Source organism: Octopus sinensis, unplaced genomic scaffold, assembly GCF_006345805.1.
Source record: "Octopus sinensis unplaced genomic scaffold, ASM634580v1 Contig15018_ERROPOS429916, whole genome shotgun sequence".
Lineage (NCBI taxonomy): Eukaryota > Metazoa > Mollusca > Cephalopoda > Octopoda > Octopodidae > Octopus > Octopus sinensis.
Window position 1 is genome coordinate 67,090 of NW_021833473.1, and position 72,089 is coordinate 139,178.

The 72,089-nt window shown below is 36.7% G+C and overlaps 1 protein-coding gene and 1 long non-coding RNA gene across 2 annotated transcripts; one reads left to right on the forward strand and one right to left on the reverse strand.

The window, feature by feature from the left end:
* Positions 1-1,830: 1,830 nt before the first annotated feature.
* Positions 1,831-9,815, forward strand: LOC118761551. Its single transcript, XR_004997465.1, has 3 exons — positions 1,831-1,843; positions 3,315-3,317; positions 9,684-9,815. It is a non-coding gene; the product is annotated as an uncharacterized LOC118761551 (long non-coding RNA).
* On the reverse strand, positions 7,940-36,236 carry LOC115230234 (T-complex protein 1 subunit eta). Its single transcript, XM_029800449.2, has 12 exons — positions 36,081-36,236; positions 32,524-32,677; positions 28,874-28,980; positions 28,005-28,130; positions 26,680-26,732; positions 23,735-23,906; positions 22,569-22,733; positions 20,910-21,043; positions 19,533-19,685; positions 11,892-12,043; positions 10,437-10,625; positions 7,940-8,760 (listed from the first exon to the last, which is right to left on the reverse strand). Exons 1-12 carry the CDS (start codon positions 36,081-36,083, stop codon positions 8,549-8,551), a joined length of 1,620 nt encoding a protein of 539 aa, XP_029656309.1. The 5' UTR covers positions 36,084-36,236; the 3' UTR covers positions 7,940-8,548.
* Positions 36,237-72,089: the final 35,853 nt, after the last annotated feature.

The following is a 72,089-nucleotide window of genomic DNA, read 5'->3' on the forward strand; positions in this document are numbered from 1 at the left end:
TAGGAAGTGGCGCAATAATGGGAAAGTATCTTTTGTAGAGGTTCTTACAATTCCTTTTCAGGATATTTTTTCACATGACACCCTGATCACACTTGCGACCCTACGATCTGTCTGCACGCGGCAGTGTTCAATCATGTGGACAACATCATTGACAAGCTGGGCTAAGCTAGGCTGGCAGGGAGCCGACGTCATTCTACGTAAGCAATGAGTGGATTGCCGGCGGACAATGTGGAGGAAACCTAATCGCGTGGAGTCAAGGTTTAATTGGTAAGAAGGCGATGTCCAGCAACCTAGGCGGCGAGCTGGCAGAAACGTTAGCACGCCGGGCGAAATGCGCAGCCGTATTTCGTCCGCCGCTACGTTCTGAGTTCAAATTCCGCCGAGGTCGACTTTGCCTTTCATCCTTTCGGGGTCGATAAATTAAGTCCCAGTTACGCACTGGGGTCGATGTAATCGACTTAATCCGTTTGTCTGTCCTCTCTGTGTTTAGCCCCTTGTGGGTAGTAAAGAAATAGGTATTTCGTCTGCAGTTACGTTCTGAGTTCAAATTCCGCCGAGGTCGACTTTGCCTTTCATCCTTTCAGGGTTGATAAATTAACTACCAGTTACGCACTGGGGTCGATGTAATCGACTTAATTCGTCTGTCTGTCCTTGTTTGTCCCCTGTGTTTAGCCCCTTGTGGGTAGTAAAGAAATAGGTATTCGTCTGCAGTTACGTTCTGAGTTCAAATTCCGCCGAGGTCGACTTTGCCTTTCATCCTTTCAGGGTTGATAAATTAACTACCAGTTACGCACTGGGGTCGATGTAATCGACTTAATTCGTCTGTCTGTCCTTGTTTGTCCCCTGTGTTTAGCCCCTTGTGGGTAGTAAAGAAATAGGTATTTCGTCTGCCGTCACGTTCTGAGTTCAAATTCCGCCGAGGTCGACTTTGCCTTTCACCCTTTAGGAGTCGATAAATTAAATACCAGTTACGCACTGGGGTCGATGAAATCAACTTAATCCATTTGTTTGTCCCCTTGTGGGTTATAAAGAAACAGATATCTAGCCACGTTGCTGTTGAACTTGTATTGTCAGAGCACGGCGAGACACTTAGATCATTATGATCACGCCATTGCATCCTTAGTATACTTTCAGCAATCTCAGTCTAGAAAGTCATAGAGAAGAGCCTGGTCGTGTGGTGCTGGCCTCCCACACGATAACGTCAGTCCAGCGCGAGTGTGAACTTTTACTTTTCGGAAGTACAGACAGACAGCGGGCCTTTCGTTGCGACGTCTGGAAATATCACGATCGTCTGCGACAACGAAATGCCATCACAGATGTTGTTCCCCGCTTGTTGGGGCGGACGGAATGTGTAGTGTAAGCGGACGGAGACAGTTGCATTTTTCCGGTCGCCTGCGTGGCTGCATCCTCCATTACCGATGCACTTTCAGAAGTGCTACTGGTATTTACGAGATGGAGTCTTCGAAAACAAGAACAAGCAAAACTAGTATTTAATTCAAATAATTTCCACATCTTAAGATTGTACGAAATAAAATATGGCTGTCATTGTTGTTATTAGCCACAGACGTACTCCTTAAATTTCAATAGAATTGTAAGTTTCTTTGATACAATTATTATATAAATGTAAAAACACATATCAACATTGGAGAAAAATATTTCTTCGTCATAATCTTTGTCGATCTGTTATGCTTGAAAACTCATTAGGTAAATTCTAGTTAGTTATTTCTTGTCAAAAATAGCTGACTCTTTTCATTATACGTGAGAGCGGCTTTTACTAACGTCTGTTCGGTTGATGTTTCAAGTGGAGATACGGGTGATCGGAGAAAATCTCGAAAGGGTAAATGTCTATAATAAGAAAACTCGGATCTTTTCCTTTTGAACGGCAGTCTTCAACACAATTTCTAGTTAACTAAAGACTTTTAAACTTCGTATACTGGTAGAATGTGTTTATAAAACATCATTTTTTCTTGGCTTTATTGAGAAAATTCTATATGTTGTAATATATTTCGACTTTAATTTGGAGTATTTAACACCGCTAGAAAAAAATCCCATTTTCCGTAGCGGTGTCGTATGAAATTGTCACCCATAATAATAACCCCAGTATCGATCTATTGCATTTCAATCTATTTTAGGGTTAGGTTTAGAATTATGGTTAGGGGTGGGGGAAGGGTATCTTTTTTTCTTCGCAAATGTAAATAAACCCGATCTGTTTCTTAAACGAGGGACATATCTATACAGCACGGAATGTTTTCACCCCAAATGGAGGTCAGCGATTGGTTAAAATTGCCGAAATATGTTACAACATATAGAATTTATTCAATAAAGCCAAGAAAAAATGATGTTTTATAAACACATTCTACCAGTATACTAAGTTTAAAAGTCTTTAGTTAACTAGAAATTGTGTTGAAAACTGCCGTTCAAAAGGAAAAGATCCGAAAATTCATATGTTGGATTAATTACCATTTGATTACAGTTTTAAGCGTGAATATTTTGAATGCTCTTTAATGGTTCTCTTAAAAACGATTCTGCATTTGTTATACAGATAACATGCGAAAAATATTAATAAAAACAAAGGAAAGAACTTCCTCTCCAAGTTTACTGAAAATTTTGTTCTTCCAAATACGTTCTTAGAGCTTCAGCTGATCTTTTACAAAATTAATGAAAAAAATTGCAGAATGGTAGGCTTCTTCTAAAAACTACTTGCCGAAACCTAAACTACCCATCCCACCCCGAAAAAAAAATCTATACATATTTTGCATTCTGTGTATCATACTTAAAGCACATACATCGTCGAAAGCCTGATAAAATACCGCATTTGTCTCAAGAAAGCATCTCTTATAATGTTAAAAATCCTCTGAAGTAATGGTAAGAAACTCTCAAGAGAGCTGTACAGCAACAGTTCTGCAGAGAAGAAACCCCCACACAGGTAAGAGTTTCGGCCCTTAACTTCTTAGCTTCTAAAGGGACCGGGCTTCACCCAGATCATGCTTCTTAGGTGCAGTTCGGCTGATAGTTTTCAGCAACTTGGATATCGGAGATTGAAGCCGCTTGGAAATCCCATCACGATGTAACTCCCCTTCTTTGATTTAACTTTCAATTTATGATGGCACTCCGTCGGTTACGACGACGAGTGTTCCAGTTGATTCGATCAACGGAACAGCCTGCTCGTGAAATTAACGTGCAAATGGCTGAGCACTCCACAGACACGTGTACCCTTAGCATAGTTCCCTGGGGAGATTCAGTGTGACACAGAATGTGACAAGGCTGGCCCTTTGAAATACAGGTACAACAGAAACAGGAAGAAAGAGTGAGAGAAAGTTGCGGTGAAAGAGTACAGCAAGATTCACCACCACCCCCTGCCGGAGCCTCGTGGAACTTTAGGCGTTTTCGCTCAATAAACATTCACAATGCCCGGTCTGGGAATCAAAACCACGATCCTAAGACCGCGAGTCCCCTGCCCTTACCACTGGGCCATTGCGCCTCTACACTTTCATTTCATACTGAAAGAAGAAATAACATTCGTTGTCATAGTAGCGTTGAACTATATTAATAGCAGACGAAAATCATCCAGAAATACCTACAACGTTGCTGGATGATCTCCTGCATTGCAGATATACTTCTAACTTGATTTTTAAACATTATACGTCTAGGAGAGGATGCTGAAAAGTTCCTGGCTTTGGGTAAAAGAAAATACTGGAAAATCAGTTAATTATTATTTCATTCAACAAATTCAAAACGTAGAAATGGAACAGCGACTGCTGATCTCGTTATTCTAAACAGAAAGCCTGAACGCAGAATTGCCATTAGAACAGCAGAAATAAGGCGGCGAGCTGGCAGAAACGTTAGCACACCGGGCGAAATGCGTAGCCGTATTTCGTCTGCCGTTACGTTCCGAGTTCAAATTCCGCCGAGGTCGACCTAGCCTTTCGTCCTTTCGAGGTTGATAAATTAAGTACCAGTCACGCACTGGGGTCGATATAATCGACTTAATCCGTTTGTCCTCTTGTTTAGCCCCTTGTAGGTATTTCGTCTGCCGTTACGTTCCGAGTTTAAAATTCCGCCGAGGTCGACTTTGCCTTTCATCCTTTCGGGGTCGATTAAATAAGTACCAGTCACGCACTGGGGTTTCATATAATCGACTTAATCCGTTTGTCTGTCCTCTCTGTGTTTAGCCCCTTGTGGGTAGTAAAGAAATAGGTATTTCGTTTGCCGTTACGTTCCGAGTTCAAATCCCGCCGAGGTCGACTTTGCCTTTCATCCTTTCGGGGTCGATAAATTAAGTACCAGTTACGCACTGGGGTCGATGTAATCGACTGTCCCCCACCCCCAAAATTTCGGGCCATGTGCCTAGAGTAGAAAAAAAAGAATACTGGGTAAATTACCCTTTGCAAAGCGGAAAAATTTATCAAGAAACAGACGCTTATGAAAAAAAAAATAATGTTTCTTTATATTTATACTTGTAGTTGTCCTATTGGTTACTTAGCGTCTAAAATTGACAAATGAATTTGTCAGCAGGCAGTTTTTGCTAAATGGTAAAGCCCTCCACCGGAGTCATGAGGGATGTGGGTTCGAATCCCACGGCTATTTGTTGACAATTTTTTCTGCTTTGTAAGGGCAATTTTCACAGTATTTTTGCTGTTCTGATGGCAATTCTGCGTTCGAAACAAAAGAAAAGAAAATGGTGCAGGAATAAGTCCTGGGATCGATTTGCTCGACTAAAGGTGGTGCTCCAGCATGTCCGCAGTCAAATGACTGAAACAAGTAAGAGAGAGAGAGAGAGAGAGAGAGTGGCTGTGTGGTAAGATTGCTTACCAACCACATAGTTTCGGGTTCAGTCCCACTGCGTGGCACCTTGAGCAAGTGTCTTCTACTATAGCCTCGGGCCGACCAAAGCCTTGTAAGTGAATTTGGTAGACGGAAACTGAAAGAAGCCCGTCGTATACATGTATATATATATATATATATATATATATATATATATGTGTGTGTGTGTAAATTACATATTACTTTGACAGATAAATTCCTCTATTTACATAATATCGAGGTCTCTTTCTTTCTTTTGTTATCTTACCATTTTTATCAATAATATATATATATATATGAATGTATTTGTGTATCTGAGTTTCTCCCCACTATTATCGCTTGACAACCGATGTTGGTGTGTTAACGTCCCCCGTAACTTAGTGGTTCGGCAAAAAAAAATCGATAGAATAAGTAGACTTAACAAAGAGTAAGTCTTGGGGTCGATATGTTCCACTAAAGGCAGTGCTCCGGCATGGCCGCAGTCAAATGTCTAAAACAAGTAGAGGAATAGAGGAATACACGTAGAAAGCCTAAAAAATTTGATGGATGCTGTTAAGTCGATATCATCAACTCCAGAACTTGAACCATTATTTTATTTTATTGACCTCGGCAGAATAAAAGGCAACTTTGACCTAGGGATGATTTGAACTTAAAACTCAAGAACCGAAAGGATGTTATAAATGTCACTTACAGGTGTTAAAGAGATATTATTTCGCATTTCTGAAATGCTAGATACAAAGTTATATGGGAGTTGTTCCCCTTGAACGAAAATATAGCGTCTTCATCCTTTTATTTATATTTTATAGTTAAAGAAGGAATGAAATGGTTTTCTTTTTTTACAAAATATTGAGATTCGTTTATCATATTTCTGTCTCACACACAACGAATATTACAAACCACCCAGAGAGGGTTAGAATCTCTATACGGTCACTTAACTGGCTGTGCATATAATCATTTTATTCAACACATTCCCTTCTCAGATTCATACACTTGTTGCAGCGGTCGTTCAGCTTGTTCTAAGCTCAGTTAAAGAACTCAGAAGGTTGGGTCTCAAACCAGGCCTTTCGCGACACCCTTAAAGCCAGGAACTTTTCAGTACCCCTCGTATACGAGATGCGTTCTTGAGACAAATACTCTGTAAATTTATGTTTGTTTTTGTGTGTTCCTTCGCAAGCCATGTCTGGCTCATAGGACCGGTTCCTCGATTTTTTTGGCGTATAGGTCCCCCATCTGGACAGGACGCCGGTCTGTCGCAGATGAGCTGCTAGATGCAGGAGGAAAGAGTGAGAGTAAGTTGTGGCGAAAGAGTCAGCAGAAGTTCGCCATTACCTTCTACCGGAGCCGTGTGGAGCTTAGGTGTTTCGCTCATAAACACAAACATCACCCGGTCTGTGATTCGAACGCGCGATCCCTCGACCGCTGCTCTAACCACTAGGCCATGTAAATTTATATACGGGTTTCAAATTTTGACACAAGGTCAGCTATTTCGGGGAGCGGGTAAGTGGATGACATCCACCCCAGTTGACCTCGGGGTAATTTGAACTCAAAACATTAGGATGGACGAAAAGCTGTTAGGCAATTTGCAGCTCTCTGCCTTGTGAATATCTATATAAATCGGTTTCAAAATTTGGCACGAGACCAGCAATTTGGAGGTAAGAGGTAAGCTGATGACATCGACCCCAGCCCTCAACTGGTACTTATTTTATCGACCCCGAAAGGGAGGAAATGCAAAGTCAACTTCAGCGGAATTTGAACTCAGAACGTATATACGGGCGAAATACCTATTTCTTTACTACCCACAAGGGGCTAAACACAGAGGACAAAAAAACGGATTAAGTCGATTATATCGACCCCATCCGAAAGGATGAAAGGCAAAGTCGACCTCGGCGGAATTTGAACTCAGAACGTAGCGTCAGACGAAATACCGCTAAGCATTTTGCCCGGTGTGCTAACGATTCTGCCATCTCGCTACCTTACGTATATCCTTATATTACCATTTAGAAAAATAGAAAAGAGATACATTGTTCAACGCAATACTTCCTGGTATACAAAAAAAAAAAAAAAGGTGGCATGTTCAGGCACAAGTGTAGCTAGTGTATGCCACCGGACCCCACAAATAACACATTGCCTACAACACACCCAAAAGTGCTGTCCAGGGCGGACCGCTCCCTCCGCCCACACCACAGCTACGCTAATTTGTTCATGGCTGGAACACATTTTATCACGTGTGATCGATCGGCATTTACCTGACGCTAACACAAGAATATTAATATAAGCAAGATCTACAAGCTGTCATTGTGTTGTTTTCACCTAATTAAAGGTAAGAAGCATTTTGGTGTCCACCACAGGAAACAGTTTATCTTTCATTTGTTTCAGTCATCGGAATGCGGCCATGCTGGGGCACCGCATTCAAGAAATTTTAGTCGCATGAATCGATCCCAGCAGTTTTTGATTTTCAAAGCCTGGTTCTTCTTTTATCGGGCTTTTTTTTTTTTACTGAACTGTTAAGTTATTGGGATGTAAACACATCAACACCGTATCTGTGTGTGTGTGTGTTTCGTCCCTCTACCCACCATTTGGTAACCGGTGTTGGTTCGTTTACACCCACGTAACTTAGCGGTTTCGCCAAAGATCGATAGAATAAGTACCAGTCTTTTAAAACAAAAATATATAAGTGCTGAGGTTTATTTGTTCGACTAAACTCTTCAGAACAGTGCTCCAGCACGGACGCACGCCTGAAACAAGTAAAAGATAAAAGATGGATGGTGTCTGAGTAATATTCCACGCTGGTTACTTCTATGGGAAAGTTAAGAGGTTCGTTTTGCTTCACAATCCTGGTTGTGGGTTTTGATTCCACTACGAAGCACTTTAAGCTGCACCAAAAAAATTAAATGCACAAGTCAAAGAAAAATTTATATTTATAGAGGAAAGACCATTGGGGGCTACAAGCAGCCCTGGGAACTGTGGCTGAGAACGGTTGCTGTAATATGTCATTTCTCTGAGTTAATGGTTTAACATTTTAGAATGAAAAAAAACCCACTAACATCTGTCCTAAAATAAAAATTCAATTCAAAATACTGGTAAAAATAACTGAATCTAAATACGAAGACTATAAAGTGAAAACAAGAGTCAAAAATAAGAAAAGTTATCGACAGAACTTTATTTTAAACATATTTATCCATATTCTTCAGTTGGTATAAGCATTGTCAAAGAATTGCAAAGAAAGCAATGAGTAAGGTAGCACAAGGAAAGATCTCTCAGTAGATTGAAGAGGGAGAACAATAACATGATGAAGCAAAAGTTATATCTTAATTATCAATGGGCTAATTAGAAATAAATTACATAAATAGGAAACTGATGACCTTCAATATGAGAATGCTCATTGCAGTAACAGAACCGTACAAGTTTAGGTATGCAATCAAAAAAGACTTACCTTAAAAGATATGATAAAAGATTACTAGTAGTAGGTATAAACCTAAATGTACATATAGATTTATAATTTTAATAAACTGTAAATGCAGACTGTGGCTAACTGAGAGGCATATATTGACTTATGTGTTCAGTTCATTTAAGTTATTACATATTGGTTTTGAACAAGGCTACAGAGCACAAGATATGAAAGGAGACAGCCAACTCTTTAGCGAAAGTTGACCTCAGTAATAATGTTCAATGTGAAAACCAGTGGGAAGTGTGTTACAAATGGCAAACTATCTGGTGATATATTAAGGAGATGTTATATATGTTATTATGCTGGTCGTCCTCTTCCTCTGCCTCCACTAGCATCAGGTGCTTCGGATTTGGGATTTTTGATAGTTTCATCAACAGACAACAGTAGACAAGTTGCTTCTACAGCTGATAGAAGAGCGTTACATTTGACAACAGCAGGTTCCCAAATACATGCTTCAAAGTTATCTGTAATATCTTCATTCATCACATCGACTCCGTACCACATACCACCTACAAAATCAAAAGGAACAATTTCAATAAAGTTCTAATTTAATTTATAAGTAAGTCCTATAAAGCTTAACAAAGCACGTAAAATTTGATTTACAGTAAATTTAATCCCCAAAGGATTCAATATAGATTTTTAATTATTTTTATGCTCCCCATTTCAGATCATTCTAATTTATTATTTTCTAAGTCTCCATATAATAAAGAAAAACTCATTACTTCACCAGTATCATCATCATTTAACATCCATTTTCTATGCTGGTATCGGCTGGATGGTTTGACAGAAGCTGGTATGGCCAGGAACCACACCAAGCTCAAATGTCTCTTTCGGCACATTTTTTACAGCTGGATGCCCTTCCTAACACTCACCACTTTACAGGGTGGTTTTACATGGCACCATAACCATTCCAGATGAAATCTTGAGGTCAAAGGAGATGTCCAATTATTCTGGATGGGTTATCTATGTATAATGATAAGCACAAAGCTTCTCATGGAGTGTCTTCTTTTCTTTTAGTCTACGCCACATCACTTATGAACATCAACCCCAACTCAAGAGCAAATTTCCCTGCAGGCTGCATGAGATGACATTGAGCATACCAACTCTGAGATAGTCCCTCATAAGACATACGTCATGTGGGCCTGAACATCAGACTTGAATGTATCCACAAGGTTACATAAAAAAATGTGCAGTGACAGGTTAATCTGACAAAAACAGTGGCCAGCAAATTTTAACCATCTTTGATTGATTGTCTGTCTGATGGGCAGTAAAGATCCATATAGTGACTTAATTGATGTATGGTCATCATAAGAAATATTAAAGGACTTGTACAAAAGTTGAGTGTATATGCTGTCTGACGTACAACTGCAAATGCTCCACATCTCCTCACAAACCAGGAGTTGGCTGTCATTGAAGTTGATCTCTCAATAAGCTGTTTGAAGATAAAGACCATCATCATTGGTGAAAATGCTGGTGAGTGTGTGGTCATACACTTACATTAGGGCACATCAATTCAGATGCTTAATTTCTGGTACCTGGGCTCTTGTATTCATTCTACCAGTACAATCAGCAGTCAACAAGATTTGGAAAATTTGGAAAGGACCACAACTGTAAAGTGACCAAAAACTAAGCCCATTTCATGCTACAGTAGAATCTGTTCTGCTCTACAGCTCTGAATACTTGTCTCTTATGGTGACTCTATAGTGATTATCCATGAAGTATAATTTACAGTTAAATCTAAATGCAGAAGATGACTAAAAACTGCACCTATCTGAACTGGTGTCTATTCCCAATATTTAAATAAAACTGAATCTCGATATAAAAGTGTTCCGAAGAAAAATATGAGATGTTAATTCATGATCCCCGAGCAGAACATCTAATATCTTAGCAACCAATCTATCCATTTGTGTGTGCATAATACACACACACAATGCAAAATGGAATTTTAAATAATCCAGAAAGGAGCAGATAAATTCACTATTATTTTACAAAATCTTGGGAAGAAAAAAAGAAAAAAAGAGAGAGTACAGAAAAACCTTAATCTTCATATTGAAATTGTAAAGAAACAGTCTACTCAATTTTAAATCCCTTTCATATGAAAAATTTAAGTTTAAAATACACTACACAGAAGGATTTATAGAGTATATGTACTATTTCAGAAAGTTTATTTTATCTTTTTACTTACCTTGAGCATGTTTTTGTCTTAGTTTATTCAAGATGTTGGTAGAATCAAATCCAGCATTATCACTTAATTGACGTGGAATTATTTCTAATGCTTTTGCTATGGCACCAATTAGTAACTGGTCTTTCCCGGCAATTGTTCGAGAATATTCTCTCAAGTAACGACTCAATTCTATTTCTATAGCACCACCGCCTAAAATAAAATATCACACAACATTAAGATTCAACCGTACTTACAATTTCATTTAAATCTTTTTTAATATGATTCTTTTAATTTTTTTTTTACTTTCTTAAAAACGATGACTATGATATATCTTTGACAACTAAAATGTCACAACATCAGAACAAGATTGGCAAACAGCCAATCATGAAAGACCTTGTCATTGTAACCTTCCTCAAGAAAACCCATTTATATATTCACTTGCCATAGAAATTCAATATATGGAACAACTAAGATAATTTTTTTTTTTAATATTTAGCTCTAATAGCTAATTAAAAATCACCCTAGCCCACACACCTCTTGAAAACGATGGTTTATTACTTATGGCCAACCTCATCTAAAAGACAAATTTGAAGGCTTTGTTACAAGATATTGAAAATACTGGGAAAAAATACAAGAAAGAAATGAAGTGATCAATGCCAGGCCATAAAAGGGTTTTCAGAAACCACACAAAATTTCAGACACAACTGGCACAGTACAAGACTATGCAAGAGAAAGAAAGCCAACCAAGGTCGCTTAAAACAGGGCAAGCAACATGTGTAAGTTACTAATTATAGCACTTGCCAGATAAATGTGTGTGAGTATATATATATAAAAAAAAAAAAGTGCCCCAGCATGGCCACAGCTTGTGAGCTGAAACTAGATTAAAAAAAAAAAAAGCGTGTTTGCATGTGGAGGCACATGGCCTAGTGGTTAGAGCAGCAGACTACGGTTGAGGGATCGCCAGTTCAAATCTCAAATCAGGCGATGTGTGGGTGTTTATGAGTGAAATACCCAAGCCCCACGTGGCTCCAGCAGAAGGTAATGGCGAACTTCTGTAAATATGACAGGTTCAACAACTCAGTCTGCTTGGTCTAAAGGGGTGGTTTCCAACCAGGGTGCACATGACCCTTGGCAAGTCCATACAAGATTTTGTCGTTAAAATCTATGTGCAATCTTTTTTTATATAATTTCCAATAATATTTCAATTATTGAAATATAATATATATTTTTTCTTAAAACATCGAATGGTTGCGATCAAGGGGAGATAAATCGAGTTAAGAAACTAGTTGCAAATAATTAGTGATGGACGATATGTAATAGCTGCTGTTTTGTTATTTACAGTGAAATTCTGCAAATACTAATAAAAAACAAAATACAAGTAAAATGTTTCATATTATCAAGTTTACTTTGACAACAGAAGACCTTGCTTAAGACACTATTATAATAAGAACAAAATGAAATCTGAAAGTATCTCACCAGCGACAACAGCATCATTTTTCAAAGCCCTTCGCACAATCATAATGGCATCATGGAGAGATCTTTCGGTCTCTTCAATAAATTGTTCGGCACCACCTCTCAGAATCATTGTGCAGGTTTTCGCTTGGGGACATCCAGTGAAAATGTTATACCTAACATCAAGTACAGCAATAAGAAAACATTAGTATCACTAACCTTAATAGTCAATTCTCAAAATTATCAGTGTGACCACTTCACTGAGGATACAACCTGCTTTTGAACTAACAAAATTTATTACTAAACAGAGTCATCATCATCATCCTCATCGTCGTTTAACGTCCATTCTCCATGCTAGCATGGGTTGGACGGTTCGACCGGGGATCTGGGAAGCCAGAAGGCTGCACCAGGCTCCAGTCTAATCTGGCAATGTTTCTACAGCTGGATGCCCTTCCTAACACCAACCACTCCGTGAGTGTAGTGGGTGCTTTTTACGTGCCACCTGCACTGGTGCCAGGCGAGGCTGGCATCGGCCACGGTCGGATTGGTGCATTTTACGTGCCACCTGCACGGAACCCAGTTGAGAAGAAAAGTGAGAAATTTACATTTATTTTACTTTAATATTTTAAGTCTTGCAATGCAGTAATATATCTGGATATATTGTGAAGTAAATAACACAATAAAAAGACCATTTTTTATTAACTTTCATTGCGAATGAAAGCTGTAGTTTATATGTTCTTTATGTTGTAGCATAGTATACACGTAATTACAAGTCGAAAGAATCAACCAACAAACAGTATGTTGTCAAAGAATCGATATATTGAGATATGTTGGTTTCAAAGACTAAGTTCTACCAGATGGATTTGACAGAACAACTCTCATGAAACCAAAATAGTATCAAAATAAAACCAGAACAGTTCGACTTGTTGATACAACAGTTTTAGTATTCCACAAATGTAACACTGTATGACAATAGCAGACATCCAGTTGACTTGTATGTGGTATTTCAGAAAAATGAGTTTTGGAAATTGTCAGTCATAAACCAATTCTGATGTCTAACATATTTGAGATAATAGTGGAGCTAACAACGACAATTCATGTACCAGTATTACTATATTATTATGAGATTCAATGTATTCAAAAATCTTTAGTGAAACCCAGTATTTTGTGATTCATGGACTGTAAAAGAAAGCTGGTAATCAAGGTGTATGTTTGATAAGCTGCAACTAAACGAGAATGATTAGAGCAAAGCATTCAGATGAAAACCATGCCAAATCAGACTGGAGTCTGAGGTAGCCTTCCCCTGTGCCAGCCCAGTCAATCCGTTCAAATGGACATTAAATGATGACGATGATGATGATAAGAATTATACCAATACAGTGGGGTAAGAATATTAATAGAATGTTATGTAGGTTTCATTTATCAAGTTCTACCATATTATGTTTGATAGAACAGCTCTCGTGTAACCAGATTAGTTTTAATATTCCACAAACGCAATACTGTATGACAATATTAGGCATCCAGTTGTCTTAAACTGTGGTACACTTTATATATGAAAAATAAATCATGTTATTAATGAACATTGTTAGTCATAATGATGTATATACAAAATTATTAGTTAGTAACACTGTGTTAAGGTACAAGGTTTATTAAATACAGTTAGATAAGACTTTAATTAGCTCAAAGCATTCAATCAACATTTTCAAAAACAAATTTGGTAATTATGAATAAATAATTCTAAAGCCTGAGAAAGGAAACACCATCCATAGTGTTACATGTAATACAGAACAAGATAATATTTAATAAATTAACCTATTTCATATCAATTAATACAAAGGCTACTAAAAATTATGTTTTGGCTTAACATTTTAGCATTCAACCTGGCCATATCCAGCCCAAATATTCCACCTGTTTTGTGTTCAAATCAGCCAGAACTGGCCTCTCATACCTATCCTACTATGTCATTCTAAAAATAAACAATGTGAATAAGCATTACACTTGATAGAGTAATGTGAATGCTAAAGGTTTAAGGAAGATATTGACTAAATCCCTAAAAATTCTTTACTGATTCTCAAATTAACTGGAACAGATGTATTTTAATAGAAGTAATTTTATCACCCTGCATTGTTTAATAATTAGACTATTTAATAAAGTAGATAAGTCAATGCACACAGGGCACTAAGTTTTCTGATGATAAGGTATCACCCATAAATTCAGATTCCTAATAAGATCTAAGCACAAAATACCAACTCAGTCATAAAGAATCAGATAAATTTATTAGTTTTATGAACGAATCAAAAAATTCTACAAATGTAGAGGAGTAAACCGTAGCACAGAGACAATGTTGGTTTCAAAGACTAAGTTCTACCAGATGAATTTGACAGAACAACTCTCATGAAACCAAAATAGCATCAAAGTAAAACAAGAACAGTTCAACTTGTTGATACAATAGTTTTAGTATCCCACAAATGTAACACTGTATGACAATAGCAGACATCCAGTTGACTTGTATGTGGTATTTCAGATAAATAAGCCCTTTGGAAATTGTCAGTAATATCCAGCCGTAGAAACACTGCCAGATCAGACTGGGAAATTGTCAGTAATATCCAGCTGTAGAAACACTGCCAGATCAGACTGGGCCTGATGCAGCCTTCTGGCTTCACAGACCCCAGTTGAACTGTCCAACCCATGCTAGCATGGAAAGCGGACGCTAAATGATGATGAAACCAATTCTGATGTCTAATACATTTGAGATAATAGTGACGCTAACAACGACAATTCATGTATCAGTATTACTATATTACTTATGAAATTCAATGTATTCAAAAATCTTTAGTGAAACCCAGTATTTTGTGATTCATGGACTGTAAAAGAAAACTGGTAATCAAGGTGTATGTTTGATAAACTGCAACTAAACGAGAATGATTAGATCAAAGCATTCAGGTTTTAAAAAAATAAAAACAGACAATCAACTTAATATGCAATGAATTAGAAAGGTTAAAATAATTGACCACAATATCATCATCATAATCATTTTAAAAACACAAGATATAAATTAGTGAGGTGAACAGGAAATGAAATATTAGATACAGCAAATATATTCATCCCATCACACACACATTCAGCTGCCTTACAAGATCAAAGCAATGAAGCACCAATTCGTGCTGGTGGCATGTAAATGCACCCATTACACTCTTGGAGTAGTTGGCATTAGGAAGGGCATCCAACCGCAGAAAACCATGCCAAATCAGACTGGAGTCTGAGGTAGCCTTCCCCTGTGCCAGCCCAGTCAATCTGTTCAAACGGACATATGATGATGATGATAAGAATTATACCAATACAGAGGGGTAAGAATATTAATAGAATGTTATGTAGGTTTCATTTATCAAGTTCTACCATATTATGTTTGATAGAACAACTCTCGTGTAACCAGATTAGTTTTAATATTCCACAAACGCAATACTGTATGACAATATTAGGCATCCAGTTGTCTTAAACTGTGGTACACTTTATATATAAAAAACAAATCATGTTATTAATGAACATTGTTAGTCATAATGATGTATATACAAAATTATTAGTTAATCAATAACACTGTGTTAAAGGTACAAGGTTTATTAAATACAGTTAGATAAGACTTTAATTAGCTCAAAGCATTCATTCAACATTTTCAAAAACAAATTTGATAATTATGAATAAATAATTCTAAAGCCTGAGAAAGGAAACCCCACCCAGTGTTACATTTAATACGGAACAAGATATTATTTAATAAATTCATATCAATTAATACAAAGTCTACTAAAAATTATATTTTGTGTAAAAATTTTTGGCTTAACATTTTAGCATTCAACCTGGCCGTATCCAGCCCAAATATTCCACCTGTTTTACGTTCAAATCAGCCAGATCTGGACTCTCCTACCTATCCTACTATGTCATTCTAAAATAAACAATCACATCATTGAAATATTGAATACATAAGTAATTTAAACCAATGTGAATAAGCATTACATTTGACAGAGTAATGTGGATGCTAAAGGCTCAAGGAAGATATCAACTAAATCCCTAAAAATTCTTTACTGATTCTCAAATTAACTGGAACAGATGTATTTTAATAGAAGTATGAGAAATGAAAGGTAACAATGACCTTTTGATATAATTTTATCACCCAGCATTGTTTAATAATTAGACTATTTAATAAAGTAGATAAGTGAATGCACACGGGGCACTAAGTTTTCTGATGGTAAGGTATTACCCATAAATTCAGATTCCTTGTAAGATCTAAGCACAAAATACCAACTCAGTCATAAAGAATCAGATAAATATTTTTATTAGTTTTATGGACGAATCTAAAAATTCTACAAATGTAGAGGAGTAAACCTTAGCACAGAGACAATGTTGGTTTCAAAGACTAAGTTCTACCAGATGAATTTGACAGAACAACTCTCATGAAACCAAAATAGCATCAAAGTAAAACAAGAACAGTTCGACTTGTTGATACAATAGTTTTAGTATCCCACAAATGTAACACTGTATGACAATAGCAGACATCCAGTTGACTTGTATGTGGTATTTCAGATAAATAAGCCCTTTGGAAATTGTCAGTCATAAACCAATTCTGATGACTAATATATTTGAGATAATAGTGACGCTAACAACGACTAGTGAAACCAAGTATTTTGTGATTCATGGACTGTAAAAGAAAACTGGTAATCAAGGTGTATGTTTGATAAGCTACAAGTAAACGAGACAGACAATCAACTTAATATGTAATGAATTAGAAAGGTTAAAATAATTGACCACAATATCATCATCATAATCATTTTAAAAACACAAGATATAAATTAGTGAGGTGAACAGGAAATGAAATATTAGATACAGCAAATATATTCATCCCATCACACACACATTCAGCTGCCTTACAAGATCAAAGCAATGAAGCACCAATTCGTGCTGGTGGCATGTAAATGCACCCATTACACTCTTTGAGTAGTTGGCATTAGGAAGGGCATCCAACCGCAGAAAACCATGCCAAATCAGACTGGAGTCTGAGGTAGCCTTCCTGTGTGCCAGCCCAGTCAATCTGTTCAAACAGACATTAAATGATGACGATGATGATGATAAGAATTATACCAATACAGTGGGGTAAGAATATTAATAGAATGTTATGTAGGTTTCATTTATCAAGTTCTACCATATTATGTTTGATAGAACAACTCTCGTGTAACCAGATTAGTTTTAATATTCCACAAACGCAATACTGTATGACAATATTAGGCATCCAGTTGTCTTAAACTGTGGTACACTGTATATATAAAAAACAAATCATGTTATTAATGAACATTGTTAATCATAATGATGTATATACAAAATTATTAGTTAATCAATAACACTGTGTTAAAGGTACTAGGTTTATTAAATACAGTTAGAAGATAAGACTTTAATTAGCTCAAAGCATTCATTCAATATTTTCAAAAACAAATAATTCTAAAGACTAAGAAAGGAAACACCACCCATAGTGTTACATTTAATACTGAACAAGATATTATTTAATAAATTCATATCAATTAATACAAAGTCTACTAAAAATTATATTTTGTGTAAAAATTTTTGGCTTAACATTTTAGCATTCAACCTGGCCATATCCAGCCCAAATATTCCACCTGTTTTATGTTCAAATCAGCCAGAACTGGCCTCTCATACCTATCCTACTATGTCATTCTAAAAATAAACAATGTAAATAAGCATTACATTTGACAGAGTAATGTGGATGCTAAAGGCTTAAGGAAGATATTGACTAAATCCCTAAAAATTCTTTACTGATTTTCAAATTAACCGGAACAGATGTATTTTAATAGAAGTAGGAGAAACGAAAGGTAAAAATGACCTTTTGATATAATTTTATCACCCAGCACTAAGTTTTCTGATGATAAGGTATCACCCATAAATTCAGATTCCTTGTAAGATCTAAGCACAAAATACCAACTCAGTCATAAAGAATCAGATAAATATTTTTATTAGTTTTATGGACAAATCAAAAATTTCTACAAATGTAGAGGAGTAACGCTTAGCACAGAGACAATGTTGGTTTCAAAGACTAAGTTCTACCAAATAAATTTGACGGAACAACTCTCATGAAACCAAAATAGCATCAAAGTAAAACAAGAACAGTTCAACTTGTTGATACAACAGTTTTAGTATTCCACAAATGTAACACTGTATGACAATAGCAGACATCCAGTTGACTTGTATGTGGTATTCCAGATAAATAAGCCTTTTGGAAATGATATCGAACCAAGTAAGAGACATTACCAACAATTCAGTTACTAGTACTATAATAGAGCTTACTAAACAACACTGCAATCAAAACAAATTACAGTTGAACAACAATATTTCAAGTACTTTTAAAGTAAAATCACCAGGAAACACTTTCATGCAATATCTAATAACCAGTAATAGAATATGAAGAATGTCGAAAACTTTGCTGAGTGTATATATTATATATTTGATTATTGTGATGCAGATGATTTATTTACTCAAAACATCTGTTCAATATAACCTTTATCCATTTGTAAACATTAGATAAGCTTCAGATTAGTAATAACTATGAATATGAATGATTATCATACGCAGCAAAATGTAAAGATTTTCAGAGGATTAAAAAGAAAGAATAATAATAATAATAATAATAAAAGGGATGGTCTGTCATTCATATGACTCAAAAAATCATCTATTTTCACTTCAAGTATATCATATACTAGCACTATGACCTGGCGTTGCCGGGTCATAGTGCTAGTGCATGCATATACAGCCGCGTGCGTGTGCACATACACGCAAGTACTGTCCAAATCTCCGACCAATCACATACAGCTAGCTGGCATTCAATTGGCGTATCAAGTTTCGGGCATTTTGATTGGGTTTTGGATAGAAAATTCACAAAAAAGTCACTTCTATTGATTTCTTAATGGCTTTGCGGGGTGACTGGGGAAATGTAAAGATGTGCACGACCACCCTTGGACGGTTTTGAACGACTGTAGAAAGTACGAGCCCTCTAACTGAAAAATTGTGGATTTGTATAAAGGGCACACATGCAGACATCTTGCCGTTTATATATATAGAGATCATATAATAATGGAGTCTATTCGCTATGTAAAATGTAAATAGAAAGAAAACGAAGACAAATCGGTTGAATAGAACTATATTTAAGGAGCCATCTAATAAACAAAACTATGGTTTTCGAGTTGGTTTATGTATTCAAACAACCATAACAAAAATTGCGAAATTTATGCAAGAACTTTTGGCTAAGTTGTGACTGAAACATCAGCTTAATAAACAAGCTTTATGAAATCAGTCTAAATTCACAAGTATTTTGGAATTTAAATTAAAACGCAGAAGGGTGAGATAAATTAGAAACATAATAGTAAACGGGTTAATTCATATCGGACTCAACCAATCAAGTTTATAGATTTCCAATGCCAAGCATATTTTTTTTGTGGGAGGTGTTGTGTCTTCAGGTAAAGATGTTTAAGATAGTTTTATTGTTAACAAACCCATTTGGTAGCAATATTAAAGGAAAAGAAAACATATTCCTGTTATATACATAAACACAAGAATTTCTTTAGAGGATAGAGTTAAGGCTGCATAAAACACAATAAGTTAATCAGTTACCTGTCGCCTCCAATTTGCTGTTCTTCAAAATGTTCACATTTTCCAAGATTTTTCTCAGTCATCTTTTGAACTGATGTTAAGATGGCACCACCACAAGCTTTCATGGTTCGATGAAGATCATCATCAACTACACGGCCAGCACAAAACATGTCTCTAAAAAATAAAAGTCGTATTGTCAGACGACAGAAAGAGGAAATACTTCCATATTAAATCGACTCAACGCTGGGCTATGTATTCCTTTCACTACTGTCACAACCTTTAAAACTACACACACACACACCAACAACAATTTCTCCACTAAACTGTATTATATAAACTCCCACCACTAATGGTTCCGCAATTCATTATCTTTCACTCCAATCAAAGGTTTACGACTACACTAAATACTTTGTCTTAATTACTTTCTCTCAAGCTGTATACATCATCATCATCATCATTTAACGTCCGCTTTCCATGCTAGCATGGGTTGGACGATTTTGACTGAGGGCTGGCGAACCAGATGGCTGCACCAGGCTCCAATCTTGATTTGGCAGAGTTTCTACAGCTGGATGCCCTTCCTAACATCAACCACTCGTGGAGTGTAGTGGGTGCTTTTTACGTGCCATCTTATATATTAAACCTTCACACATTATATTTTATAGCAGAGAAGAATGATTATAGTCTTACAAGTTTGATTATTTGTTCAACCAATGAAGTAGTGTTTAGCTGAAAATAACCACTCAATAATTGGTACGCACATATTAAATCAAAGGCATCATATATTTGGAAGTGTCATAAGCAAAACAGATGAGTTTAGGAAATAATTCTTCACAACCAAAGAATTAGCAAACTGTTATAAAATCCTATACATACAAACACACACACACTAACTCCCTCATAATATGAACACAGTATCACATCAATCCATCAGCATTTAAACCAGCCATATGCTGCCCAAATACTCTAGCCTTTCCTACTTTACAATGCCATTTTAAAAACAATCGTATGGCGACCTGCTGTGCTTGAGGAGACCTATCGAGTCAAGTACATCAACATCAAAAAAGTCAAATGGAAATTGTAGTTGTGATACCTGTGCCGGTGGCACATAAAAAGCACCTACTACACCCACGGAGTGGTTGGCATTAGGAAGGGCATCCAGCTGTAGAAACTCTGCCAGATCAGACTGGAGCCTGGTGCAGCCTCCTGGCTCCCCAGACCCCAGTTGAACCATCCAACCCATGCTAACATGGAAAACGAACGTTAAACGACAATGATGATGTATCAAAGTCTTGCTGCTATGGGATAATGCACAATTCATTCAAAACTACCTGAGTAAATAAACATTACATTTGACCTGAATGATAAAGGGTTAATGTTTGTGTTTATAGAAAGACATACCTATCAGCAAAATACTGTGTTGCTACATCTCCAATTGGTAATTTAGACAAAACTACATTGGCCCCACTTTTATGGATAGCTTCCAATTTATCGTAGAGAATAGACCATTCTGCATCCACAATAGACTGATATTCCTGTAAGGGGAAAAAATTTTAAAATTCAATATTACATATCAAATTGATTTTAAATATTAACAGATTGTAATAAATGGTAAGTCTGGAATTAATTTAAAATAACAAGTGTATGTTTCTTAATTACTTATTTACATATTTTTATGCTTCATCTGTTGTAGATGAATTATTTTTAGTTTACAACTACTAATCAATCAGAATTATATATTTTTTCCTCAAAGACAATGAAAAGTAAAAGAAAAATATGTGTAAGATCAAGATTGAAGCCTGGTGCAGCCATCTGGTTTGCCAGCCCTCAGTCAAAATCGTCCAACCCATGCTAGCATGGAAAGCGGACGTTAAACAACAATGATGATGCATGCACACACAAAAACAGTTCTGTTAGATGGCTTAGCTGAAGATATGCCTGCGTCAGTTGTTGACTGCCATGACACTGCATCCTTTAAGGCCCTCATGCTTTCTGAAATCCGTCGAAACTACACCTGATTATATATGCACTTTAGATGAGTTGTAGTGCACCTGAGCACTGTACACAATGTTTATTATTATTATTATTATATTGCTATGTCCTGTAACATTGAAAAGTTCTATATCACGGATAAATCTGCAGGTCTCTAAATCCTGAACTATAATTCAAATAGTGCTGTTTGGGAATAAAAACCTGAAACTAAACGTTCTTTTGTATGATTAAGTTTAACTCCATTTTAGGAAAAACATTCTGTTTGTACCATGTGTGTATATTTTTTTGCCTTTTATCAAGAAAATTTCTCCAAATCTTTTTTCTTCTTTTGACTTTCAAGCACAACATCAGTTAATGCTGCAAGTGGTAAGTTAAAACTCACTGATACAATCTGTTAATGATTTAATTCGGAAACAATGCCCAAATATCAATATCTGGTGACCGTGTGTGAAAACACAGGTCGTCAAATCTTCACAACGAACACCAACAATCACTGTATCAGCAAATTTCATTCAAATTCACACAACAATTATATTTTCATAAGACACCCGTGCCGGTGACAGCACCGCCTGACTGGCATCCGCGTTGGTGACCCGTAAAAGCACCAACCAATTGTGGCTGTTTGCCAGCCTGTTCTGGCACATAAAAAACACCCACTACACTCTCGGAGTGGTTGGCGTTAGGAAGGGCATCCACCTGTAGAAACACTGCCAAATCAGACTAGAGCCTGGTGCAACCTCCATGGCTTCCCAGACCCCTGTCGAACTGTCCAACCCATGCTAGCATGGATAACGGACGTTAAATGATGATGATGAGCTTGATACTGGACTGTCTGCATTTCTTTTGAATGTCTCGTTTCTAACAGGACAGTCATTTACATTGAGAAAGCATCTGAGAACATCATGACTACTAAACACATCTCGTATAGTCATGGAATTTATAATATAAGACTACCAGGTCATTGGTTAAAAGTAAACTTCACAGAATACAAAACAAAAAATACCAAAATTCAACGCAAAATCACAGCTAGAGCTGTGTGATAAGATTAACAATAAAATTAATAATTACCTCTACATTATCAACTCTCACTTCAGCATTTTCTTTTTCAGCTTTCAATTCAAGTTCTACATTTAATAAAGCAAGCTTTGGACTTTCATAACTCTTCCGCTGCATCTCAAATCCAGCATAACTGAAGGTTTTTTTAAATGCTACTCCAGCAAACAATTTAGAGTCCTACAAATAAAAAAAAACAAAAAAAAACATAATTTACAATATCTTCAAAAACTATGTACAAATACAGGTTGTCTTGTAATTAAATTTTTCACTTAAGCAGATTTATGTCAGCTGAGATGGATTAGCTAATTAAATACTGGCACGTAAAAGCACCCACTACACTCTCGGAGTGGTTGGCGTTAGGAAGGGCATCCAGCTGTAGAAACTGCCAGATCAAGATTGAAGCCTGGTGCAGCCATCAGTCATACGTCCAACCCATCCTAGCATGGAAAGCGGACGTTAAACGATGATGATGATGATAAAAAGACTTTCCTAGTAGGTTTTTGTTCAGGAAAACAGAAGTCACCCATCATAATTTCAATAAACCTTATCCTACAATTAATTTCTCAGTTTTTCAAATAAATCAGAAAGTGTTCTTGTACCATTAGACAGACAACATCTAGAATACTGCACCATTCTAATAATGAGCTTATTTAGTAAATTTGAAATTAAGCTTATTGAAAAGGTGATGGTAAATAGCAATATTTTAACCCTTTTGTTACTGTATTTATTTTGAGATGCTCTGTGTTTCTTTCAATTACTTTCAATATAACAAAGAATTTAGTAAAATAACTTAAGTTATTATTCAGCTAGTGTTAGGAACATAAATTGTGACTGAGGTTTGGTGGAAGATTTTAATTCAAAACTTATGAAAATAAGACATTTGAACTCAGAGCCAGAGCCGGTTTTGGTCGGGTTGGTAACGAGAGGGTTAACCTCTTAACATTAGAGAACAAGAGAAAGGGTTCAATTAGAAATTGAAACCCTGGCATAGATTTTAATTTGCCAAGAATGTAAGGGCATCAAGAGACCAATCAATAATTGAAATTAGGCTTTACTGATTGATAACATACTGGCATACGATAATAGCATCTTAAAGGTTAAGTGTAAATGTTTATTTAACAAAGGAACAAATAGATCAAATTTCCAACGTAGCCGAATTACAAAAGATGAATATTTACCTCAAGTGCACCTCCAGGCACTTTCTTCTTGCCAATCATATTTAAAGGTAGTAATTCATCAAGCAACATAACAGCATCGACAACCATCTTAGCAAAGAATTCCTTCTGGTGAGCAACAAGTTTGGAACTAAGAGAAGTGGCAGCACATTTTTCCAGTAAATTGCGTAATTCCCTAGGCAAAAATATATATAAATAGATGAAGCATCAAGCAAGAAATAGTCATTCATTACTTTGTGAAACAAAGTGTATACAAGTGTAAGTTCCAATAATGAGTCCTATACTACTCTGACCAATTGTATAATTTCACTTGCATTTTATCAACAGTGCAAAAGTGAGCAGCTGGATTTAGGAGGCAATGGAAGAGTCCTGAAGATGACCCAAGGTCTTGACATCCTGCAACTGCCAGCACTGAAGAAAACATTGATCATGTTCACTACATGGAGACGGAAGAAAGGCAATTGACTTTAAATCAAAAATCCAGTGCTATTAGTTTATCTTTTGAAGAGAGCTGATAATATTCTGCTTGGTGGGTGCTACACCTGACATCTGATCAAAAGTGCACCAGGCTGACCAGAGCAAATATTCTGCTTGGTGGGTGCTACACCTGACATCTGATCAAAAGTGCACCAGGCTGACTAGAGCAAATATTCTGCTCGGTGGGTGCTACACCTGACATTTGATCTAAAGTGCACCAGGCTGACCAGAGCAAATATTCTGCTTGGTGGGTGCTATACCTGACATCTGATCTAAAGTGCACCAGGCTGACCAGAGCAAATATTCTTCTTGGTGGGTGCTACACCTGACATCTGATCAAAAGTGCACCAGGCTGACCAGAGCAAATATTCTGCTTGGTGGGTGCTACACCTGACATCTGATCAAAAGTGCACCAGGCTGACCAGAGCAAATATTCTGCTTGGTGGGTGCTACACCTGACATCTGATCAAAAGTGCACCAGGCTGACCAGAGCAAATATTCTGCTCGGTGGGTGCTACACCTGACATCTGATCTAAAGTGCACCAGGCTGACCAGAGCAAATATTCTGCTTGATGGGTGCTACACCTGACATCTGATCAAAAGTGCACCAGGCTGACCAGAGCAAATATTCTGCTTGGTGGGTGCTACACCTGACATCTGATCTAAAGTGCACCGGGCTGACCAGAGCAAATATTCTGCTCGGTGGGTGCTACACCTGACATCTGATCTAAAGTGCACCAGGCTGACCAGAGCAAATATTCTGCTTGGTGGGTGCTACACCTGACATCTGATCAAAAGTGCACCAGGCTGACCAGAGCAAATATTCTGTTTGGTGGGTGCTACACCTGACATCTGATCAAAAGTGCACCAGGTTGACCACAGCAAATATTCTGTTTGGTGGGTGCTACACCTGACATCTGATCAAAAGTGCACCAGGCTGACCACAGCACAGGAAAACCTGACATTGTCTATGGCACATCCAGTTGGCTTCTTTGAAAGTTTCCTAGGTCAGGATGAGTGTTAGGTTCATCACTTTGAGCCAGGGACAAAGATACATTCCATCCAGTGGAAACACCTCTCCTCACTTGCTCCAAATAAGGTCATGCTTGTTTCATCAGCAGGGAAGGTGATGGCCTGTTCCTTGGGATACAAAAGGCATTGTGTTTATTGATGTCTTCAAAAGAGTCATACATCAAAGGAAAGTACGATGCCAACATGTTGAGGCAGTTAAGAAAGGCTATCAAGACCAAAAAAAAACCAAACAAATGGGATTTTGTTTCATCAGGACAATGTTCCAGCACAAAAAAAACCTTGCTTTCAAGGGCTGGTGTGCATGACTGTGACTTTGAACCAGTAGATCCCTGCCCCAGCTATTCTCTTGATTTGACTCCTTCTGATTATCATGTACCCCAGCATGAAAAAAACACTTGGCTGGGAACTAATATCGCAGATGATGTCATATCTGCTGTTGTTGGCCCTTTATTTTTGACTAACAGGATGAAAGCTTCTTCACCAATGTGATCCAAGCACTGCAACACCAATGGAAAAATAGTTCTTGTAAGTAGGAACTATTTTGAAAAATAAAAAAAACCTCATCTGGTCACATTCCATAAGAATATTTTGAACAGCCTATGAACTTTTCGGCTGACCGTCATTTAAAGGTCAAGTGACACATCACAAATTTTGGGCTGTAATTGAGTAAAAATGTACATCCAATGAATTATAACAAATACATCAAGCTCAAAACCCCATTAACACTACATATTTCAACTCTCATTTTTTTACAATGACAAAATCTCTTTATATATATATATAAATGTTATAAGAAAATGGAGATAAGGAAGTTAACAATTATTTATGATTAACAAATTCTTACAGCCGTTTCAATTAATACTCAATAATTTAATTACAAATTTGTACATTCATTTTGCATTTATGTGACATAAGCGTAGTTTCATCAGAGGGGAAAAAAATGCAAATTTGATGTACAAATCTGTAATTAGATTATTAAGTATTAGTTGAAATGGCTGTAAGAGGTGATGACCAATTTGTTAATAAATAATTATTAACTTCCTTATCTCCATTTTCTTTTCTTCTTTTAACTGGATATAAACTATATGCTTAATATATACCTATTGTTTTAAGGGTATTTCATTCCCCAACAATACTAGGTATTGAACCAGTATTTCTTTGGATGTAACCACCCTTTCATGTGGTTAACATAACCTCTAATTAAATTTATATATATATATATATAAGTATGTGAATGAATTATCCTAGTATTGATAATTCGGTTAATCGATACCTGGGTAGCAAATTCACGTCAGAAGACACGGTTGAAGCTACATGTTCTTGTGTGGTAATTTATTTATATATATATATATATATTAAAATATGTATCAATAACAAACACTAACAAATTCAAAAAAATTTTATGAAAAAAATGTAGGCATATTACAATTGAAACTTACTTTTGGTCATCTTTCTTTACTTTCACTGCAATCTCTTTACATTTAGCAACAGCCTAAAATAAAAAGTTAATGAAAGTTATTTTAATATTCTCAAACAATACTATATTTATGAGTATTTAAATCATGTTTTTAAGCACCAAATTAATTCTATTTGCCCTCTCTTAGCTGCTCAATGACCAAGTATTTATACAATTTTTATAAGGTAAAGTGTGTCTTGTTCTGTGTATATGTTGCCCCCAACAGAAATGAAAAAAGAAGAAAAAAAAAAAAAAGTTGCAGAATGTCATCTGCAGTTGCCAGTAAATGTCCATAATATGGTGTAGATTAGTTAATCTGGAACAGGGACTCCCAAAGTGTTCTGCAAAACCCCAGGGATCCCTGAAAGTTATCAAGGGTTCCATGCCTTTTACTTTTAGGCTTACCCAAGTCATACAGTGGTGTTTGCTGTTGCTCGCCGATACAGCTGCCTGTGAAACACGTTTGTCACCATGTAAAAAGACGAATATATGACGCATGTGTTTATTGTATTTGGAGGTGAGGAAAATATAACGGTTGTATGGGAACCACTGACCTAGCAATTGATTGAATGTTTTCAGGTTTACCTAAGTCATGCCTTTGTATGAATTCAGACAGTGGTGTTTGTCAATAGTGCCGTCAGTGGAACACGTTTCTCACTAAGTATGATGCATGTTTATTGTGTTTGAAGATGTATATGCATGCTTGCAGCATATCCTGTGCATTCATTTTAGTAATGGTGATGTAGCATTCATCAACGGATGTGTAGTGCTTGCTATTAAATGGTGCTTTACTATCAGCACCAAGCATTCCACCTAAAGAGCAGACTACAGTAAGGTAGCCACACAATTTTGTAACTGTTATTTCTACATACAGGATAATACACTACCTTGACCCACAAATGTTATACTAGGGTCGGCTTTTATATGGGACCAATGGAAAATTCCCAATTTTTTGTCCAAAAATAGTGGTGGTGGGTGACTTTTACAAGATCAACTATTACTAGAGTATATATGGTAATTGCAAAGGAAACTTTAATGGCATGCAATCATGCCATATCTAAGTCCATTATTTATTATCAGTTTCAGTAAATTTCTTTCATATATTGGATCAATTTTCTGCAGTTTTAGAGAGAAACTACATATAAAATACCATAAACTGTCTCATGTAAAAGTAACACCCCCACCCAACTATTTTAGGCGTTTACCAAAATTAAATCAGCCTAGTTTAAAACTTTTAATTCTTTTCAAATGATAAACAAAACCTATCTAAGTGCAAGCCAAGTAAGATTATGGAAGAACTATACTCACCATATTAGCAGCTTTCTTAAAAGCGCCAATGATTATACGTGGATGAACTCCGTCTTCAATGAATGGTTTTGCTTGTTTAAGGAATTCTGCAGTCAAAAGAACAACACTGGTAGTGCCATCACCAACCTGAAGATAAAAAGATAATTACCATGATTAATTCAAATAAGGGCTAACTAACTAATGCTAAAAAGAAGTATCTTTGCTTAACGTCTTCTGTTTTTTTCAGCAAAAGCACATCTAACTATATTATTGTTATTAGCAGATTGGCCCCCGTGCCATGGCACGTAAAAGGGTACCATTCAAGCGTGATTGTAACCAACGCCGCCCGACAGGCCCTCGTGCCAGTGGCACGTAAAAAGCACCCACTACACTCTCGAAGTGGTTGGCTTTAGGAAGGGCATCCAGCTGTAGAAACTCTGCCAGATCAAGATTGGAGCCTGGTGCAGCCATCTGGTTTGCCAGCCCTCAGTCAAAATCGTCCAACTCATGCTAGCATGGAAAGCGGACATTAAACAATGATGGTGATGATAAATATCACAAGGTTTCGTTTATCACTTTAATTAAAATTTTAAAAAAAAATTCCGTTTAATTAAAAGTTTAAAGCACAAAAGATAATATCACCATTTTAAAATCTTGTATATTTAATATTTATATAAGACAAAGTTGAAATACAGTAATATGTAATAGAGTTAAATCATGATCTAGTTTCACTGAGGTGCTACACAATTAACTTTCAGCAATTTATTTTATTAGAGTTTAAAATTCATGGATTTGATATTTAAGTATATAAAGGAACAGACAGTGAGAAACGGTAACTACACATGAAGAAACTAAGCTAAAAATTTAATTAAAATATATACTGAACAAACCTCTGCATCTTGAGATTTAGCAATATCAACCAACATTTTAGCAGCAGGGTGGACAATGTCCAATAACTTTACAATAGTAGCACCGTCATTAGATATTGTGGCTTTTCCTAAAAATAAAATCAAGAAACCATTATAAACATTGAAAATAGCATTCATAGCCTCCCAGACAATTTATTGTAGTTTGGTTCAAGAGTCATTTAAAAGACAACTCACCTCCCTTTTTTTTAATTTGTAGTACCAACTACCATATTTCCCAGGTCATAAAATTGTTTCATTTCTGGGGGAGAAAAAAAACCCCCAAAAAACTCAAAGCCATCTTTGCTTGTTATTACCATATGCTCAGGTTGTAGAATGCAGTTGATGACTGACCAGTCCTCATCAGAACCCTTGTCCCAGAATGTAAGCCTACACTTACAATTCACATGTAATAAATACATCCCTGTATTATGGCTAACACAGTAATTTTGTAAATGTACTGATAGTAAAAAAAAAATTTACAAAGTCATTTGTTTTTCTCACTCAGCAATAATGGTTTATACCAACTGTTAAGCCAATAATTATCTACAACAGTGATTCTCAATAAATGTTTTGCTTATGGACTTTTTGATTCTTACTTTACCTTTGGTGGACCCTCATAACCATTTGATGCTTAACCCTTTAGCATTCAAACCGACCCAAATATTCTACTTGTTTTATGCCCAAATTGGCCAGATCCAACCTTTCATACCTATCCCACAATGTAATTCTGAAAAATAAGCAATCACATTATTGAAATCTTGAAGCTATGAGATAATGCATGGTTGATTCAAAACAATGTGAATAAATAAGCATTACATTTGACAGTAACTTGAATGCTAAAGGGTTAAAAAAATCCAATTATATTTTTTGTACTTAAATATTAATAGGAATTATATTAAAAAATTTGTCAAAATATTTTATGTATTGTGAAAGTATAACAAATTTATTGCACATAAATATTAACAATTTATATGGGGCCTGGTTGAGAACCACTGAAAAGGTTTGATAACAGAAAAGCCAGATACACATAATTAGTTATAAGCTACATATTGCAGAATATGTAAATAAAGGATGGCAACCATTCGAGCAACAGTGGACCACTATCAACTGAAAAAGGATTTGTGAATAAAGAAAACAAGAGAAAGCATTGAGAAGCGAAAGTCTGGTCATAAGCAGAGCAATCAAATATTAAGCAAGCATTATCCTTGCAGTTACAACAAACTGGATGTTTTAGTTAACAAGCCTCTCAAGGATAACTGAAGTAATCAACTATTACATAAATATTAGTAAGTGAAATTATGGCAGCTAAGAGTAGAAATGATAGCCAACCTTCCTATGAAAATAGTGTTGTCTTTGAAATAGCTAGTAGCAGCTACTTATGTGTTAATAGACAATACATTTAAAAGGCAGTAAACTGGATACAGAGACTTCAGGTATATGTAACACCCAGAAGGAAACTAGTTTTTATTTTACCAGTCACTAGGTAAGATCCCTTAATAAATGACCTGATTAAGTATTTTTTAGCTGATGCCAGTGGCACGTAAAGAGCACTATCCGAACGTGATCGATGCCGGGCCTGCTTGACTGGCTCCTGTGCCGGTGGCACATAAAAATCACCCACTATACTCTTAGAGTGGTTGGCGTTAGGAAGGACATCCAGCTGTAGAAACATCGCCAGATCAGATTGGAGCCTGGTGCAGCCACTGGCTCTACAGACCTCAGTCAAACCGTCTAACATATGCCAGCATGGAAAATGACATTAAACAATGATGATATGGCTAGAACATATCCCATTCTGCCAGATATTTTAAGCTTCTCTGTGGTGATTCCTGATAGGGAGGCTTTCTCTGTCTTCATATCTACAATTGCTTTATCTATCAAGTTACTATTTGGATAGATGGTCTCACATTAGGAAAATTCTCCTGTGTTCTCTACATTTAGCAGCCTTTTATAGTGGCACTTCCAAGCCCCTTTCTTTGCAGAATCACTAACTGCAAGTGAACCATCAATGCACAATTAATTTGTTCTATATGAGATTAAACTGTTCAAACTTGCTGCCCAATATACTCTGCTAATAGGCAATGTGTTACCACTTGAATTTTATGATATGGGAAATATGATAATTCATGCTACCACACAAAAATTATTCCACAATACATAATCTTAATTTACAAGATGTCACATTAAGACCATTCCAAAAGTAAAGCATTCCTACTGAGGGTCAAATCATGGTCACGCTGATGGTTTCAAAGACTTGCCATTGCCCTGGTGCACACTCCTTCATCAGGTATAAAACATTAAAGCTTGAGATTAATCTATATATATATAAAGCTGAAGTTGTCTGTGTATGGCAGCCTTCAACTAACACTATCTCCTCGGAGACCCTGCGGTGCAAATTGACCAAAATCGAGAGTATGATAGAAGGCTTGCTCTTCCTTCTGTAGAAGAAAAAATTCAAATTGGACCATGTTAAGACCAAAAATTATTTACAACAAAAAAGTGCTTTTTTTTCTATGAAAATCCCTATTTTTAACGATTTTTTTTACTGCTGTGTTGCCATTTTTCGGTGTATTTCAACCAGAAAAATGTTCACTTAAAGAGAATAACAAGCTACATAATGCAAAATTTTTTACTTTTCAAAAATTCCAATTCTAAAGGGTCGAAACAAACCTGAGCAACGCCGGGCGATACTGCTAGTATCAGATAATTAAATTATGGGGTGAAGGCACTAAGCTGTGATAAGTATAAAGAATAGAACCCTACCCCAATCCCCTTTTAATTTGTAGAGCTAACTACCATATTTCTCAGCTCGAATATACTAAATGTCTGAACATGCTTTTGACACATTCAAAGTGGTAATAACATTAATATCAGGGTCTTTGCTATGTTTTACAACACCGCTTTTGTAATAAAATAGTCTGGATAATAAAGAAATAAGGTGCCTTATTTAAAAAGCAGAAAACTTGTTTAACCATTTAGCATTTAAAAAGAAGCATATCCAACCAAAATTTTCAACCCATTTTATGTTCAAACCAACCAGATCCTGTCTCTCACACCTTCCCTACAATGTCATCCTAAAAATAAACAATCACATCATCAAAATCTCAAAGCTATGAGATAATCCATGATTAATTCAAAGCAATGTGAATAAAAGGAATTATTTTTGACTGAGCAACATAAAAGTTAAGGGATTAACTGAAAATGACAAAATAAATAAAAGTTCCCATTGCTTTAGCCCTTTAGGGTTCGTATTATTCTGCCAAAATTAATGCCTTTTCATCTACATTGTTTTGAACTAATCATGCATTACCTTTGTAGCTATGAGATTTTGATGAGGTAGCTGTTAATTTTTAAAACAATATTGTAGGGTTGGTGTGAGAGACCAGATCAGGCCAGTTTGAACATAAAACAGATAGAATATTTTTGGCCAGATATGGCCGGTTTAAATGCTAATGGGTTAGGGAACCATATTTAGGGCTACTTCATGTTGAAAGAAGACATGTACCAGAGATGCTGTGTAGTGGGATCAAGCCATAACCACATGGTTACAAAATGATCTTCCAAATCACACAGCTACTTCAACTCGCAAATCAAGTATTTTTTTTTTTTTAATAAAAAATGAGAAACCTTACCTTGAGAATCCACAATTAGTTTATCCATTCCCCGAGGACCAAGAGTGGTACGCACAGCATCTGCCACAACTTGACAGGCCATAATGTTACTAAGGATTTGGGGCTTTCCTTGGGAGGAATCTGTGCCCTCTTTTAATAAAATGATTGGAGTTTGCTGAAAGAAATAAATGATACAACTGAATATGATTTCAAAGAAGCATAGAAGCTAAGCTTAAAATAAAATAAAAGTCATTAATTTCATTCATAAAATTGCAAGAGATTGTAATATCAACTTGACAAAATATATTTAAAAAATCTCAATACTCAACTATTAATTAAGCATAATTATATAACTAGCATATCTATTTTCAGTGACTTCACTAGGAAACCTATTCCTTACTTTATTTCATCCATTTTAACATACCTGGAAATTGATCAGGCAAAATAGAACCCATTACATTAAACCAAGGGTGGGGAAACTGTTAGTGTAGCGGGCAAAAATTTCCAAAGAAAAAGGTCCGCTGGCAGATCACTCTTATATCTGTAAATCTTGTATATATCTATGTATAATTCGATATACATTAATGCATAACATCTTCATTAATGCTGCCACTGATACTTATGAGGTACTCTATATTTTTCAGCTAGAGTGTAGTTGGGTCTCAAGGGTATAGTACAAACCTAGTAATATGTTTTATAGTAAAAGCAAAAATTTCCATTCAAATGGCAATTACTGGACGGTTTTCTGTGCGTATCTAACCCTTTTAAGTTGTAGTAGAAACATGACCTATGTTGAAAATAAGCATAGGAATCATCATCATCATCGTTTAACGTCCGCTTTCCATGCTAGTAATGAGTTGGACGATTTGACTGAGGACTGGCGAACTAGATGGCTGCACCAGGCTCCAATCTTGATCAGGCAGAGTTTCTACAGCTTGATGCCCTTCCTAACGCCAACCACTCCGAGAGTGTAGTGGGTGCTTTTACGTGCCATTGGCATGGGGGCCAGTCAGGCGGTACTGGCAATGGCCACAAAAAAATTTGAAGAAAATTTTTTTTTTATAAATTTTATAATTGAAAAATTTACTATACTTTGTACATACAAGTATACCAGCCTGCGGGGTGCAATAAAATGGACTTGCAGGGGCAATTGCGACCGTGGGTTTCCCTGCCCCTGCATTAAACCATTTTGCCAAATGACCTTATATATTGTAAGTATATTAAATGAACATAGTGAATAATATTCTGAAATATGACAATTTTCAATACTCCAATGTATTACTATTATTGTGTATTAATAGACAATAAAAACTGTAAAGACAATAAACTGATTTCCATTATACAAATAATAGCAAGGTTGTCAGCACTACACTGGCTATTCAATTAAGGATTTCTTACATATGTATAAAGACAAACATTTTGGGGAAGGAAATAGTCAATTAAATTGACCATAGAATTTGACTAGTGTTGCTGTATCCACCCAGGACTGATGAATAATTGAACTTAGAATGTAAGGAACATAATATTCCAAGGCATTAAGGAAACAGTATTATCAATAACTGATACAACTCAATAGAACACAAGTTAAACAGGGGATATTCTACACAATCACCAGAGTAATTAGAGGGCCCTTATGTTAGGACTTCATCCACCAGTTACATCCAAGGTTGCAAAAGATGAGAAAATGAAAGGCAAAATTGGACTGTGGTGGCATTTGAAGGCGGATCGTAAAGAACAGCAAGAAATTCTGCTAAGCATTTTCCCCCAATGCTCCACCGATTCTGCCAGAGATGCAAGATGCCGCAAACTAGGTATCCGAAGTTAGTATTTCTAGCAACATAGGATTTTAAAAGTAAAAAAGGCAGTGACTAATTTGAATAAAAATAAATATGAAATATGAAGTTGGGTGGGGTTCAACATATCAGAGAATTCATATTCAACAGCACGTTGATTTAACAAGCCCATTTACCCTAATACAATTTAAAAATTCCCCAGTCCAACAGCATTCTCGTATTTACGACCAGATGGATTATTATAATTCGGTCAATTGGTAAAACTTGACTGCATTGTATGCTACATATTCTAAGTAGATGGAATAAAAATTGTAAACCGTATTTTATTTGCTACGGTAGTTAGGGAATATTTCGGAAAAAAAATATTTTCAAGGAATGGGTTACATGACAAATCAAAATACCCATGCAACACTAACAAGGCCTCAAATTAAGGTGGGGACACAGTCGAATATACAGCTCTAGGCGTCGTTAGAAAAAGGATTTCTTTAATCAGGATAAGCTCGCACATCTTGTAAAGAAGAATCAAAACTGAACCCCCGAAAAACTTACGAATATAGCACTATCTTTAAAGAATATATTAAATATAATATAGCGTTGGGCACCGTGACACTGCAGTAGGTTTTATCTTTTACTAAACATCGACAGATGATGGATCAACGACACCATTAAAGTACATTTTCAAATGCAATTTCGAAACAAAATTACAACATATAAATTATTATTGACTGTCTTGGCCTCTTAAAACCGTCAATATTCATAAAAATATACACGGTTAATTATTCTTCATAAGCAATTAGTCATCATGTCTGATGTGGATTTGTAAAAGGCAAAATATTTTAAATTGTTGGAGCTTAATATTTAAATGAAAGTGACAATTAAGAAAGTAATTAGAAATAGTTATGCAGTGAGATTATATTTTTTTCTGACAAATATCTAAATATCTTCAGTATTTCTAAATGGGTTTCATAATTTATTTCGTTTCCATTGCTTAAAGACTGAAGTAGACAAAGAAAGAAAAGATTAATTAATTTATGAATTAAAAATATATATAAAAGATAAAATGATTTATTACATCCTATTAAAAATATATCTGCAGGATTAGTAAAAATAGAAGATAAAGAATATTCAAGTTGAAATTAATCACAAAAAAGATAGAGAAACCCATTTATGGAGATGAGGTTTTTAAAAAGGGGGGTTGAAAGTCGGGATAAAGAGAAAAAAAAAGCCATTTTCAATAAAGTACATATATAATATATGAAAATCTATCTCTGATTATATCTCTTACCTAAAACTAAATAAAGGAAATTGGAAAATTAATGCAAAATTTGCAAGATATTACTAAATAGATTTAATATATGAATAATACAATAGAAATTACCAGAATCCATGTGACAACCCATTTATTGTTGAGTAATATTTTAATATACTATTAACATGTCTTAAGCTAATTAGAATGATTTAATGCAATAAATACATTAATTAAAAAACATTTTACATGGGATGGAATTCGCATAAAGGGTTTCCCTGTCTTCACCTGATTTTTCTACATTAAAAAAAAATTACTAGGAGAAAGCACATGTTACAGAAAATCTAATTTTGTCTGTAAGGAAGCTTCTAGATGACAATGCAGAATACGAGCGGATATCTATTTTATTTCACGATAGAATACTACAAAAAGAAGGTATTTTTGCAGTACGATGATAAAGCATTCAATTTAAATTAATAACAGCATCTGTAAGCATACAACCTGCATAGGATGAAAACGATTACAAAAATATCTCTTACCATAATTGCAAATTATCTCTTTTTATCGCCGGCTTTGTCGGTAGAGTTAGTAAGATGGATTCGGCAGTAACAACGGGAGAGTATTCATACCGTCTTCCGGTGAAATTAACTTCCGCCGTACGAATCACCATGACAACGTTTAAGTTCGCCTGCAAATTCTGAAATTCAATTCGGATGTGTTTTTTTTTTTTTGTGACAAAAAGATTCGCGAAACTCTAACACACACACACACGTACGCACGCGCGCGCACACACACACGTACGCACGCACACGCCTGCACACACACACAACACACGCATACACACACACACACACACACACGCACGCACACACGAACACACACACACGCGCGCGCACACACACACGCACGCGCGCGCACACACATACACACACATGCGTACGCACGCACACACACACATACACACACACACACGACACATCAGCCCAACAAAAATTCCTGAACATTTTAGAAAAAATAGGCTTTTTTTCGGTTTGACCGGCAGTTTTTCAAAATAATTTCCACGTAACTAAACACTTAAACTTCGTATACTGGTAGAATGTGTTTATAAAACATCTTTTTCTTTTGGCTTTCTTGAGAAAATTCTATAGTTTGTAAGATATTTGTTTTTTTTTCTTCTTCAATTTCTGCAATTTCAACCAATCAATGACGTCTATTGTAGGTGAAAACATTCTGTGCCGTATGAATATGTCCCTCGTTTAAGAAACAGATTGGGTTTATTTACATTTGTGACGAAAAAAAGATACCCTTTCCCCCACCCCTAACCCTAACCCTAACCCTAAAACAGATTGAAATGCAATAGATCGATACTAGGGTCATAATTATGGGTGACAATTTCATATGACACCGCTAGAAAAAAACTGCCGTTCAAACCGAAAAGATCCGAAATTAGTTTTATTTACGTAAAGATTGAAGCATAATTTTATTATAAGGAAAGAGAAAGGTAGAGTTTAAGCAGCAGAATATGGAGTGAAGGGAGTACACCGCGGAACGAATGGCAAGTTTGGTCATGCCCTGCAGACAAGATAATGGACAGTAACACTCGATGCAGCAGCCATCTCACCTCGTGGGGCTTATTCTCAGATTGGCCGCAATTATTCTGATTTCACTGAGGAAATATCAGCAGTGCAGCGCCCGAGAACAACCTGAGGCACAAACTAATAGCGGCCGTTGAGGCTCCTGCATTTTTATTTATTTTACTCTCCTAACGGCGGCGATACCTGAGGCGGCGAGCTGGCAGAAACGTTAGCACGCCGGGCGAAATGCTTTGTGGTATTTCGTCTGCCGCTACGTCCCGAGTTCAAATTCTGCCGAGGTCGACTTTGCCTTTCATCCTTTCGGGATCGATTATATAAGTACCAGTTACGCACTGAAGTCGATATAATCGACTTAATCCCTTTGTCTGTCCTTGTTTGTCCCCTCTGTGTTTAGTCCCTTGTGGGTAGTAAAGAAACAGGTATTTCGTCTGCCGTTACGTTCTGAGTTCAAATTCCGCCGAGGTCGCCTTTGCCTTTCATCCTTTCGGGGTCGATAAATTAAGTACCAGTTACGCACTGGGGTCGATGTAAACGACTTAATCCCGTTGTCTGTCCTTGTTTGTCCTCTCTGTGTTTAGCCCCTTGTGGGTAGTAAAGAAATAGGTATTTCGTCTGTCGTTACGTCCTGAGTTCAAATTCCGCCGAGGTCGACTTTACCTTTCATCCTTTCGGGGTCGATAAATTAAGTACCAGTTACGCACTGGGGTCGATGTAAACGACTTAATCCCGTTGTCTGTCCTTGTTTGTCCTCTCTGTGTTTAGCCCCTTGTGGGTAGTAAAGAAATAGGTATTTCGTCTGTCGTTACGTCCTGAGTTCAAATTCCGCCGAGGTCGACTTTACCTTTCATCCTTTCGGGGTCGATAAATTAAGTACCAGTTACGCACTGGGATCGATGTAATCGACTTTGTCTGTCCTTGTTTGTCCTCTCTGTGTTTGGTCCCTTGTGGGTAGTAAAGAAATAGATACCTGGGTTTGCGGCCCATGCCGCAAGGTTGGAGCTGCAGAATATATCGCGCCCCAGTTTAGGGATCTGTCTCCCTTGTAGCAGAAGAGGGTTATTCTCATTGGGCACTTAATTAAATTAAAGGGAAACAATTCACTTTCCTCAAACTAGGACTCTGATGTGATATAGGTCGCTTCACCTACAAGAAATAGCAGCCAACATTTCTCAGATTTCACATTGGCATCTTAAAAATGATGGGTGCTCTTTAAGAAGAGTGGTCCCGGTGCGCGCAATCGCGTACTCGCGCTACCTAGACGTGACCCTTAGTGTTTTATTTACTTTGTTTTAAAAAAATTATTTAGTGTTTTATTTACTTTGCTAGGTAGTCGTAGGATCGACTAGTCACGACTAGCTTGCGCGAGTGCGCGCACCGGGACCACTCTTCTTAAATAGTACCAAAATGATGTTGGTGGGGGACAACGGACAAGAATGGCGAATTAGCAGAATTGTTGTATTGTTTTCACTATTTTCCGCTCTAAGTATAAGTCTCATCAAGGTCAACATTAAGGTCAACATTACCTTTTTATCTTTCTCATCGATAAAAGACAGTAGTGGTGTTTGAAGGAGATTTTGCTATTATTTCTAGCAGATCGAGTGACTTACGGCGAGACTCCTACTGTACAAAAATTAGTAGCGTGGTAGTTGTAGAGTGTTGATGATAGCATAACACTGTGCTGAAAGCAGCGAACGCGCTGTATATTCATGGAGGAAGAAGGGGGAAAAATCACTACATGTATTAGATCTGTGTTCTCTTCAGAGGATGATTATTTTCCTTCCTCTTCCACTTAACAAAGTGAATCGGTGTCTTTCACACTTGTTCGTCTACAGTAGTGTTTCTTAATTTTTTTTTTGTAGCAACTCTTTTTAAGTATAATAATAATGTAATAATGAAATTATTGTACACAGTGCTCAGGTGCACCACAACTTGTCAGAAAGTGCGTATAAAGTATATGCAGTAATGTACAAATGTCTGGAAAGCGAACAGTGTATGAGTCAGATACATGCTTGCGTGTGTATGGAGGGGAGAAAATCAGGTGTAGTGTTGGCGAATCTCTGGAAGCATGGAAGTTTTGAAGGATGCTGTGCTCCGACAACTAACAACTGATGCCGGCAGTTTGTTCCATGCTTCAGCAACTCTTAGCCTGAAAAAATGTTTCCGAAAGTCATGGGAGCAGTGTTGTTTTCTGACTTTGTAAACATGTCCACGGGTGTTAGACAGGTGGAGTTTGAAAAGGTGCTCAGAGTTATTGTTTGTAAGATGGTTAATAATTTTATGGGTGTCTGCCAAGTCAGCTGCCAGACGTCGGAGTTTCAATGTGTCCATGCCCAGGGAAGTAAGGCGTTCAGAATATGGCAATTGTTATGGTATTGTTATGTATAGCGCCCACCTAAGTGGTGAGTGCGGCATCACGATTAAACTAATTTAACATGGATGATAATTTATAAAGTTTACTCTAAAAATGTACTGTGTAAGCTTTTTTACAGTGAAATGATTAAAAAAAAAATCATTGAAGACAAGTTGTAAGTTTACTTTAAAAATTCCAACTTAATGACTCCTCTGTGCTTGATGAGATCTAGCTAAATTTACCCAGGATGCACTGGATAAAAAACATAAATATATAACCGGTCATTTCTGCGGTCGATTTAATCAGCTCACCTTTCCTAAACTGGTGTAATGAGAACAAGTTATTTGGATCTTTTCGGTTTGAACGGCAGTTTTTTCTAGCGGTGTCATATGAAATTGTCACCCATAATTATGACCCTAGTATCGATCTATCGCATTTCAATCTGTTTTAGGGTTAGGGTTAAAGTTAGGGTTAGGGGTGGGGGAGGGTATCATTTGTTTTTCTTCACAAATGTAAATAAACCCAATCTGTTTCTTAAACGAGGGACATATTCATACGGCACAGAATGTTGTTTACCTCAATACACGTCAGTGATTGGTTGAAATTGCAGAAACTGAAGAAAAAAACCCAAATATCTTACAAACTATAGAATTTTCTCAATAAAGCCAAGAGAAAAAGATGTTTTATAAACACATTCTACCAGTATACGAAGTTTAAAAGTGTTTAGTTACGTGGAAATTATTTTAAAAAACTGCCGTTCAAACCGAAAAGATCCTAAAAATGTACTGTATAAGCTTTTTTACAGTGAAATGATTATTGAAGTTTACTTTAAAAATTGCAAGTTAATGACTCCTCTGTGCTTGATGAGATCTAGCTAAATTTACCCAGGATGCATTGGATAAAATAAATAAATGAATAACCTGTCATTTCTGTGGTCGATTTAATCAACTCACCTTTCCTAAACTGGTGTAATGAGAACAAATTATTTTTATTTAGACTGAAAACAGCTCACACTTCGACTGCCTCTGTTGTGGCCATACACTGGGATGATTGTCAGTTTACCCAGTTTAGTTCAGCTCCTGAAAACAGTGTTATTAGGGACAGCTAGGATATTTAGGAGGGTTCTTGGCATCTGAAGTTAATTGCTGTAGCCCGATGTTAGGAAATTTTCTTTTCCAATAGTCTAATCTTCTGCGTATATATATATATTCTTTTATTACCTTCGCCAAGGAAGGAGGTTATATTTTCATCGGCGTGGGTTCGTTCGTCTGTCCCTCTGTCTGTCCGTCTGTGTGGAAAATAACTCAAAAGGTTGTAAACGGTATTTGGTGAAACGTGCAGGAAAAGTTGGTAAAGACACAAGGAACAGATGATGAAATTTTGGTAGCGATCCGGGATTTTTATGGATTCTTGAAGGATTTTTATGGATTTTTGAAGGATTTTCCATTTGTTATATTTATTTACTTTGCATGAAGTATTACAATGGTACGTTCTTTGATTATCTCCCTTGTTCTTTTATTTTATTTGTTTCATTCATTTGACTGCGGCCATGCTGGAGCACCGCCTTTAGTCGAGCAAATCGACCCCAGGACTTATTCTTTGTAAGCTTAGTACTTATTCTATCGGTCTCCATTGCCGAACCGCTAAGTGTCGGGGTCGTAAACACACCAGCATCGGTTGTCAAGCGACGTTGGGGGGACAAACACACAAACGTACACACACACACACACACACATATATATATATATGTATGTTTGTATGTATGTAAGTATGTATGTATGTGTATCTATCTATCTATCTATCTATCTATCTATCTATCTATCTATCTATCTATCTATCTATCTATCTATCTATCTATCTATCTATCTATCTATATATGTATATATATATATACGATGGGCTTCTTTCAGTTTCCGTCTACCAAATCCACTCACAAGGCTTTGGTCGGCCCGAGGCTATAGTAGAAGACACTTGCCCAAGGTGCCACGCAATGGGACTAATAATAATAATAATAGTAATAATAATAATAATAATAATAATAATAATGCAGTACCAGGCAGTGGATGCCCTGATGCAGTACCAGGCAGTGGTTCTCATGGCTTCTGATCTTAACTGATTGGAAGTGTTATCATGTACATTGTTTTGTCTTGGTATAAAAGATGGGCTACAGCAAATATTCTGCTCAGTACTACAGATTTGCTTGTCAGTTGTTTGACCTTAACCAGTTGAGCATGTCCCTTAGTGGCTGATGATATGTGCATCTCTGATCACGAGCAGAAGTAGTGGGGGAGTATCATAGCCATGTGTTGAGAGGGATTCTTTGGGGTTTGAATAATTCACCTCTGGAAACATGGGTGTTTCGTTCAACATCCTTAAACAACCCTTACTCAGGGACCTTTTGAGCAGGATGGGTTACTCGACCAGAAGAAAATTCTAACTGGGCCCCACCTACAAGGTCATGTGCTGTTTATCTTGATATGAGATCATCATGTCGCGCACATATGGTTGTGATGCATGTGCCTGGTGTACCCTTATCAGACGGGTAGTCATGATGGGTATACTGGGCTTCGTATATTTTACCCCAGTGTCACTTTGATGGCATGCACTGCTCTCTCACTCAATAATAATAATAATAATATAATAATAATAATAATAATAATAATAATAATAATAATCATAACTAGCTGGACCCATGAAAAATTCACGGAAAATATAAAAAAAATGTAAGCATCTGTAAACTGTGTGCTGGTGCCGTGAGAAATGTTTCTATGTTGTGACAGTTAGAGAATATAGAAAGAAGTGTAAAACCGATAACTATATAATCCAACCAAAATATCTGTTACTCAAACGTAAACAGAATTACTATTTAACCTTGAAATACATCGTACATATTCAAAGAACATTCTTGGTTTAGTGGTACGGAATGTTCTTCTGGTATTCTTTTATTCTTTTACTTGTTTCAGTCATTTGACAGTGGCCATGCTGGAGTACTGCCCTTTAGACAAAGAAAGTGACCCCTGGACTTATTCTCTGTAAGCCTGGTGCTTATTCTATCAGTCTCTTCTGCCGAACAGCTAAGTTATGAGGATGCAAACTCACCAGCATCGGTTGTCAAGCAATGGTGGTGGGGGATAAACAGATAAAACACACACACACACACACATAAATATGTATATATGTGTGTATACACATACACAGTTGCAGTGTGGAAGATGTTTGTAAGCCATTTAAGAACACACACACACACACACTTCCCAACCACAAGGTTCCGGGTTCAGTCCCACTGCGTGGCACCTTGGGCAAGTGTCTTCTACTATAGCTTCAGGCTGACCAAAGGCTTGCGAGTCGATGTGCCTGGCAGAAACTGAAAGAATTCCGTTGCTTATATATATATATATATCACGTGATCACGTGACAGACTAAACTATCAGATGTTGTTACACATCGCTGGTCACAATGCGCTTCACATTATTTTAGCCTTCAAATAACGCCACCCCGCTGGCTAAGCGAGCAGGCCAATATATATATATATATATATATATATATATATATATATATATATATATATATATTATATATATATATACACATATATATATATATATATATATATATATATATATATATATATATATATTCTCTAGTTTCAGCTAGCAAAAGCTAGTTTAAGATAACAAAAGAAAGAAAGAGACCTCAATATTATGTAAATAGAGGAAATTTATGTATAAAATAATATGTTACAATTACTCAATAGTCAAGATATATGTATGTATATATTTGTGTATGTGTCTGTGTTTTTTTCCGGCCCTTGCTTGACAACCGATACTGGTGTGTATCTGTCCCCGTAACTCAGCGTTTCGATAGAATTAGTACTAGGCTTACAAAGAATAAATCTTGGGATCGATTTCTTCGACTAAAAGTCCCTTCACGTGGTGCTCCAGCACGGCCGCAGTCAAAATGACTGAAACAAGTATAAAGAATAAAAGAATATATATATATATATATATAATATATATATATGTGTGTGTGTGTGTGTGGTGTGTGTGTGTGTGTATTGTTGTATGTATGTGTTTATCCCTCTATCCTCGCTTGACAAATGATGCTGGTGTGATTACGTTCCCGTTCGGCAAAAGAGTCCGATAAAATAAGTACTAGGCTTACAAAGAATAAGTTCTGGAGTCGGTTTGTTCGACTAAAAGCGGTGCTCCAGCATGGCCGCAGTCAAATGTCTGACAACAAATATAAGAATAATAGTAATGTTCTAACAATATATGAATGTGCCTGACATCAGAAAAAAGAAATATTATCTTTATTCTTTTCAAAATAAACTTTTCCAAGCGTGACAATATATTTTAGATACTGGTTTGAAAGCAGAGGCAAAAGAAAGGAATTCCAGCCAGGTCAAGTCTCCACGCAGTTTAAATGCATTCGTCTCCGATACCCAAGTACTTAAGAAAAAAAAAAAAAAGGTCAGCAGAAGGTATCTAGAAGTGATGACCTGACTGCAGCCCGACCCCCTTAAACTACGAGTAATTAAGGGCTGAAACACTTGCTTTAAGACGGCATTCTTCTCTGAAGAACTTCTCTTTAGAGTTTCTTACCACTATCGTTTTAGAAATGCCATTCTGTATGTGAAGTAAGCATTTTACAGTCATTTTATACAAGTGTTTTGAAACACTATCCAGCTATTATATTGCAAAAGTAGTCTCGAAAATGTGACGTGATGTAATGACCACAAGTTCAACAAGGGTAGTTACATCTCTCGATAGTTTTGCACCCTTTATTCGTCTACGTCATGATTGAGTTAAAAGGAGGCACAATGGCCCAGTGGTTAGGGCAGCGGACTCGCGGTTGTAGGATCGCGGTTTCGATTCCCAGACCGGGCGTTGTGAGTGTTTATTGAGCGAAAACACCTAAAGCTCCACGAGGCTCCGACAGGGGATGGTGGTGATCCCTGCTGTACTCTTTCACCACAACTTTCTCTCACTCTTACTTCCTGTTTCTGTTGTACCTGTATTTCAAAGGGCCGGCCTTGTCACTCTCTGTGTCACGCTGAATATCCCCGAGAACTACGTTAAGGGTACACGTGTCTGTGGAGTGCTCAGCCACTTACACGTTAATTTCACGAGCAGGCTGTTCCGTTGGTCGGATCAACCGGAACCCTCATCGTCGTAACCGACGGAGTGCTTCCACACATTGAGTTAAAAAAAACTATTATCTCACTTGAAACGAAAACCGACGTATCGAGCAATACGTTTAATCTTGACAGAGCCATCCTGGCATCTGCCCCGATAATTTGATTGAGTCAAATAATTTTCCACTGTTACAATTCCGCTAAAGCCAGTCATTGAACTAGAAGAAATCGTTTTATAACAGAATTTATTCAAAAGGCAATACACCCTTTCTCAACAAAACAATTATGGTTGAGATACACAAACAGATAAATAGTTATGGCCCCTGAATTATTAGAACCGATCACTATGAATTACCTCCCTTGAAGTTTTTCTTCTATTTCAAAACTAGCAGTATCGCCCAGTATTGCTCGGGTTTGTTTTCTTTTTGACCCTTTAGAATTGGAATTTTTGAAAAGTAAAAATTTCGCATTATGTAGCTTGTTATTCTCTTTAAGTGAACATTTTTCTGGTTGAAATACACCGAAAAAGGGTGACACAGTAGTAAAAAAATCGTAAAAAATAGAGATTTTCATAGAAAAAAAGCACCTTTTTGTTGTTAATAATTTTTGGTGTTAACATGGTCCGATTTGAATTTTTTCTGCTACGGAAGGAAGAGCAAGCCTTCTTCTATCATACTCTCAAATTTGGTCAACTTGTGCCGCAGGGTCTCGGAGGAGATAGTGTTAGTTGAAGGCTAGCAAACCTGCCATACACAGACAACTTCAGCTTTTATATATAGAGAGATTTTAGACATTGCTCTGTTCAATTTGGGAAATTATACATTTGATATTCTACTCTATGTAAGATTGGAGAACTGGAAGATAGTCTGGCTAGTCAACGCTCTGTGATGCTTTTGTTTAGGGTGGTATTTAGTATTCTAGTATTCTGAATTGTAAGTAATGTTAATCGTAACTTTTAGTAATTTATCGGCTTATTGTTGTTATTGTCGTTAAAGCGATCTTGTAATTCTTCATGCGATATATTTTGATTAGTATCATAGGTGAGACTATTACATTCAACTAATTCATACTAATTTATCCTGACACAAGGATGCATGAGAATTATATCAGCAAGTCACCTTTCTTATGTTCTTTTAAGGCTTGCATAGGAGGTTAATGTCTGAATCGACAACGCGGCTTCTACCTTGAATAAACCCTCCAACAAATCCTGGAAAAAGAAAAGCTTTACATCAAACACCAAGCTGAAAGTTTGCATTCTTTAGAAAGTATGCTTGTTTTGCATGTAGGATACAGTCATTGCGATATCTGCTTTAAGTATGATACAAAAATTACCCTTAACGGGAGCACGGACGCACGCACACACGCGCGCCCGCGCGCACACACATTAATGTTTGTTTTTATACTCTTTTACTCTTTTACTTGTTTCTGTCATTTGACTGCAGCCATGCTGGAGCACCGCCTCTAGTCGAGCAAATCGACCCCAGAACTTATTCTTTGTAAGCCTAGTACTTATTCTATCGGTCGCTTTTGCTGAACCGCTATGTTACTGGGACGTAAACACACCAACATCGGTTGTCAAGCGATGTTGGGGGACAAACACAGACACACATACGTGCAGGCATACATACAGACAGAGATGCAGCACGGAATCTTGTCAATGAACAGGTCGCGGTCTCAAAGCGACGAAAATATTTTGACAAATTAAATTTTGAAGTGAATCTAACGGTTTATATGTGTTTCTTAAATGGCTTATAAGCACCTTCCACGCTGCAATTGTTATATATATACGACGGGCTTCTTCCAGTTTCCGTCTAACTCACAAAACATTGGTCGGCTCGTGGCTATAGTAGAAGACACTTGCCCAAGATGCCACGCAGTGGGACTGAACCCGAAACCATGTGGTACGTAAGCAAGCTACTTACCACACAGCCACTTCATGTTCATTTATAATAAGAAACAATTTAAAGTTTATTACGATGAATTACTGTATACTTTTGAAGAATACAAACGTATTAATCTTAAGCAAGAATATTATTGACAGTGACTTCAAAGTTCCAGTGAGCTAAGCCATCATCGAACTGATATTTAAATATACAGTAGTGGAGACAAAATTAGGGAACAAGAATAAAAAGGAAAAATATTTACATTTCTACTTCATTTTCCCGAATGGAATTTTTACCGTACATGTTCAATATTTACAATAAATTTTGTAGGAAGTTAATAGTTATCGCCAAGCTAATAATCAGTTTAATATTTATTGATATTTTGGTCAACTATATTATTGAGTAAAATATTAAATCTATAGATACTACATATATATTGATAATATAGTTAGTTTATCTAATAGGTGTGTATATATTTAAACCATTTCCTATTATTAATTCGAATATTTATAGCTTGTACTAACATTATGTATGTTACTTAACATTAAGGTTTTTAATATAAATTACTTAATGCGTATAAGATTTTATTTAGATGTTTATTAAATAATTAAATTAATTAATAATTTAATTTAATATATATAGATTAAATTATAGTATTTAGTTTTCACTTAATGTATATTTTGTATTATATATATATATATATATATATATATATTTATTTTAAATATTTTAATTAATTGTATCTTTTTTATTCTATTTTTTTTTTATTTAAACAAGAATATATTTGTTAAGATATTTCGTGTTTTACAAGATTATTTACGTATATTTATTAATTTATCTAATTAATTATTTTATTGTTTTTATCTTTAATCTGAAGAGTGGCAATATTTATATTGAAGTGATTTTACTATTATTATTATTACTATTATCATTTCTTAAATATAGCTACGAAATACGTGTCGTTATTCTACCAAATATATACGTTGAATTTACTATTTTGCACATTACTTAATCATTGCTATATGTTTTATCTTATATTTAATCTTTCTATAATATGTAATTTTTCTAAATGGTATAATTTAATTTTTCATTATTGAATTGATAAAAGGTGGATTTTTTCCTAATTTATATATATATATACATACAGACATAACCGAAGTAAATAGACACCACATAAAACATCGTTTTGTATTTATTCTAACTTGTAAAGGTTTATATTTTTTATTGATTGGCATTTTTATGTTTCAGGTTCTATATGTGACTGTTTAATCATGCCATATACAAAAGAAGCCTTGGAACTGTCTGAATTTCAAAGAGGCCGTATTGTGGGTCATTCTGAAGGTGGATGTAGTGTAACATCGTAGAAAACCTTGGGATCCTACTTTCTACAGTTAATAGAGGGACTGTGCAATTGACCAGATAGATGAAAGAGTCCACATCACCTTGTCCAGATCAACCAGGGACCTCTGACAGGACCCTTCACTTTGCTAAGAGAACTGTGGAGGACAGTCCTCGTTGTAAGACCTTTGACATAGCAGAACAAGTGGGTATCAGTCCCAGAACAGCTGTCAGGTATCTCCACAAACTTGGTTACTATGGTAGAGCAGGAAGAAGGAAACCACATCTTTGATCAGCTAATATGAAGCAGAGAAAAGATTGGGCCAGTGAGATGGTGGAGAGGCCTTTTGGGACATTATCATATTCTCCAATGATTCCAGATTTGCTGTATTTTCTGACAGTGGTCAAGTGTTGGTCTGGAGATTCTGTGATCAAGAATTTGGTGTGGAAAGATTGCAGCCAACAATGAAACATGGCAGCTATACTGTGGTTGTCTGGGGAGCAATTTTGAGCAATGGTTGGTTGATCAGAGCTGGTGGAAGTAAGAAAAACATAAACTCCGATAAATATATGTCCATATTGCAGAAAGGACACTTTCCAATCTTCTCAAATGGTGAAATGATTAAAGAAGACTCTTTATTTATGGAAGATGGGGCTCTTTGTCACACGCCTAAAATGACCCAAGATTTGTTGGATGAAAAAGGTATTAAAAGGCTTCCACGGCCAAGCCAGTTACCAGATATGAACCCTATTGAACAGCACTGGAGAATAATGGACAGGACACTTCATAAAAGGAACAAGAAAGCATCTTCAAAGCCAGATCTTTTGAGATTACTGCATCAAAATTGGCAAGAAATTCTTCAAGAGAATATTCATCATCTGATCATTAATATGCCTAATAGAGTCTTTGCATTGAAAAATGCAAAGGGCACGTCTATTAAATATTTAATATTCACATTATAACAATTAATAATTTGAATGTATAATTTCAGATTTATATAAATTTTAATGATTATAAGGGTGTCCATTTACTTCTGTTATGCCTGTGAATATGTGTGGGTGTGGGTGTATATATATGTATATATATATATATATATATGATAGATCGTTAGCTCCTACACGCATTTTTTTCTCTCCTTGTTTCTCTCCTTGTTTTTTCTGTGTATCTTTCTGTCGAAGAGCGTAGGCTCGAAACGTAAAAGACTTTTTTCTATTCCTGAGTGCCATACTAATACATTTGTCTGTTTGTACTCTGCCTTCGCCTTTTGTTTATTTTCGTAAACCTTCGCGTTATATATATATATATATATATATATATATAATATTATACACACAACACACATACACATACACATATATAGAAACATAAACAATATGAGAGATTACTATATGGATCCTTTGTATGCTAAAAATAGACGTCAAATCGTCTTGCCACTAAATCTGTGTTCTCAAATTAGTAACACGCTTGATGTTTACGAGCTAGACAAATGAAAAGAATAAACATAGCACTTAATTCCACACACAAACACACACACACACACACACACTATATATATATATATATATATATTATATATATATATATATCTATATATATATATATATATATATATTATATAATGTACGTGTGTTTGTGTAGATACATAAACATAGATCCATGCGCATATACATACATGCATACTTATATACATAACTACACACACACATTTACAGACATACATACATACATACTTACATACACACACACATACATACATACATACATACATACATACATACATACATACATACATACATACATACATACATACCTGTTCATGGATACCCAATGACTAAATGAAATAAGAAGATCACTCGCAATAGTTAAGTCGTCTTAGTTTTACTCGCCACTGGATATTTGACAATGGATTTTCATGAAATTGCACACCGCTCGTGAAGCATATGTAACTATAACGTACCGATATAAATATATATATATATATATATATATATATGTATATCACCGTGATCACCGTGACCGACCAGGCTATCAGATGTTGCTACAGATCGCTGGTCACGATGCGCTTCGCATTGTTTTAGCCTTGAAATGACGCCACCTGGCTGGCTAAGCGAGCAGGCTAACAGAAGAAAGAGTGAGAGAAAGTTGAGGCGAAAGAGTACAGCAGGGATCGCCACCACCCCCTGCCGGAGCCTAGTGGAGCTTTAGGTGTTTTCGCTCAATAAACACTCACAACGCCGGTCTGGGAGTCGAAACCGCGACGCTACGACCGCGAGTCCGCTACCCTAACCACTGGGCCATTGCACCTCCACACACACGCGCGCACGCACACACACACACACACACACACACACACACACACATATGTATTTGTATGCATGTACATATATGTGTGCATATATTGAGACCCCCTTCGGTCATGACTGACCATGGGATTGCACCTAGAAAGTTGCCCTCCCAGACACAAGTCCGGGCAAGGTTCTTTATGGAGTCCAGCAGTCGTCCATGCATACCGGCTCCCCCCCCCAGCAGTGTCTACAAGCCACCCTAAGTTTCTTTTCTTTTAAATACAAGGCTGAATGCGAGAGAATGGGCAAGAAGATTGACAAAATTTCTGTATCTTAAGATTTCGTTTTTTTTTTTGTAATAAAAATTATTTTACACGCTTGAGTAGAAGTACATCGGCAATATATGAGAAATACATATACATATCAATAAATTTCTGCGTACAGATACCAATATATACATGCGTTTCCCGTGTATACATTATAATCTAATCGCCCATCTCAGAAATGTGGTTAATGCCAGAAATAGTGCCGGAGTGAATATAATGAGAAAATATTATGACTAGAGAACTCAAAATTATATATACCGTTAATCCTCAAGTATAATCTGCACTTTTTTCCCAAATTTTAAAGGTCAAAATCCCTAGTGCGTTCTATATTCGAGGTTAAAAATGAAAATTATTTTCTAAGCAATGTCCGAGTCTGTATTTGCTGTCTGGCTATGTTTATTCAGACGCATTTTGTAATGTCGGGCGCGAAAATACATTAAGCTAAGCATGAAATCAATGAAGTCATAAAAGAATCATCCATAACTTGCAGTAAGCAACATTTATTAAACATTATTACTGTTATTGCGTTATTTTCTGCAAACAAAATGCACAAAAAAGCTACACGTTTGCATTATGTGATATATACAATAATAATAAAGGACGTTACCGTATACAGTTTTACAAACCAAGGACGTTATATAGACCTCCTTGACTCAAGTTAGAGAAGGGGTGCGTATTATACACAAGGTTTAGGTCTTTCAGGGGTACAGCACCTAATAAACACCCTGCGTATTATACTCATGGGCTGACTATACTCGAGGATTTACGGTACGTATAAATTAAGGGTATACTCATTAAGATGATAATATCAGTAGCTAGCGTATAAAAACCACGATATCGATAAACGCCAATACTCTAGAAGTAGATGTCAAATATCAACAAACTATTCTAAGTTTGTTGTCTTTTTAACACAGGCACACCCAGACACACACACACACACACACACACACACACACACAGACACACACAGACACACACACACACACACATACGCACACATACACATATACATACAGGCATATATACAGTCGTCCCATATTAGATATCTGTACATCGGTGGCTTATAGTTACATACATTTGACGACTAGTTTTTCAAGTTTCTTAGTGTTCATTGTTAAATATCCAGTGACACGTAAGTACAAAGTGATTATGTTGTTTGTCCGTCGATGCAACGAACACCATCTGGTCATCCCGAGGTGGGGTGGGCTTGTTTTGTAAGTCTGCAGATGGCAAGTGAAGCCAATCTGCGCCTGAAAGAGTTTTTGACAGCGTGGACAGGGAATGGTAACGCCTGCTACAGTGTTGTTAGCTCTGTTCTTCCTGGCTTGTCTGCGGTTTTCTGCAGCAGCGATCCTATTGGTCTCGCATGTGTTGGCACCCTTGTGGACAGCTGATCGCCACCCTTCTCTGTCTGGAGCAGACTGCTCCCAAGTGTCATGGTCGATGTTGAAGGCTTTCAGTGAGGCTTTCAGTGTGTCCTTAAAGCACTTCTTCTGGCCGCCTTGTGAGCGCTTTCCCTTTTGCAGCTCGCCAAAGAGCAACCTTTTTGGTAATCGATCGTCTGCCCAGCGAAGCTAAGACTGCATCAAAATGGTATGGATGCTGGGCAGGTTAGCACGTAATAGTACCTCGGTGTCCGGGATCCTGCCCTGCCACTTTATGCCGATAAGTTTTCTGAGGCGTATTGTATGAAAGTGGTTCAGCTTCCTGGCATGACGCTGGTAGACCGTCCAGGACTCGCAGCCGTAAAGCAGCGTTGTGAGAACAACAGCCCTGTACACCGTGATCTTTGTCATGATAGTGATCCCCATCTTGTCACAGACAGTGATTATACTGTTTCGTAGACTATGATCTTGCCAAAGTATTAGAATGTCTGTTAGAGGGTACATTTGAGCAAAAAAGTTAATGCTCTTGTAAGTAAGGCATTCAGTTTGGAGAAAGATCCTTTCAGAACAGAAGACAGACCGGTTATCACGACAATCAAAAAGCAGCACAGCAGGAGAGAGAAAGAGAGAGAGAGAGAGAGAGAGAGAGGAGAGGAGAGAGAAAGAGAGAGAAAGAAAGAGAGAGAGAGAGAGAGAGAAAGAAAGAAAGAAAGAGAGAGAGAGAGATGCATTACCTGAAAGAAAAAAATCAAGTCCCCCAATGTGCAGTAAAAGAAAGCTCCTGCCGAAAAAAAGTAAGGCAGACATCAGGGACTGGACATGTCAGGTCCAAGAACATATGAGCAGGCTTAGAAGGGCAGAAAGCAGCCGGAAGCAGAGGAAAGTGAGGGGGATTAAACGGGTGCAACTTATCAAAACTAGTTTAGGCTCACTCGAATACTGTTGGGTTAAACAAAATCAAGGAAACTGATCAGCCCCTAAGAAGATATAGAAACGTTTCTGAGGGAGATCCCAAATATCGGTAGAGCTGAATTAGCAGAAAACAAGCTTATCATCCTGGAAAACTTCCCACCCTGGAAAAAAGTGAAAGAGGTAGTGAACAAGGCCAGATCAGGATCAACCTCTGGCCCAAATGGTATAACTTATAAAGTATACAAGAAATGTCCACGGCATCTTTGGCGGCTGCGGAGGCTGTTCCGAAAGATCTAGACAAAGAGGATCATTCCACCATGATGGATGAAAGCAGAAGGATGTTTCATGCTGGATAGTGGGAATGGGGGACTCCTCAGCCATCACTCAATTCAAGACTATATCACTCCTGAGTGTTTAGGAGAAAATCTTTTTTTTTTCAGTATTAGCCAAAAGAATGACTTCCCACATGACAATGGATTCATAAAGACATCTCTCCAGAAAGGTGGATTTCTCAGGATGCCAGGAACACACCGGAGTTTTCAATCAGTTGATCTATGGGGCCAAGAGAAGCAAAAGCGACTTGATAGTGGTCTGGCTCAATCTGGCAAAAGCGTATGGATCAATTCCTCATGCCCACATAGTTGCAGCCCTTGACTATTATCATAACCTTCCGCACATCGAGGGAATAATCACCGGCTACTTTGGAGGCATCCAGTTACGTTTTAAAACAACCCGCTTTACACCTTGATGGCAGGACCTGGAGAAAGCAATCATAACTGGTTGCACAATTTCCCTTATCTCTTTCACCATGGGAATGAATCTCCTCATATCAGCTGCTGATAAAGAAGGCCAAGAGCCAACAATAGAGACAGGCATTCAATAAGGGTTTTCATGGATGATCTTACAGCAACAACCACAACCCATGTGGAGGCGGAAAGGGTGCTGACTTCACTTGAAAATGTAGCAACATGGTCTGGAATGAAGTTTAAGCTCAAGAAATCAAAGAGTAAGGTGATCAGGAGAGGCAAATTAAGAAACAAAATCAGACCTACTAATTGAAACGCGCCAAGTATGAGGGCTTTCTGCAGGATTGCAAGGACAACAGTTATGGCTTTTACCAGTCGATATTGGCTGTAGGGGGTTCTCTGCCCAGTCGGTATGGAGGAAGCTTACAGCCATTGGCATGAGAGGAAAGAACGAAGGGTGGCTGTGTGTAGGACGGGAGAGACAGCAGAAGGCACCTATTGGTGGTTATAGAGCAAGACAGAGGAGTTAAACTGGAAGCCAAGAGGAGATGAAGAGCAGTGGTTGGCAACCTCTGCTGATGGGTGGCTGTTATCGTTGAGGGTTGAAACACTAAGCTCAAAATTATTATTTACAGAATGTTCACCCTTCACCGTCTCTCAATTTACCACAGAACACACACACACACACACACACACACACACACACACACACGGTCAAATTATTTCAGCTGTCAACGGAAAGCGCGTTTAAGAGTTGATCTGGTGAGAATTTACCCAACGAGCAGAAGTCAATATTCTTTTCTACTCTAGGCACAAGGCTCGAAAGTTTTGGGGAGGGGGGCCAGTCGATTATATCGACCCCAGTACGCAACTGGTACTTAAGTTATCGACTCCGAAAGGATGAAAGGTAAAGTCGAACTCGGCGGAAATTGAATTCAGAACGTAGCGGCAGACGAAATACCTATTTCTTTACTACCCACAAGGGGCTAAACACAGAGGGGACAAACAAGGACAGACAAACGGGTTAGGTCGATTTCATCGTCTCCAGTGCGTAACTGGTACTTATTTAATCGATCCCGAAAGGATGAAAGGCAAACTCGACCTTGGTGGAATTTGAACTCAGAACGTAACGGCAGACGAAATACCGCTCAGCATTTCGCTAGGCGTACTAACGTTTCTTATTTCTTTACTACCCACAAGGGGCTAAACATAGAGAGGACAAAGAAGGACAGACATAGGTATTAAGTCGATTACATCGACCCCAGTGCGTAACTGGTACTTAATTTATCGACCCCGAAAGGATGAAAGGCATAGTCGACCTCAGCGGAATTAGAACTCTGAACGTAGAGACAGACGAAATACAGCAAAGCATTTCGCCTTGCATGCTAACGTTTCTGCCAGCTCACTGCCTTCAAAGTACTCTTTATCGGTTATATATATTTCTATATTAATTACCTACAGAAAAATAGCAGCAAATTTCATCCTTTCGGAGTCGATAAAATCAGTGCCAATTAAGTGCTGGGGACAATGAAATCGACGTGCCCACTCCCCAAAATTGCTGGTCTTGTGCAAAAACTTGAGACCAATATTATAAAGATGGATGAGGTAAAAGTGAAACACCACCATACAATGGACAAGGTATTTAATGTTATCTGTGTGAGCTGACTTCCTAAGTTACCCAAGTTCATTGCCGTCGAGTGGTTTGCCCTATCACAGGTAACCGAGCGATATTACATCGCACTGTGATAAGGTGGCGCCACAGATTGATTTACCTTCATTTGTTCTCATTAACCAAACGTGAAATACAATCTCATTTACTCGCATGACTTATGCTAGATATCAAGGTTGTACAAAAAGTATACTTCTGGGAAATCAGTACAGCGACGTGATTTGAATGATATGCGAGTATCGATGATTGCTGAGAACAGTATCTTATATCTCCTATAAAGCCTGTGTCGAGCGATGTGTGTGTGTGTGTGTGTGGTTTCTGATGAAGAGCTCCACTCGAAACGTGAAATCCTCTTTCTTTTCTTGCCTTTCCTGAGCGTCCAATAACACAGTACTTGTTCCACATCCTCCCGTTGTTGTTTTCTTCTTGCTTGCTCTTGTTTGGATTGACTGTATATATATATATATATATATATATATATATATATATATATATATATATATATATATATATATATAGATAGATAGATAATAGATAGATAGATAGATAGATAGATAGATATAGATAGATAGATAGATAGATAGATAGGTAGGTAGGAAAGTGGATTTGAAAATGCAGATGGCTTTTAAAGATGTTTATTGACTTGACCGGTTTCACAATTTTTAAAAAATGATTTTCAAAAGTAAAACGTAAGGCTTTGTGTAGCATTTGTTGCGTTAAAAAAAATGGTTGTCATAGATGTATTAAAATACAGTGATAGGGTCTTCGACAGTGATAAGAGAATGTTAAGAAATAGAATCTTTGACAATGATTAGTAAAATAAATTCATAATTATTTACAAGTTCAATTGAGGGATCTCAGCAGAAGACAGATACCACTTAGTGGTCATTCAGATCTCTGTGCACAAAATAAGCTCCCCAAATTTCTAGTTTTCCCTCTGTACCAATACCCAGTCAGTACCACTGACCAAACACGGATATAAAAGGAAAATATTCTTATTCAAAAATACAGACAGCAACTCAACACTCTCTAACATCTAAAAAAATATACTTAGACTGCCGACAGAAAAAACACAATACCCTATCCCGCAGGTACACATCCACAACAAACACACACAGACACATACACAAATACAATGCAATTCCCCCAAATACACACATGCACAAACACAATATTTCCACGCTCGACCACAAACCAGACATATTCCAAGAAAAAACACACGATTCTAGCAGTCACAACCAACACTCACACACACACACACACACACACACACACACACACACACGCACACATATATATATATAAACACGTACATGCACACACTTACACACACCGCCCTGACAATGACAAGACACACTCACACATACACATACACACAAACACACAAGTACAACTCCCGCCCACATATATATATATATACACATACACACACACGCACAAATACAATATGCCCATTCTCCAGTGAAAACACACACACACACACACTCCAAGAAAAACACACACATACACTCAATACAATCCCAACAATCACAGCAAACACTCACAGAAACACATACACACATATACACACACAAGCACGTACACGCACATAATAACATATACTACCCTGTCCCAGACAGCTTTAGATACTTCATTCTGGACGGACTTCATTCTGACAGAATCTGTTGCTTCCACGATACCAGAATGACACAAGCTCGAAACGGGAATTATCACCGGATGTATCATTTCAGCAACCTTTTCACCCTTGCATTAATCGTGTTGTTAAAGTTAGCAGAAGACCAGTGTAGACAACTAAAAATTGATGAGTTCAAACTTCATAGTATATGTCCTTTTGTTTTGTAACTGATTACGATGTGGTTTCATGTGAATTTGCTTGGAATTTACTAAAAGGGTGACCAACTACACAGTTACAGAACTGATAGAATTTGTTCAAACTTGCTTCCACGATACCAGAATGACACAAGCTCGAAACGGGAATTATCACTGGATGTATCATTTCAGCAACCTTTTCACCCTTGCAATGATCGTGTCGTTAAGTTAGCAGAAGACCAGTGTAGACAACTACAAATTGATGAGTTGAAACTTCATAGTATATGTCCTTTTGTTTTGTAACTGATTACGATGTGGTGTCATGTAAATTTGCTTGGAATTTACTAAAAGGGTGACCAACTACACAGTTTCAGAACTACTGGAATTTGTTCAAACTGAGAATCAACCGTATCGATCTCTCTAGTCAATTTAGGTCATGTAAAACGTAATCCATACATTTCTTCCTTGCCTGATAAGTTCATAATAAAATAGAAACCATAATTACCACCCGTTGACGAGGGACAAAAATCCCGAAACTAGTTCGAGCGTATCACTCAGGCTTGCGAGGAAGGGATGGCCTCCCTTTGCAAATACTCCAAGGGCACTGATATTGTGTCTAAAGCCAGCTAGAGACGACGATCTCTTGGGGCTATAAAGCTACAGTAACACCCCCTCCCCAATGTGGTTAGCCATGATAAGATGGCTTCTATACTTTACAAAATAGAAACCGTTGTTTCAATAATATCATATGGGCCTAAAATGAGTGTAATTTTTAGAAGAAAAAGATAAAAGAATTGAAGCTGTTGAACATACTGCTGTCGTCTATGCGTTAGTCATGCATGGACTGGTTTATGCACAAGGAAATTATTTTGGCAAGATACAATTCCACTCGGAAAAATTTGCGACGGCGCTAGTGTAAATTTACTGTTAAAACTGCTGTTCACACCAATAGATATATTGCCGCGAATAAGGCAAGTAACATCACTAATTTCCCTGGACCTTACTATTTCATCTTTCGCTCGCTAACACACTTCACGCAGCCGTTGCTCATCACAAAATAGAAGTCCGTAACTATACATCATTGACTTCTCGTAATTCTGAGAAATAGCAAATGTAATAATTTGATATGGGCCTCAAAAATGAGAGTAATTTCCAGTAGTAGTTACTTGCATTCAAGTATCTTAACTTGACCTGAAAAATACATAACAAAAAGATAAAGAATCTAGTAGCCGAATATGCAGTCATGTGTATGGTATGCATGAACTGATACATGCAATAAAGACGGCATTTTATCAAGATAAATATCAGTTTCAATAAAGTAACCCTCTCATGTTAATGAAGGAGCTGGTATAAAGTTACGACTAAAAAAAGTAGTTCGTGCAAATAGATATATTGCCGTGAATAAGGCAAGTTGTATCACTAACCATCCTGGATCGTCATCTTTCTCTCGCTAAATACACTTCACGAAGCAGCAACTCTTCACAAATATGGAAGTCAGTAAGTATATTTTATTGGCTTTTCGTAATTATATATATATTGCCTACAATATTTTTGACGGTTCTATGACTCTTTGTTTTTGCAAATACACATCTACAATTCGCTGGATAATGTGTTACTAGACTTCCAAATGTCTCTTCCACCAGTTCATGGAAGTCTAGTTGAGTTCCGGAAGATATATATATATATATATATATATATATATATATATATATATATATATATAATATATATATATATATATGTGTGTGTGTGTGTGTGTATGTGTGTGTGTATGTGTGATGTATAGCCAATATAAAACTCTGAGTTTCCGATGCCGAAGTGGAAATGCACAACACCATCTCTTCGGTTATCTGGCCATCTGAAAAACCAGATAACCGAAGAGATGGTGTTGTGGATTTCCACCTCAGCATCCGAAACTCAGAGTTTTATCTTGGCTACCGAATAATGTCACATATTATTTTACAGATATATATATATATATATATATATATATATATTATATATATGTGTGTGTGTGTGTGTGTGTGTGTAAATGGAAGAGCTTATAGAGTAACCTACTGCGGACGACATACAAATCTCTGGTCGGAACAAAGTTTCTGCCACACCAGGTGTGACATGGTGGTGGAACAGTGAGATCACAACTCAGAAATGACAAGTTTGGTAAAAGTGGAACAATGGGGATAGCAAAGAACCATATCAGGTAGCTGGAAAAAAACATACGCAGTAGGTTTGTTTAGCAGGAGCAGAAGCAGAAAAGAAGTTTACCAATGTCCTACGATGTGATAATCAGAGATGAGAGGTGTTCCAGTTCTGTAGAGATTGCATCAGAGAGCATCATGCAGTTGTAGACGATAAGTGTTTACTTATGAATCAGATGGAAAATGGTCTGGTGGCACTAAATGATTCCAAGAAGGAAGAATCGTGTAATTGCCACTATGTATCGTTGCTAAATGTGGAGAATGCATGGAAGAAGAAAACTCTTCCTAATATGGATCTAACTGAGGAACCAGCCACCAGAGCTGACAGCAGTATGATAGATAAAGTAATTAAGAACATGAAGAGAGGAAAAGCCCCTGGGACATCGGGAATTACCACTGAGATGCTTAATATATCTGCCAGAGTAAGATGCTGTCTAGTTAATCACGTTATTCAAGAAGTTGTCATCCCCAATGACTGGCGTAAGATTATTATAGTCACCTGTTAGAAGGGCAAAGGATACGCCTTGGATAGAAGTATCAAATTACTGGATTAGATCATGAAAGTTACAGAAAGAGTTGTAACCCAATTAATTAATTAGAGAGAATTAGAATAGATAAAATACAGTTTGGTTTAGTGTTGGGTAGCAGTACGGCTGATGCTATCTTCTTAGTCCGAAAACTGTAGATGTATTTAGCTAAGATGTATTTATTCTTAGCATTTGCTGACCTTGATAAAGCCGTCTAAAGTGTCCCTCACTCTGTGATATGGTGTCTCTAAAGAATTGGGATATTTCAATGGCTTGTGAAAACTTTACAATCATTGTGCAGCGGTGCTATCAGGGAGGTGAGAGTTAGCTATGAGTTCAGTCACGAATTTACTGAGCGGGTTAACGTTCACCAGGGCTCTGTTCTCAGTTTCCTCCAATTCATAATTGTCCCCCAGGCCATAACAGAAAAATTTGAGACCGGCTGTCCCCGAGAACTACAATATGCTGATAACCTCGTTCTCTGAATAAGGGTTGTTTAAGGGTATTGAACGAAACACCCATGTTTCCAAAGGTGAATTATTGAAACACCAAATAATTCCTCTCAATACATGGCTATGACGCTCCCCCCACTATTTCTGCTTGTGATCCGAGATGCACATATCGTCAGCCATCGAGGGACATGCTCAACTGGTTAAGGTCAAATACCTGTCAAGCAAATCTATGGTACTGAGCAGAATATTTCCTGTAAACCATCTTTTATACCAAGACAAAGCAATGTACACGATAACACTTCCAACCCGTTAAAATCAGAAGCCATGAGAGCCACTGTCTGGTACTGCATCAGGGCATTTATTATTATTATCATTATTATCATCATTATTAGTACCATGGCCAATGAGATAAATCCGAGGCGTGGTTATTGCTAGTTGAAAATTATTATTATTGTTATTATTATTATTATTATTATTATTATTATTATTATTATTATTATTATTATTATTATTATTATTTTTATTATTATTATTATTATTATCATCATCATCATCATCATCATTATTTTTATTATTATTATTATTATTATTATTGTTGTTGTTGTTGTTGTTATTGTTATTATTATTATCATTATCATTATCATTATTATTATTATTATTATTATTATTATTATTATTATTATTATTATTATTATTATTATTATTCATTGTCGTTACATTATCATTGTTGTCATCTTTACCAATCCTTGGTGATTGTTGTTTTTTTGTTTCCTTCCCTTTTCAGATTCAAAATCCAGTAAGGCCATATGTTGAAGATAATTTGAATACAGCAATTCTTGCAACCTTATGCTGCTTTTTTCCAACTGGCGTTGCTGCTATTATGTTTGCGTCTAGAGTAAGTAAAATATGAATATTCTTTGCAAGAAATTCTCTTAATATCCGTATATTTCAAATTTTGGTTTGTTGGCATCCTTTTTGTCTCTGGAGACAATGGAGTTGCGCATAAAGTAGTCTAGTCCGGCTTTTATATTTCATGTCCTGATACATTTCCTGCTGTGGCTGTGTAGTCCTATCCTGGACAAACACTCCCTCTGGCAGGTACCGCAAATGTAGCGAAGACTGTTCCTGGCTGGTTGTAATGTCATAGTTTCTTGTTGACGTCTTTTCTTGTCTTTCCATTTCTCCTCTCTCTCTGTCACTCCTTTGTATTCCCTCTCTTACGGTACGTCGCCAGTCTCCACGGTTTCCGGCAACTGCCTCCCAACCGCTAATATTGATGTTGCAGGCCTTCATGTCCCTTTTGCAAACATTTTCATACATTGTAGACGTAACCTAGGCAGGTTTTTCAAATTTTAGTGTAAAGAATAATGTAAAGGACCAATGTTTCACTTGTGTAAAAGTCATGTTTTTCATAAGTTTTTTGGTTTATTAATATCATTCTTCATAAAACAAATGATTGATTATATCTGGTATTAAAGTGCCATGCCACGAGTTTACTGTAGATATTTTGTTGTCACGAACTGACCGGTATAGACTCTTCCACAAGAGACACGTTTCTCGTATGTTTGCGATGGATGAAAGGCTTATGGGAGACCCGATGTTTGCTACACGTAAATGAACTAACGACCGTCCCTGTTTTTTTCTCTTTGATCATGAGCCAAAATCCCTGGCTGCTAAACCACGCGCATTCATACGCCCGCGTGCATATGTGTCCCGGCGAAATTTGAAAATTTTTATGTTGGCCTATTTCAAGAATTGCTCGATGCGCTGGTGGACAGTCAACGGCATTGAAGTTATAGCTGAAGTTGAGAAAATGTTATCTGACATGGAAGAATGGAAACCGCCTGAATATCGGAAAAGAGTTACCTGTGATTTCTGTTGTTCTATTGTCCTGATCTGTAACTTGTAAAGGCCTTGTGCTCAGTGTCTGAAGATTATTTGGAGACATCAGCTATTTTGTAAAAAATAACCTGCCTAGGTTACGTCTACAATGTATGAAAATGTTAGTAGCATATAACTATACACTGTATACATTAAGCGACATTTATTTCTCACTAGAGGGACTACTCCTTTTGTTGATCCACTGTTATTTTCTGGTTTAATTTCTTGTAGTCAATTTTATGCATATAGCATTCTAGGTTATTAGAAACGAACGAAAAGGGCACTTGGTAGGAGTTACATGTAATAATTTAAACGGACTTGGTAGGCGTTACATGTATTAATTTAGACGGTTTGATTTGGTATCATGCGACTTAAAGTTTCGTATATCCGGTGACATATATCGCCATACTGTTGTTGACATCTAGTATCTGAATATTGTGAAGCGGGATTTAAGCATCATATTATAAGTAGTATATTTCTGTTAGAGGCCTGCGAAACTTTAAGTCGCACAGAGGCGAATCAAACTATTTTAAATCACACACACACACTCACACACACATAAGCACACACGCACACATAAACACATACATACAAGCATTCATACGTACATACACACACACACATGCACACACACATATATAGAGAAAGTTGGGGTGAGAGGTGAGAGAGAAAGAAAGAGAGAGGATATATACAGCATAGCATCCATATGCTAGATTATTTGTTTTAATGAAATTAAAAGTCAACGTAAATGTCCGATTGTCTTGGGTTTTATATTCATTTTCTATATTTTATGATTTTATTTCAGAGTGTTTTATTATCGGCGCATTACACTTCACTTGTTTCCTTAATTTTATTTTCGATTCTTTGTATACCTTATTTTACCGCTAATATGAAAGGAATTCTCCATCAAATCTTCGTTCTTTATGAACGTGCATAGTACGCTACAATTGGCATATTGTATTGCAACAGAAATAAGCGCAACTGCAAATAAAAAACGAATTACATTTTGAAACGTCACCTAAGGAGACAGATCTGACCTACAATGCGCCACAACTGTTTGCACAAGATCTCACTTAGAAGGTACCAGTGCATAATAGGTCGAAAAGATCGTAGTAAATAAACTCTTGCGAAGCCAATTTTCTTTCTATCATAATTTTTAGAAACTCTACAGATACAGAGGGATTCTTGAAGTAAATCTAATAAAATATTCCACCATACCGTTGTTGACATCGGGTAACCGTGTACTGTGAATAGGCTTTAAACAGCATGCTACAAGGTGTATAACCGAAATTAAAAATTAATGTGGTTGTATGGTAAGAAGCTTGCTTTCCAACCACATGGTTTGGGGTTCTGTCCTACTGCATGGCGCCTTGGGCAAGTGCCTTCTGGTATAGCCTAGGGTTGATCAAAGACTTGTGAGTCGATTTAGGGGACGGAAATTGAAAGAAGCCCGTCGTGTAAATAAAATTTAACAACGCGAGGACGCGATACATGGAAAGCATTAGCAGACGCTCAGGGAAGGAAAGGAAAGTAGTTTTACGTTTCAAGCATATATAAACAACACACACACACACACACACACACACACACACACACACACACACATATATATATATATATATATATATATACATATGCATATATATGTTATATATATATATATATATATATATGTGTATATTGGCAGGGCTGGCCTGCTAGGTAGCCGGCCAGAATGCTAGAAATAGATCATCAACGATCAAACTACAAGGGAAATTCTCTAGAGGAAGAATTCAGCGAACACCAGAACCAAATTTGGCGGGCAGGACATATGAAAAATTAAATAAAAGACAGACTTAAATGCATACCTCGGTTTCGGTCTTAACAAAAGAATTACTTGCATAATTCAAGTGTCCGTGACTCTTCAGTACATTCGGTCCTCGAGATGCAAACCGCAAGACTAACCCCAGCTCTCTGTGTCAAGACAGACACGTGCTTAGTCTTACTGATTACATCGGGAATAAAATTTCAAATGTCTTGGTTCCGGCGCGCTAAGAGACTCCTGAAGCGAAGGGCTGCAGTGAATAATTCACTGCGGGTAAAGCTTACTACTAGGGAACGTATTTATTTAAATATTTAAAAATTGAGGGAGATAAATTAATATTAATTTTAATATTTTAATATTTTAATATTTTCTGGTGTTCGCTGAATTCTTCCTCTAGAGAATTTCCCTTGTAGTTTGATCGTTGATGATCTATTTCTAGCATTCTGGCCGGCTACCTAGCAGGCCAGCCCTGCCAATATACACATATATTTGAATTTTCTCTGACTCCTCAGATTTTTTGAATGCTGGACTACTGGTTTTAAATTGATATTAAAATTAATATTAATTTATCTCCCTCAATTTATATATATATATATATATATATATATATATATATATATATATTATATATATATATATATATATATGGTTTGGCATCCTTTCTGTCTCGGGAGACAATGGAGTTGCGCATTTTTTTTTTTTTTCTCTAGGTCTAGTCCGGCTGTTATATTTTATTTCCTGTTACATTTCTTGCTGTGGCTGTGTAGTCCTATCCTGGATAAACACTCCCTCTGGCAGGTACTGCAAATGTAGCGAAGACTGTTCCTGGCTGGTTGTAGTGCCATGGTCTCTTGTTTATGTCTCTTCCTTTTTCCATTTCTCCTCTCTCTTTCTGTCACTCCTCTGTATACCCTCTTTTACTGTACGTCGCCATTCTCCACGGTTGCCGGCGACTGCCTCCCAACCGCTAATGTTGATGTTGCAGGCCTTCATATCCCTTTGCAAACATCCTTGTAACGTAAGATCGGTCTACCCACAGACCTAGTACCCCTAGCAAGCTCTCCGTAGAGTATGTCCTTGGGGATTCTGCCATCTTTCATACGGCTAACATGCCCAAGCCATCTCATACGTCTTTGTGTGAGGAGTGCAAACATGCTTGGTATTCCTGCTTGCCTGAGGACATCTTTGTTGGGGATATGATTCTGCCATTTGATGTGGAGGATTTTTCGGAGGCAGCGCAGGTGTGAAAGATGTTTAGGCGACGCTCTTGGCGTGTGTATAGCGTCCAGGTCTCGCTTCCATACAGTAGAGTGCTGAGTACACATGCCTGGTAGATCTTCATTTTTGTGGTCTTGGTCAGCTTATTGTTGTCCCAGCCCGTTTGGAGAGTTGGGCCATCGCAGCAGCTGCCTTGCAATGCGTATATTGAGCTCAGCGTCAAGGGATAGGTTGTAGGTGACGGTAGAGCCCAGATAGGTAAACTTCCCACCTCTTGTAATCTGTGGTCTCCAATATGTATGTTTGGGATGTCCGATGTAGCCTGGCCCATGATGTTGGTCTTCTTAAGGCTGATAGCTAAGCCAAAGTCGTTACATGCTTGCTCAAAACAGTTAATGAGCCTTTGGAGGGCTTCTTCTGGTGTGTTACCAGAGCAGCATCATCAGCAAATAACATCTCCTTGATCAGGACGTTTCTGATTTGGTCTTGGCACGCAGGCGCGAGAGATTGAACAGTTTCCCGTCACTTCTACTGTGCAGAGAAACACTCCATCATCTGATGTCTGAAAGGCATGTGACAGCAAGAGTGAGAAGAAGATGCCAAACAATGTAGGAGCGAGGACACAGCCTTGCTTTACCCCGTTTTTTATTTGGAAGGCGGCTGATGTTGAACCGTTGTGCTGTATGGTGCCTTGCATGTCATCATGGAAAGACTTGATGATCCTCAGCAGCTTTGGTGGACATCCGATTTTTTGGAGCAGGAGAGGAAGAGGCCTGTTCTGCTTACCGAGTCAAAAAACTTTGTTAGATCAATGAAGGCCATATATAATGGCATTTTCTGCTCTCTGGACTTCTCCTGAAGTTGGCGTATGGAGAATATCATATCGATAGTTGATCTGCTTCTTCTAAAGCCACACTGCGATTCCGGATAGATTCGAGAAGCAAGTAGTTGTAGCCTGGCCAGGATAACGCGGGCAAAGGTCTTTCCAACAGTGCTTATATATATATACACGGATATTTATAGGTATATATATGTTATATATATATGGATATCTATATGTATACACACACACATATATATATATATATATACATATATATATATATATATATATACATACATATATATATATATATCTATATACATATATATATATATATATGTATATATATATACGGATATATATATATGTATATACATACGCGCACATATATACACACACGCATATACACACACACACAATATATATATATATATAAACACACGTACACACACACATATACACACATACACACACACACACAAACATATATATACCGATATTGATGGCAAGCACCACACCCGCAACCCTAGCACTACAACCAGAATTAACCAAGATACGACAAACATCCCCGCTTCCTTTAAAGGTCGAAGTGTAGCTGAGGCAAATGTTGATATTAACATCACCACTAATACTAATACTAATAACTCTAATACGACGACGACGGCCATCACCACCACCACCACCGCCACCACAACCACCACCACCACCACCACCAACAACAACAATACTACTACTACTGCTACTACTACTACTAGTGTTATCGATAATAATACCATTACTACTACTAATAACATTGATAGTAATAATAATAATAACAGCAATAATAATTATTGGAGCCAATCCCCTAATAACACCCTTAATTTCGACATAAATAGTACTGCATCTTCCTTTTCTACTAATAACATTCGTAGAACAGTTAGCTGTAACTGCTGGTCCACTACTGAATGCCTGTTGCAAGACCACTGCAGAAGGTTTAATGTAGTATACAAATGCACGGTCCACAACATAGTGCATAATTCTACTTACTACTATATCGGATCTACTATTAATTTTAAACATACATTTTCCACATATAAACTCATTTAAATATGAGAAGTATGGCAAACTCTACCTCCCTTGCCACCCATATGCACCACCTAATAAATAGTAAAGTACCATATAGGATATCCTGGGTGATAATAGATTTCACAGTCCATGCCAAGGCCAACGATCCCCTTGTGGACTATGCCTAAAAGAAACCTTCCAAATATCAATGCATAATTCACCGCAATTACTAAATAAACAACACGAAGCCTTTTCTACATGGTGTCACAGGTTCTATCACACCTTTATATTCATCCATAGGCCTAAATGCAAACAAAATCAACACACACAACACATCCATCCACGGCCGTTACAACGTATATATATATATATATATAATATATATATATATATATATATATAAATATATGTTGTGTGTGTTTGTGTATGTATATATATATATATATATATATATATATTATATATATATATAATAAATATATATATTATATATATGTGTGTGTGTGTGTGTGTGTGTGTGTGTGTGTGTGTGTGTGTGTGTGTGAGAGAGAGTATATACTCTTTCTTCTTTTTCCCCTTAGCTCTCTATCAACATAGAAATATCTTAGAAACTAGCTAGTTTGAACTCAATGGCTTTAGCTTTTTTAGTTTTTAGGTTTTAGCTTTCTTAGTTTGTAATTTTAAGTTTAGGTTTTAAATTTTAATTTTTCATTTTAATTTTAAGTTTTAGCTTTAATTCTTAATCATTTATCTCGTATTATTTTATTGCTATTAAGCTTGAAATATATTTTACCCTTTTACCCCTACCTTATTTTCATTCATTTCTCTTATCTCTCCCCCCCCTTATATACCCATTCATAAAACCTATTTATATCTATCGAACTTTCTCACTTTTTATACACTTTTACAATAGGAATACATCATTTAAAATACTGCCAAAATACCTGGGATTTTAACTAAAAACCTCTACCTTCATGAAAATACTGACGAACATCCATATTCTCTGAAAAATGATGAGTTGTGAACATTATCCTCCTGCCTATATTCTTCTAACTACCCTTACTATTTATTCTTCTATTTTATTCCTTATTAACTGTGAATTTTATTCCTTATAACTGTGAATTTTCCGTCTAAAAATATTCACATTTTATCTCTGATGACGAAATATCGAGTGCGTGGACATGCTAACCAACCACTTGGATTATCTCAGAAACGGCTGTAAGGGTTCAAATTCATCTAACCCTAATTGAATTATTCTAAATGACTTGAGATCCTCGTTCTGCCATGGTATTGATTTTTCCTCTAATAAAATATATACCCGTTATAATGGGACCCTAATACAGATTCCTAGATCCAGCCTCAGATGTGATCTTGGAACATAATGGTCGACCAACTATAACGCTTATCTTCTTATATATATATATATATTATATATATATATATATTATATATATATATATATTATATATATATATATATATATATATATATATATATATATGAAAATAGTAAAGTGTGAAAAAACGACAGAAGGCTTAAATGTTAAAAAATATATATATTTGTGTCAAAATGTCTGGAGAATATTGGAAAAATTTTTTTTCCTTTCCTTAAAATGACATAATTTTAAAAATTTTAAAAGAAATTACCGGTTTCGCGTGTAGCTTTTCAATTTCTTGTGACGTTATGTTATATTGCATGGAATTATCGTCGTTTTATTTCCAGGAGATTTCTAAATAAGGGGAGGTAGTGAGTGATTTTTTCCGGTGTAGGGGAGATAATCGCTTAAATTTTTTTTTTTTTTTTTCCCTTTTCCCTGTTAATTTCTCTGTGTCAGTATGTTCGGATGGTTGAGTCTGGGTTTGTACTTTTCAATGAAGAATGTTTCTTGTTCAGTCTCATTGTGTTGATGATCCGAAAGCACATGGAAAATGGGAAGATTAAAAATTGTGGCAGTAGTTGCTTTGCGCATTTCTCAATGTGCTCACTAAAAGGTATCATTCTATATGTGGGAATGCAATCTGTTGTCGATGCAGTGTGCATCTGCGCCTGGTGATAGTCCCGTGGAACCCACGTAGTCTTGGTGGCAGCCCGAGCATTTAATAACATAAATTATGTTTTCAGAGGCACAAGTAAAGTTAGATTTGATCTTAAATTCTGTCCCTTTTAAAGAAGAATTCTGATCCTTCCAATAGGTTAGGACATGTTGCACAGTTCGATCTACCACATTTTTACTTTTGCATCCGTAATTTTAGAAGGCAATTTTGCCTTTGTGAGAATCTTTTAAGAGATTTAGGATTTTGTAGCTTTTAATGATTTGGTGTATGTTTAGAATTTCCTTTAATTTTGGGTTTTTATGAAGTATTGGTAAATTTGGGTGATGATGGTGAAGGCTTCTTTGTTTCTGGGGTTGTATGTAGTATGTAAGGTAGTATTTTCGGGGAGTGTGTTGTGTGGAACTTTTCTTAAAGTTTCTATGTTGATTTCTGTTGCACGTCTGATCCCATCTCTATGAGTTGAGCTGGGGTAATGTCTGTCAATTAGGGTGTTTTGAGTTCTTGCAGTCTAAAGTTCCTGGTATTTTGTTCTGACACTATTGTGCATATCCTTCTTGCAAGGTTGAAGTGGATGTTTTGTTTTAGTGTGTCTTGGGTGGCATGAATTAAAAAGAAGGTATTGTTTGGCGTCTGTGGCTTTGTAAAAAATGTCTGTTTCTATTTTAAGGTTAATTTTGTTAATTAGTATATCCAAGAACGGGAGCTCCTTTTGGTTGTATTCCATTGTGAACGTATATTTGGGTTATGCTGTTCAATAGGTTTTTAAATTTTAGGAGTTTATCTATGTTTTCATTCCAGAGAATGAAACAATCGTCTAGGAATCGTTTCCAATTCTCTTTTATGTATTGAGAGAGGGAGTTTCCAAAGATTGATAGAGATTCTGGTAAATGATTATTTCCATGTATCCCATTGTTAAGTTCGCAATGACTGGTGCTGCCCTTGTACCCATAGCAACTCCGGATTTTTGACGGTAAAATGTATTGTCAAACATGAAGTGGTTATTGTGTAGGATGAATTCAATTGATTTAGTAATGAATTCCTTACTGATCCTTTTTGGTATTTCTTCCGGAAATTGGTCTAACCAGAATTGTATTGCCTCCAGTCCATAATTATGAGGTATACTGGTATACAAGTTGACTACATCAAATGAAACCAGGATTGTTTCTTCCTTGGTTTTTTTTGGGAGGTGGTTTAACATATCTAAGTCATCTCTGATATGGCTATCGATATGTTTAAAGAGGGACAGAAATTTAAGATCAAATCTAACTTTACTTGTGCCTCTGAAAACATAATTTATGTTATTATATGCTCGGGCTGCCACCAAGACTACGTGGGTTCCACGGGACTATCACTCAGGCGCAGATGCACACTGCATCGACAACAGATTGCATTCCCAGATATAGAATGATACTTTTAGTGAGCACATTGAGAAATGCGCAAAGCAACTACGGCCAAAATTTTTAATCTTCCCATTTTACCAATGTGCTTTCGGATCATCAACACAAATGAGACTGAACGGGAAACATTCTTCATTGAAAAGTACAAACCCAGACTCAACCATCCGAACATACTGACACAGAGAAATTAACAAGGAAAAAGGAAAAAAAAAAAAAAAAAAAAAAAAAAAAATTTTAAGCGATTATCACCCCTACACCGGAAAAAATCACTCACTACCTCCCCTTATTTAGAAATCTCCTGGAAATAAAAACAACGATAACTCCATTGCATATAAACATAACCTCACAAGAAATTTGAAAAGCTACACGCGAAACCGGTAATTTCTTTAAAAATTTTTAAAATTTTTAAAATTTGATAATATATTATGTAATGATAGGAATGGGATTTGCCCACTCTATAGGAACAAGTCATGGAACACTATAGAAAGGACAAAAAAGAAAATAGGGAAGGCCAACTCTTGGTATGATAGCCATAAATACACCAGAGTGTCATGTTCGTTGACACCACCCCTGGAGGTGAACTAGCGTACCGCTTTAGAAGGACCCTAGATAAACTTAAACTAAGAATTAAGGTTGTTGAAAAGCCAGGCAACCTATCAGATCTATAATTGGTAGAAGCTATCCTTTTAGTAGAACTCTCTGTACGGATAACTATTGCACTGTATGTAGATTTAGCCCAAACCGAACTGTAAAGCCAGAAATGTGGTCTATAGTAAGAGATGTATAGAGGGACGATGCAGTAACAAGACAGTAACATACGTAGGGGAAACTGCAAGAAGCATTGGTGAGCGGGTGAATGAACATTGGAGACAACTCAAGGAAGGTAAAAGCTCATCGATTCTGTACCAACACGCCGAACAAGAACACGGGGGATCAATCAATAACATAGAGATTAAGATATTGTCCACACATAGAACAGATGCAACAATTAGACAAATTACAGAAGCTACAATATAATAGAAAATAAACCTAGCCTGAATAGAAAACTAGAATGGAGCAATAGCGCACACCACAACATATGACAATAGTGGATCCTGCAAACATAATAAATACACAGGTAATTAAAGAAATAGAAATGAATATCTATATATATGTATATGTGTTATATATGTATATGTATATGTGTATAATGTGTGTATATATGTATATATATATATGTATATGTATGTATGTATATATATATATGTATATGTATATTCTTTTTTTTTTTTTTCGATTAGATTTATTATTATTATTACTAATATTGTTGTTATACATACATACAAGCATATGTAATGATAATAATGGGTGGATGTAAACACATGAACAAAATTAGAACAAAAGCAACAACAACAAAAACAAAATACAAATTACAAGAATGTATATAACCAGAAGATACAAATATACAGGCATCCCCCCCACACACACACTAAATAAACATAGACGCACATAGAGATATAAGCATGCGCAAATGAAGAATACAATAGAAATACAAAATGGCTGACGGTTAGTAAGGAGAGACACAAGTAAGTGAGAAGAAAACAAAGGACCACTGATGCGGTCACAGGAGTGTGACGAAAGAACTTTGACCGAAATAAGATTAAGATTAATGTAAAAAATAAATATCACTGAAGCAAAATAACACCAAATATATAGTGCGTGTGTTTTTATTGGCTAA

Excerpts from the sequence above, each read along its gene's own strand:
- LOC115230234 (XM_029800449.2), bottom strand. Across the intron at positions 28,131-28,873 it reads CTAAATCTCAAGATGCAGAG|GTTGGTGATGGCACTACCAG; the intron begins GTTTGTTCAGTA and ends TTTTATCTTCAG. Across the intron at positions 12,044-19,532 it reads CAGCAAATTGGAGGCGACAG|GTATAACATTTTCACTGGAT; the intron begins GTAACTGATTAA and ends ACTTGATGTTAG.